The 71,800-nt window shown below is 45.0% G+C and overlaps 3 protein-coding genes across 7 annotated transcripts; 2 read left to right on the forward strand and 1 right to left on the reverse strand.

Moving 5' to 3' along the window:
* The first annotated feature begins 4,640 nt into the window (after nt 1-4,640).
* On the forward strand, nt 4,641-6,233 carry LOC123041407 (uncharacterized). Of its 2 annotated transcripts, none has more exons than XM_044464025.1 (2): nt 4,641-5,019; nt 5,918-6,233. In XM_044464025.1, the coding sequence occupies exons 1-2, from the start codon at nt 4,818-4,820 to the stop codon at nt 5,980-5,982; spliced, it is 267 nt and encodes an 88-aa protein (XP_044319960.1). In that variant the 5' UTR covers nt 4,641-4,817; the 3' UTR covers nt 5,983-6,233. The 2 variants fall into 2 exon arrangements, with proteins under 2 accessions (XP_044319960.1, XP_044319959.1); XM_044464024.1 differs by having other exon boundaries at nt 4,675-5,019; nt 5,909-6,233.
* Nucleotides 6,234-37,413: 31,180 nt separating this feature from the next.
* On the forward strand, nt 37,414-40,746 carry LOC123045483 (uncharacterized). 2 transcript variants are annotated; one of them, XM_044468549.1, is made up of 8 exons: nt 37,414-37,671; nt 37,779-37,868; nt 38,652-38,711; nt 38,844-38,883; nt 38,970-39,066; nt 39,777-39,836; nt 39,907-39,995; nt 40,140-40,746. In XM_044468549.1, exons 1-8 carry the CDS (start codon nt 37,517-37,519, stop codon nt 40,227-40,229), a joined length of 681 nt encoding a protein of 226 aa, XP_044324484.1. In that variant the 5' UTR covers nt 37,414-37,516; the 3' UTR covers nt 40,230-40,746. The 2 variants fall into 2 exon arrangements, with proteins under 2 accessions (XP_044324484.1, XP_044324485.1); XM_044468550.1 differs by having other exon boundaries at nt 38,973-39,066.
* Nucleotides 40,747-41,600: 854 nt separating this feature from the next.
* On the reverse strand, nt 41,601-46,449 carry LOC123045484 (uncharacterized). Of its 3 annotated transcripts, XM_044468553.1 has the most exons (4): nt 46,101-46,449; nt 45,976-46,030; nt 42,065-45,220; nt 41,601-41,910 (listed from the first exon to the last, which is right to left on the reverse strand). In XM_044468553.1, exons 2-4 carry the CDS (start codon nt 46,024-46,026, stop codon nt 41,755-41,757), a joined length of 3,363 nt encoding a protein of 1,120 aa, XP_044324488.1. In that variant the 5' UTR covers nt 46,027-46,030; nt 46,101-46,449; the 3' UTR covers nt 41,601-41,754. The 3 variants fall into 3 exon arrangements, with proteins under 3 accessions (XP_044324488.1, XP_044324489.1, XP_044324487.1); XM_044468554.1 differs by lacking the exon at nt 45,976-46,030 and having other exon boundaries at nt 46,101-46,448; XM_044468552.1 differs by lacking the exons at nt 45,976-46,030; nt 46,101-46,449 and having other exon boundaries at nt 42,065-45,954.
* Between the last annotated feature and the right edge of the window lie 25,351 nt (nt 46,450-71,800).

The following is a 71,800-nucleotide window of genomic DNA, read 5'->3' on the forward strand; positions in this document are numbered from 1 at the left end:
GCAAACAAAAAGGCAAGTGAAAGAGAGAGGAGATTGGGAAAGAGAGGGCGAATAAAACGGCAAGGGTGAAGTGGGGAGAGGAAAACGACAGGCAAATGGCAAATGATGTAATGCGAGGGAGATGAGTTTGTGATGGGTACTTGGTATGTCTTGACTTGAGCGAAGACCTCCCGGCAACGGTGCCAGAAATCCTTCTTGCTACGTCTTGAGCTTGCGTTGGTTTTACTTGAAGAGGAAAGGGTGATGCAACAAAGTAGCGTAAGTATTTCCCTTAGTTTTTGAGAACCAAGGTATCAATCCAGTAGGAGGCTCCTCAAAAGTCCCACGCACCTACACAAACAAACAAGAACCTCGCAACCAACGCAATAAAGGGGTTATCAATCCCTTCACGACCACTTGCGAAAGTGAGATCTGATAGAGATAATAAGATAAGATAAATATTTTTGGTATTTTTATGATATAGATTGGAAAAGTAAAGATGCAAATAAAAGTAGATGGAAAACTTATATGATAAAAGAGAGATCTTCGACTTAGCTCCCACAGGTCATCCACCCGGGGCGGAAGATAACGAAAGGGAGACGACCCGAGGGCCATAGGTTTCACTAGTGGCTTCTCTCAAGATAGCATAAGTATTACGGTGGGTGAACAAATTACTGTCGAGCAATTGATAGAAAAGCACATAATTATGAGATTATCTAGGCATGATCACGTATATAGGCATAACGTCCGTGATAAGTAGACCGAAACGATTATGCATCTACTACTATTACTCCACACATCGACCGACTCCTGCCTGCATCTAGAGTATTAAGTTCATGAAGAACAGAGTAATGCATTAAGAAAGAAGACATGATGTAGAGGGATAAACTCATGCAATATGATATAAACCCATCTTTTTATCCTTGATGGCAACAATACAATACGTGCCTTGCTGCCCCTGCTTTCACTGGGAAAGGACACCGCAAGATGAACCCAAAGCTAAGCACTTCTCCCATTGCAAGAAAGATCAATCTAGTAGGCCAAACCAAACTGATAATTCGAAGAGACTTGCAAAGATAACTTAATCACACATAAAAGAATTCAGAGGAGATTCAAATACTTCTCATAGATAAACTTGATCATAAACCCACAATTCCTCGGATCTCGACAAACACACCGCAAAAAGAGTTACATCGAATAGATCTCCAAGAAGATCGAGGAGAACTTTGTATTGAGAATCAAAGAGAGAGAAGAAGCCATCTAGATAATAACTATGGACCGGAAGGTCTGTGGTAAACTACTCACAACTCATCGGAGAGGCCTTGGAGATGATGTAGAGGCCCTCGGTGGTCGATTCCACCTCCGGTGGAGCGCCGATGAAGGCTCCAAGATGGGATCTCGCAGATATAGAAGGTTGCGGCGGTGGAATTAGGTTTTCGTGGTGCTCCTGGATGTTTTCGGGGTACGTGGGTATATATAGGAGGAAGAAGTAGGTCGGTGGACGCTCAAGGGGCCCATGAGGGTGGGGGCGCGCCCACCCCTAGGGGGCACGCCGGGCACCCTCGTGGCCGCCTCATCTGTTGCTTGACTTCCACTCCAAGTCCCCTGGATTGCGTTTGTTCCAAAAAGATCGCCCCGAAGGTTTCATTCCGTTTGGACTCCATTTGAGATTCCTTTTCTTCGAAACACTGAAATAGGCAAAAAAAAAATAGCAATTCAGGTTGGGCCTCCGGTTAGTAGGTTAGTCCCAAAAATGATATAAAAGTGTAAAGAAAGCCCATAAACATCCAAAACGGGTAATATAATAGCATGGAACAATCAAAAATTATAGATACGTTGGAGACGTATCAGTGACCACCTCCACGCCCACGTAGTTGACGATGATCACCTTCATGGTGTCGCAGGTCAACAACTTGAACGTCAACATGTACCCGATCATGATTTGGTGAACAGCGGTGAAGGTGGCCCAACCCTAATCAAGGGTAACCCTGCTGTTTATCACCATCACCGTCACTCTCCATGCGCAGCCGGTGTTCGTCTTGAGCTTGAACTCTATAGGGATGGCGGGGAAGTACTTCGTGAAATCTAGAGGCAATGACAGACTCTCTACCTTTGGAGCAAGGACAACCTTGCAGAAGTGGTTTGGTCATGACTCCTGATGGTAGTGGTCATAGTTCCCCCGCTTGGGGCTTGGGTGATCCTGCACCGGCACTTCGACCAATGGAGGCACAACCTCCTTGCCCTTCTCCAATGGTGGCACGACATCCTTGCCCTTGTCCATCTGCATTATGAACAACACACAGTTCAATGGTCAGCATTCATTCATATCGGCCTAACGCTTCTATATTAACCCACCCTACTAACCCATCACCGCACTCAAACCCCCTCTATTTCACCACTTCTCCTCTTCCACCTCTCTGTTTCACCACCTCTCCTCTTCGACCTCTCTGTTTCACCACCTCTCCCTCGCCATGAAATCCAACCCCAACCCTTTCCCCTGGGGCATTGGATGGAGGCCCTTCTTCCTTGGGTGCTCGCTCGGTGACTGCACGGAGTTCGAGCACACCATGGAAGTGTGCTAGAACTTCAGGAACATCGATGACATGCACAAGGAGGCGGATGCTGTGATGAAGAAGGCTACGCCGGATGAGATGAAGACACTGATTTTGGACCTAGCCAGGGGCGCGATGTCAGGGGACATCCTACGCTGGGCCATGAATCAGGCCGACTCCAGCAATGTTAGACATCGGGTAAGATGGGCCAAGTACAATCAGTACAAGGCGCCTCAAGACCAGTGTGCCGCAACATACTGGAGTAGCATGTTCGGGTTGTCGGAGGGGGGCGCCGGCGGTAGGCGACCGTGCAAGACCCATCGTTCTTGACGAAGACGATGAGGAAGAAAAGAATATGGCTACCCCTTGCTGCTCGACGCGACTCCAGGGTCGCTTGCAACTAGACAAGAAAGTTTGTACCCCAATCCCCACCCCCGATGTAATAAAAAAGTAACATATGAACCCTAGTAGTCGTCGATGCAGTTCCTCCACCCCCGATGTAATCAAAAAATAACCTATGAACCCTAGTAGTCGTCGATGCAGTTCCTCCACCCCCGATGTGTTCAATCCCCTCCCTAACTCTTCAATCACGTGCTCTAATCTAATCTACCCCGAGTCGAAAGCAGTGAATCTACAGACAGGACGAGGTCTTACCGCCATGGCGATGAGCTCTGGTGGAGGTCTGCAGTCGCTCCGGTTGTTGCCGTCGTCTTGGATCGATTCACACTAGAGCTCCGGTGGTTGCTGTCGTCGCCACCGCCGGTTTGAGTGGGGAAGAGGGGAGAGAGCGGCGAGGAAGGGAGGTGAGGGTAATTTATGACGATGCGTTTGGAAACAACGCAACTTCTCTGGACCATACCCACGCATGCAACTGCCCACGCCCACATTCCTAGGTTGCATCGATTTGAGCGTTCCTCTGGATGCAGGCCCAGAGGTGCTTTAATGTTCATGCTATGCAGCCTACCAAATACATCCTATGTTCGTGAGATCTTACACAAACATCCGTGCAAAAATTTCCTGTAATTTTCTTCTACTTTTCAATATATTGTCACTTATGATTGTACCACCGGCCTGACCCAAGCAACATCAATCCAAACACCCCGCAAAAAAACAAGGACGTCGATAACGCCCACACGTGTGGACGTTAAAGGGTCTGGCCACACACCATGTGTGGTGTGAGCAGGAGGCAGCCCACACGGGTTGTGTGTGTGCAAACATTAGAATTGCTCACACGTGTGGGCGTGGCTACTTCGTGCCACACGTCCAATAAGTACTATTCGTCTCCATCCCGCGCGTGTGGCACGAAGCAAAAATGTCCACACGTCCTAGGCAGCTACATTAGGTACTCGCGGGATGACGATTTAGTTGCCATCCTAGTTGGCAGATGTAGTTATCCGGGATAGCAAGTGTAGTTGTAAAAGCATGACAACTCTATCTGTTTTGATTAACTATAGTTGCCATGTCTAATTTATGGTAGTTGCCGCGTGTAATCAAACCGTAGTTGCCGTGTGTGATTAACTACTTGCCACACATGGTTAAACAATAGTTGTCATGTGTATTTACCTAGTTGCCACATGTGGTCCAACCATAGTTGCCATGTACAGTTAATCGCAGTTGCCATGTGTGTTTATCTGGTTGCCACATACACGCAACTGCAGTTGCCGTCTAGCAAAAGAATCACAGTTGTCATGTTTATTTACCTAGTTGCCACGTTCGCGTAACTGCAGTTGCCATGCACAATGTTGTCGTGTGAGCGAAAATCAGTTCACCCACACGCTCATGGACTAGGTGATGGCTGTGTGGGCAGAAACTAGTTTTCTCACACATTGAAGCTGGCAACAGCATGATACGGGACGTGTGGGCAAACTCTCCAACGTCAACACATCAGCCCCGTCCTACATGGCATACAAAATCCACATTTTTGTGTCAAAATTCATGCAAAAGACAATCAACGACCATCCAGATGGGCAAGTTGGAGAATGCCCACACCTATGGACGTTAGTGTTTCCGAAAAACAAACATCAATCCAAACAGCGCGGGCGTGTCCAGAAGTCCTACACGACCGTTTGGCTCCAGTCCATGTCCACCACGCTCGACCAAAGGGCACCGCCCCATCCCCACGCGTCGCCCTGGAGGCTCGCGGAAGCCTCCAGAGCCGCCACGTTGAAACCCCTTGCTCGACCTACTCTACTCTCCCACCGCTTCGCTCCACCGATCCAAACCCACTTCGCAAAACCTGTGCACGAAGGAGCCCCCAAACCCAACCAACTAGAACGAGTGATATCCATGGAGAAGAAGGATCTGCTCGGCGTCCGGACGAAGCCGGCGGCAGGGAAGCGGCGGCGCAAGGTGGCAGCTGGCCCGGGACTCGCCAAGGCGATCGCGGAGTACCTCGCGTCCGACTCCTATATGTACGCGCCGCTGGTCTCAGAACCACAGGAGCAGGCGCCGCCGCAGCCCGCGGCAGCGCCTGCGACAAGTACACCTGGTTAGTCACCGATTCCTCATTCCTAATCCTTCTTGCGAGCGACGTATAATCATGTGTGGTAGTTTAGGACCCTTTTCTGAAAAGGGTACAGCGCATAATTCCAGTGCTGACCTGGTGAAATTTCAGTGTGTTGCATACCTGCATCCCACAGCGAACTGCTCGAGCAACTGAGCACTAGGTAGTGGCGTAGTGTTGTATCTATACAGTACATGTTGGTGCCTAGTACATGTAATCCGCGGGGAGGACGAACCTTTTGATGTGAGTAATACTAATTTTACAGTTCAGTTCTACTCTACTACTTGACCAAACCAGCAGACGGTAGAGATAAAAACTGAGAGCTGGAATTTACTAATAAACTGAGTAATACTAATAAACTGAGAGCTGGAGTAGAAGAGAAGATGTCAGAATTATTTACGTAGATAGCTAACAGTATAGCCCACGGGAAGATATCAGAGTTCTTTCTAAAAAAACAAGATATCAGAATTATGTTAATCGTGCTGCTGGAATTCAATCTTCTGGTAATCGATATAGTAGAAGGATGGGGTTGCATTCAGCTGTTTATTATACAGAGATGGTTGAAGGAACATATAGTCTTACAAAGCAAATTAATCAAGTTAAGAGTTATTACTAATCTTCCAGATTTCCTTCTTCCCATTTAGTTACCGTCTTAAGAAAAATAAAATATTGTTGTGTATCACGATTCTGTGGAATCTCGAAGTCTCGAGTTTAGCAAGTCTTAAGGCATTTTCCATTGAGTCTGAACATGTAGCTTGCTTTTCGATTCTCTGCTTATTAATTTATTTGGACCAAACTACTTATTGGTTGGCTGCTTCATTTCAATCCAGTTTAGTCAAGTAAGATGTCCACCTCATGATATATTGTCGTGCAGCTTCTGCAGAGAAAGGAGTAGCTCTGGTGCAAAAATACAGAGGCTCTTGGCGTGGTACATTTGCTGCCTGCTAGAAGCATTTGTGGCGATGTAGCTGTGTAGCCTTTTAGCATAAGCTTAAAGCTTTCCCGATGTTGTTTTATTCTCCTTTGACTATGCACATATGCTTTCTCTAACAATTTACCTTTGTTCTGGAGCCATGTCTCCGAGAAAGGCTAACAGTTAGTTAATCCAGGGGCATATGTAACTATCTGTACCTTATCTTGTGTCTTCACTGATGCAACCGGACTCCCGGTGTATCTCGTATGATGTTCTCGTTTTGCTACTTTGCTGCCTTTTCTTTGGATGTAGCTTACTATTGTTTTGTTTGTCTATCTCACCTGAAAAGTGAATAATCCTACTGCATTCTCGACCGTAGTATATATCCGTCTAACTCTAAGTTGGTGCCAGTCAGAATGCGCAAAGCACTGATCCGTGGGTAGGGTTTACTGGGTTGTTTGGTTTGTCATATGAGCATCTATAACCGTGTTTGGTTTGTCATATGAGTATCTACAACCGGACCCACCACTTCCCTTCGGGGAATCGGAAATACTCACCCAATGGGACCCACCAAACCCATCCCAAATGTTTGGGCTGTCCGACTCACTTCATATGCAACTCCACCAAACCCATCCAAATGTTTGGGCAGGCACCCTTCATATGCAACTCATATGTGGGACGGATATGAAGCAGGTTTTTTTTGAACGGGGGCGCAAAATGCAAGCCCATAGTTTGGAACGATACAAAAAACCAAACACAAACGATCCAAGTTAGGAACGATACAGAAAATCAAACACAAAAGGCCGAAGCCAAAAATCTTAAAACATGCAACTGGCCAAAAGGCCGAAGCCAAAAATCTTAAAACATGCAACTGGCCGTAGCCTGATAAGAACCTAGCAGTAGCCTAAACCTACTGCCTAAACCGCGGGACGGAAGGAGTCCAAAACCAGCAAAACACCATGGGGATCAATAACGAGCAGCGATTTGAATAGCGCAGATCCTCTCCATGGCCTCCTCCATCCGCTCAGTGTTCCGTCGTTTTCCCAACAGCATCCAAGTCTGAAGAAACAAATGGCATTTGAAAATGATGTCAGCAAGATGCGAAGGAACCTTATGCTCGATAGTAATTTTGTTACAGGTGGCCCAAAAGAGACCACAACAACACCCCTATGCAACGCTAAAGAATCCTAGCGAATCCACCCCTATGAACGCTGAGAATGGCGCACAACTCCCCAGTGGAGTGAGGGTTCCAGTTTTGCCCAAAGGCTTTCCGGACCGCACTCCAAGCAAAACGGGCGAGGTAGCAATTGAAGAAGATGTTAGCATCCTCATGAGCCCCCCAGACTGTACAGTTACCGTCCGAAGGTCCGTTTCTCTTGGCAACGTTATTGGACGACGGAAGGCGGTCACGGAACATTTGCCAAGGAAACACCTTGATTTTGAGGGGGATAGCCACTTTCCACAGTCCCCTAGCTATGTCAAGTGTAGGGATCTCCAATAATTTGGCGTAAAGCGATTTAACCGAGAACTTCCTGGAATTTGTGAGAGACCGGGACACTACGTCTTGCTCGGTGCTCAGCATAGTACCGGACAACATGGTGCATAGCCCCTCCCAGCACGCCCGTTCTGGGTCAGTGAGGGGCCGCATGAAAGAGATTGCTGGAGGGGTTGCTCTAAGCGCGTCTGCCACTAAAATTTCTGTGTTCGTAGCTAAGCGGTAAAGAGATTGGTGGCTTTGCCAAAGTGGCTCAGCACCACACCAAGAGTCAAGCCAGAAGCGTGTCGATCTACCGTTGTTAACTCGAAACTGGGCTCCTAGCGCCAAAGCCGATTTGACAGCCTGAATCCTATTCCAGAAGGTCGAACCTTTGGCCTTGGAAGTAAGGAAGTTACCGTTAGGGAAATATTTCGCCCTAAGGATCTCCGCCCAGAGCCCCTGCTCATTCTGCGAGAGCTTCCACAACCATTTAGAAAGGAGGGCCACATTCATGAGTTTGGAGTTTAGAATCCCCAACCCTCCAAACTTCTTGGGCCGGCAAACCGCAGCCCACTTGACTAAGTGGTATTTCCTTTTGGTCCCTGTTCCTTCGTAAAAGAACTTGGACCTGGTGTGTCAAGCTTGGCGTGAACACCGTCAGCAAGAATAAACATACCCATAGTAAACATGGGTAGAGAGGAAAGACTAGCGTTAGTCAGGATAAGCCTAGTGGCTTAGGACATGAACCTACCACGCCAAGGGCTGACCTTGTTCGCCACCTTGCCATAAAGGGGCTCCCAATCGTGAATGGAGATATGTTTGTTAGTGATCGGGAGGCCTAGGTACTTAATCAGGAAGCTCCCTAACTTACAATTAAGCATATTGGCAACATAGATCGCCTCAGGTTCTACCATCCCAATGGCAATCACCTTGCTCTTAAGGAACTTGATCTTCAGGCCCGAGATCACCTCGAAAGCTAAAAGGATGAGCTTGATATAAGCGATACTATGGTTTTCGGGCTCAAAGAGCAGCATCGTGTCGTCCGCGTATTGGAGATGCGTGACTCCCCCTGGAATGAGGTGAGTGACCATGTCCCGGATGTGCCCGGCATCCTTCGCCTTGTTGATCATGGCCGAGAGGGCGTCCGCAACTAGGTTAAAGATCAAGGGGAAGCTTGGGTCTCCTTGTCTTAGGCCACGCTTGTTGCAGAAGAAGTTCCCAACTTCTCCGTTAATTGACACTACAGTCTGCCCCCCCCCCCCCCGAGACCAGATGAATGATGCGGTGAACTAAACCTAACTCGAAGCCCTTCCGAATCAGAACCTCAAGAATGAAATCCCAGTTCACTAGATTGTAGGCTTTCTCGAAGTCCAGCTTGAGGAGCACAACCTGCTGCTTGGTTCATTTAAGCTCATGGATAGTTTCCTGAAGCACAACCGGGCCCTCAAGAATGTTGCGACCTTTGAGAAAGGTCGACTGGCTCCTATTGATCACCCGCTGCGCGATAGGGGCCAGTCTCATCGTGTAAGCCTTAGCGCAAATTTTGAAAGGAATATTGATGAGGGTTATCGGTCGGTACTGCTTAATCGAGTCGCACCCCATAACCTTTGGGATCAAGCTGATGACCCCAAAGTTGAGGCGTGAGATGTCTACCATACCTAACACAAACCCGTTGATAATATCATAAAACCACCCTTTCAGTGCTGGCCAAAAGTGTCTAAATAAGGCCACCGGCCAGCCATCGGGGCCTGGGGCAGTGTCAACCTTCATTGAACCCACAGCCGAGTCAATTTCCTCCGTGGAAAAGGACAGGGCCAGGAGATCGTTTTCTTCCTGTGAAACACGAGTGTCATGTCCCCACATGTCAGGTCATAGTCGCAGTGGTTTCTGTCGTGGTTCTAAGCCTGACAGTAGAATGAGGGGGTAGGTATGGAGAGGCAAGATCCTAGCTATGGAGCAGTTGTGCACACAAGTGTTTTACGAGTTCAGGCCCTTCTCGGAGGAAGTAACAGCCCTACGTCTCGGAGCCCGGAGGCGGTCGACTGAATTATGTGTGTGAGAGTTACAGGGGTGCGAACCCTTCTACCAGTGGAGGGGGTGGCTTATATAGAGGATGCCAAGACCCTAGCCATCCCACGTAGCAGAGGGTTAAAGTACATTAAGGTCTGGCGTTACTGGTAACGCCCTACATAAAGTGCCATCATGACCATTAAGACTACTTAATTACAGACCGTTTGGATACAGAGCAGATCTTGAACTCCTGGTGGTCGAGTGAGTCTTCATGGTCGAGTGTCTTCAGGTTCGTCGAGTGTCTTCTAGTCCGTAGAGTGGAGTCCCTCTTGGTCGACTGGAAGACGGCTTCTTCTAAGAGATGTCCTTGGGGAGGGTACCTTGGTCAGGTTCATGACCCTACCCTAGGTACATGACTTCATCAGTAGCCCCCGAATGGATCGAGGTTTGAGTGAGGAAGGAGTTGGCAATCTTTCCGACCTGCTATTTGGTGCTGTAAAGGTGTTTTGCTCTGGATCAATGACTTTCAAGTGAGGGTGTCAACTTTCGTTCAGTCACCTTGATCCATTCTTTATATCTGTCGAGTGAACTTTATGAACTTGGGAATTTCCGAGCGACGGATTGTAGGAGATCTTCCGTCTGACAAGTTGCCCTGTGGCTAGCGGATTTAGTGGGATCCGAATTTTGGGAAGCGCGCGAAGCGGAGCAGACCAAGGTACTCGGATGGGATAAGGCAGGGACGCCTCGATTCTCGCGCCGCCTTTTTCGCCACGTATCGCTTGCGCGACTGTTTCGGGATTTGACAGGATCGCCTGGGCCTACCTGTCGGCCACTCGGAAGTGACCCCATATAAGGAAACCGGCGGAGGTTTTTTGAACAGTGCCTCCTCATTTTCTCCTCCCTCGCCTCCAGATTCATCCGCTGTGCCCACCAACTGCCCGACGCCGCTGCTCCGTTCCGGCCTCGTCAGCGACAATGGTGAAAGAGAAGACGGCAGCTTTGGAGCGGGCGAAGAAGGCGACGGCGGCGGCGAAAGTGGAGGGAAGAGCGACCAGTCGAGGGGGATCCTCATCACGGTCCCGTTTGCCGCAAGGTTGGATCCAGGGTGATTGGATCCGCTCGACCATCACGCAAAAGGATCTCGACGACCTGGCCGACGAAGGCCTGATTGCGCACGGGGCGGCGAGGCTTCCGGGGATGGAGTGGCAGCCACAGCCTCGGGAGGGTGAGTATGTCCTCTTGGCGACTCATGTAGATCGAGGGTTCTCTCTGCCACCGCATCTTTTCTTTCGAGGGTTTCTGAATTTCTTTGGAGCTCAGCTTCACCACTTTACCCCTAATTCCATTGCCTATCTCTCCGCCTTTGTATCTTTGTGTGAGAACTTCTTGGGTTGTCGGCCGCACTGGGGCCTCTTCAAACACATATTCACTTGTTGTTCTCAGAAGGTGAAAAAGGCCAGCCCCAATGACGGGAGAACTCAGGTAATCCAGATGTGTGGGGGTCTCGGGGTCCAGATGAGGAGTAAGAGCGCTTTCCCAGCTATGACCCTTCCCGAGTCAGTTAGAGGGTGGCAGTCGACCTGGTTCTACTACCAAGACCAGTCGACGCCAGGACAGTCGACTGGGCTCCCTCCCTTCTCTATGAGTCGAGTGAACAAGCCATCCTTTATGGAAGTAGTTCCGGAGGAGAAGGCTCAGGTAAAAATGTTGATGGAGCGAGTAGTTCAGTTGATCTGTGACAGTGTGACTGGCATGGACCTTCTGGAGGTTTTCCTTCGGCGGCGCATCCAACCACTCCAGTACCGGGGCCACCCGATTTGGTTGTATTCTGGTACTGAAGACACTAGTCGGGTCCACCCAGAGGAGGTCGATGATGCCACACTGGAGAGGTGGATGACTGCCATCACGGGGAACAAGGACAACCCTCGTGGAGCCAGGAGGATCCCGCCACTCGACCAATCTTATGAGGCGGACAAGGTATGACCACTTTCCTCCGATTGCTCCATCCGTTCTGTTCCGTCGTAGATCAGTCGATTGACTTTTGTCTTGCTTGCTGTCTTTCAGGAAACCACCGAGTTGTACTCGATGCCAAATGGGGCACAGGCGCAGGCCGAAGAGGAGGAGGGAAGCGGAGGCGAAAGCCAAGAGGAGTGGGAGTCGGATACCGATGAGGGTGACGAAGATGCAGGCTCTGATGAGGAGGAAGAGGAGGAGGAAGTTGCGCCTCCTCGTTCCGAAAGGAGGTCCAAGCTCGCCCACGACCCTGCGGCTGATCGTGGCAAGGGAGTCGTACCTGCTGGGCAGTCGACGAAACGCCCTCAGGCAACTTCACCGGCGCCGACTGAAAAGGCATCGAAGCAACCCCGAGCGACCCCGACAACACCGGCGAAGGCCCTACCGAAGATGAGGATGGAAATCCCGACTGTTTTTGGGTAACGGCATAACTCATGTTTTTCATTCTTGGTCGACTCAATCGCTGACCGACTGATATTTGAAATCGTAGTGCTGCTACTTCTGAGACTTCAACCAGGCACGAGGATCAAGAAATGGAAGATGCTGCTACTTCTCATCCAGGTATGATCTGCGCGGTTTTGCTTTTGGTTGATTGAATCTTTATTTTTTGACATTGAACTTCTTCTGCAGCTCCACCTAGCGTTGTCATCAATCTCCCTGACGATGACGATGAAGCGCCACTGAGGCAGAGGAGGAGCAGGAAGGCGACTGTTGGCAAGGCTGTTCCGGTTGTGTCAGCACCTGGACCACAGATTCCGGAAGGGAGCAACGTTGCTCGGGCTATCGTGTCCTTTGCGGAGCCGTTGACGGTTTCCCGCCCTTTGTCGTCGAGTGTTGACCCGCCTTCTCTCTTCTCCACCTACCACGTCCCGGAGGACCAAGCAAGCGCTGCCAAGGAAGCCATACGCCAGGACGGGATTATGATGGAGCAGGTGAAGGTGATCCGAACCGCCAGCCAAGCAGCTTATGGCGCGAGCTCAGCTCTCCGGAGCAATGTCCAGGTTTGTTAAACATCGACTGGAAATCTTGATATTTGTCATGCACCCACTGGGTGTGTCAATTCTATGGTGGACTGCTGGCAGCCGACTGTAGTCTTTGTGTCTTGAGATTTCTCACTTTACTTGTTTCACTCGAGCGTAGTCGAGTGGAACAATAAAACTGCTTCCGGTCGACTGATCGACTCTGAGTCTAGTTGATAGAACTAGTGGGGGCACGCTGAGTGCACCCACTGGGTGTAGTCCCCGAGACCGTGGTCGATTGCTGGCAATCGGCTATGGTCTGATTGATTTTTTTTACTGCTGACAGTTAACTGCTTCCGGTCGACTGATCGACTCTGAGTCTAGCTGATAGAACTAGTGGGGGCATGCTGAGTGCACCCACTGGGTGTAGTCCCCGAGACTACAGTTGAATGTTTAGATTCAGCTGTAGTCTTAGAAATATTATGATTTTTCTTTTAGTCATTCGGAAGTGATTTGTCGTTGATGTCTGTCGACTGAACTTTCGCAGAAATCTTGTGACCTTGTTTCTCGTTATACCGAATTGGAGAACAAGCATATCCATCTTGAACTTGACCAGAAGCTTGTCCAAGAGAACTTTACGAAGTCGAAGGAGGAGGCAAAAGGTATGTTTGGTGAGAATCTTGACGACTGTCCTTGCTTCTTGCCTGTCTCCGAGTCTGATCTTATTGTGGTTTTGCAGAAAAACTGAGGGATGCCCTGAAGAAGAAGGACCTTGACCTCGCCGAGGCGCAGAAAGCGGCTTCGGACAAGATAAAACTTGCAGAAGAAAAGTTGGCTTCTGTCAACAAACTTGAAGAGGAAAACACTAATCTGAAAGCTGCTCTCGACGTGGCCAACCAAGAGGTCACTCGACTGAAGAATGCCAATATGGTCCTGAGTGACAAAGCTGGCGAACTGGCAGGAAAGAAGAATGACTTGGAGGTTTATCTGGGAGGACTCGCCAAGAAGCTATTCCTTATGCTCGAAGGTAACTCCTTATCTCCGATTGGTAATTACTGACTTGCTGTAAGGGCATTAGCTTATCCTTGAATCGTGTCCACAGAATTCTGCCAAAACTTTGAAGAGGAGACTAGTCGAGTGGAGACTGGCTTAGATCCTATCAATTCTCCGGTGAAGGATGAAACCGCTATGAACGTGCTCCGCCTCGAGTCTCGCGTTGCTGCAGTGGTCGATTACCTTGCAAGACTGAAGGCCACAACGTCGCGCATCGACACATCGCTCTGGCCAGAAGAAACGCTTCAGAACGACCTTGAGTCGCTGATGACTCGACTGAACGAAGTTCCGAGTCGAGTGCAAGAATGGAAGAAGTCTTCTGCCAGGTGCGGTGCTGACGTCGCTCTGTCCTTGGTCCGCGTCCACTGCAAGGAAGCGAGAGAAGACAAGCTGGTGTCTCTCAAGGTGGCCAACACTAGGAAGCATGACTTCCGTTCTTTCATGGAGACCTTCATCGCGGCTGCCACTCGGATCGCAGATGGGATCGACCTGGACGAGTTCGTTGCGCCTTCCAGCCCTCCGCAGGAGGGGTAAAAAACTTCTATGCTCGATGATTTGAATTTGCCTCAGAATGCCGAGTGATTTTTGTAACCGCCAAACTTTAACAGGCTTGATGCCTGAGCACTTCTGGGTCCGTAGGACGTTATCCGAACTTGATTTGCCGTTGAAATACGTTTGCTTCTTTCGGACAATCATCTTCTTTGGGTTGGAGTATATACTAGCATCTGTGATGCTCTTTTGCAGGTAGGAGTGAAGCACAAATTGCCGTCGGCCTGTGCTCGTCATGTCTGGGCGAGTGCTTGGTTGCGACCAGGCCTCCGAGTGAGAAACTTGTTCTTAGGCGAGCACTGGGCTGCAACTAAGCCCCTGAATGGGAGGTTTGCTCTCCACTCGGTAGGATTTTAGAAACTTAGGCGAGCACTGGGCTGCAGCTAAGCCCCTGAGTGGGAGGTTTGCTCTCCACTCGGTAGGATTTTCAAAATCTTAGGCGGGCACTGGGCTGCAGCTAAGCCCCCGAGTGGGAGGTTTGCTCTCCACTCGGTAGGATTTTAGAAATTTAGGCGAGCACTGGGCTGCAGCTAAGCCTCCGAGTGGGAGGTTTGCTCTCCACTCGGTAGGATTTTCAAAATCTTAGGCGAGCACTGGGCTGCAGCTAAGCCCCCGAGTGGGAGGTTTGCTCTCCACTCGGTAAGATTTTAGGAACTTAGGCGAGCACTGGGATGCAGCTAAGCCCCCGAGTGGGAGGTTTGTTCTCCACTCGGTAGGATTTTCAAAATCTTAGGCGAGCACTGGGCTGCAGCTAAGCCTCCGAGTGGAAGGCTGGCTTACCACTTGGTAGGATTTTCAAAATCTTAGGCGAGCACTGGGCTGCAGCTAAGCCCCCGAGTGGGAGGTTTTCTCTCCACTCGGTAGGATTTTAGAAACTTAGGCGAGCACTGGGTTGCAGCTAAGCCTCCGAGTGGAAGGCTGGCTTACCACTCGGTAGGATTTTAGAAACTTAGGTGAGCAGTGGGCTCCAGCTAAGCCCCCGAGTGGGAGGTTTGCTCTCCACTCGGTAGGATTTTCAAAATCTTAGGCGAGCACTGGGCTGCAGCTAAGCCTCCGAGTGGAAGGCTGGCTTACCACTTGGTAGGATTTTAGAAACTTAGGCGAGCACTGGGCTGCAGCTAAGCCTCCGAGTGGAAGGCTGGCTTACCACTCAGTAGGATTTTCAAAATCTTAGGCGAGCACTGAGCTGCAGCTAAGCCCCCGAGTGGAAGGCTGGCTTACCACTCGGTAGGATTTTGTTTACTTAGGCGAAACGGATTCGCAGCTAAGCCTCCGAGTGGAAGGCTGGCTTACCACTCGGTAGGATTTTTTACAAGCTTAGGCGAACCAGGTTCGCAGCTAAGCCACCCACTGGGGGACAGATTTATGAGAGTAAAAGCAATAACAATTACTAAGAAAATTATGAAACTCTTGTCTTTGATGAATACACTACAGGAGTACTTTTATTACAACTCATCCGAGTGAAAAACTTAAGTATAAAAAGGGCGAAGTAAGTCCGCGTTCCATGCTCTGGGCTCATCAATCTGGTGCTCGACATTGTAAAGGCGGTATGCCCCGTTATGGAGAACCTTGGTAACGATGAAGGGACCTTCCCAAGTAGGAGCAAGCTTGTGTGATTTCTGCTGATTCACTCGGAGAACTAAATCTCCCTCCTGGAAAGCTCGACTCTTCACATTTCTGGCATGGAAGCGACGCAAGTCCTGCTGATAAATGGTCGATCGGATCAAGGCCATCTCCCTTTCTTCTTCTAGAAGGTCGACCGCGTCCTGTCGGGCTTGCTCTGCTTCAGCTTTGGTGTAGAGTTCGACTCAAGGTGCGTTGTGAAGCAGGTCACTCGGCAAGACTGCTTCAGCTTCGTAGACCAAGAAGAACGGAGTCCTCCCAGTCGACCGGTTTGGCGTGGTCCTTAATCCCGAAAGCTCCGACGGAAGTTCGTCGACCCATGCGCCAGCTGCGTGCTTGAGGTCGTCCATCAGTCGGGGTTTCAACCCTTTGAGAATTAAGCCGTTTGCTCGTTCTGCTTGCCCATTCGACTGAGGGTGGGCAACGGAAGCATAATCGACTCGTGTACCCTGAGATGCGCAGAAGGCTCTGAATTCTTCAGAGTCGAAGTTTGACCCATTGTCTGTGATGATACTGTGGGGAACTCCATATCTGAATATCAACTCCCTGATGAAGCTGACGGCGGTGCCGGCATCCAGATTCTTGATGGGTTTAGCCTCAATCCACTTAGTGAACTTGTCGACTGCTACCAATACATGGGTGTAGCCGTTTCTGCCTGTTCTCAGTGGTCCAACCATATCCAACCCCCATACAGCAAAAGGCCAGACGAGAGGAATGGTCTTCAAGGCTGAGGCGGGTTTGTGTGACATATTGGAGTAGAATTGACATCCTTCACACTTGTCGACTATCTCTTTCGCCATCTCATTTGCTCTGGGCCAGTAAAAACCCGCTCGGTATGCTTTAGCCACGATGGTCCGAGAGGACGCATGATGGCCACAGGTCCCCGAGTGGATGTCATTGAGAATCATTCGACCTTCTTCCGGTGTTATGCACTTCTGGCTGACTCTAGTCGCACTTTCTCTGTACAACTGACCCCTCATGACGGTGAAGGCTTTAGATCGGCGGACGATCTCTCGAGCCTCTTCTTCATTCTCGGGGAGCTCTTTCCTCAGAATATAGGCGATATAGGGCACTGTCCAGTCGGGAGTGATGACCAGAACTTCCATGATTAAGTCGACCACAGCTGGGACCTCGACTTCAGTCGGATCTGTGGCGCTTTTCGGCTGCGTGGCTTCCTCAGTGAAAGGATCTTCTTGAACCGATGGCGTGTGAACATGCTCCAAAAACACGCCACTCGGAATGGCTTCCCTCTTGGAACCTATCTTGGCCAAGTCATCGGCTGCTTGATTTTTCAGTCGGGGAACGTGATGGAGCTCTAATCCCTCAAATTTCTTCTCCAGCTTTCTGACTGCATTGCAGTATCCAGTCATGGCTGGGCTTCTGACGTCCCACTCCTTCATCACTTGGTTGACCACTAAGTCCGAGTCGCCGTAGACCATGAGGCGACGGACGCCGAGTGAAATGGCCATACGCAACCCGTACAAGAGTGCTTCGTATTCTGCTTCATTGTTGGAGGAATCAAAGTGAATCTGGAGTACATATCTGAGCTTATCTCCTCGGGGGGAAACCAAGACCACTCCGGCACCGGAACCATTCAGCATTTTGGAGCCATCGAAGAACATAGTCCAGTGCTCCGAGTGAACTTGGGTCGGTAACTGCTGTTCAGTCCACTCGGCGAGGAAATCTGCTATTGCTTGGGACTTGATAGCTTTCTTTGCCTCAAATCTGATATCTAGGGGAAGAAGTTCAATCGCCCATTTTGCCACTCGACCGGTTGCGTCTCTGTTGTGCAGAATCTCTGATAAGGGGGCGTCGGTGACGACTGTGATAATATGGTCAGAGAAGTAATGAGAAACTTTCTTCGTGGTCATATAAATCCCATATACAAGCTTCTGATAATGAGGGTATCGTTGCTTGGATGGGGTCAGGACTTCGGAAATGTAATATACTGGGCGCTGAACTTTGAAGGCTTTCCCTTCTTCTTCCCGCTCGACCGTAAGTACAGTACTGACGACTTGTCCTGTGGCTGCAATGTAAAGCAGCAAAGGCTCTTTGTTGATTGGGGCAGCAAGCACCGGCTGGGTGGAAAGCAGAGTTTTTAACTCTGCAAACGCTGCATCAGCTTCTGGAGTCCACTCGAACTTGTCTGACTTCTTCATCAGTCGGTAAAGAGGCAATGCCTTTTCACCGAGGCAAGACATGAATCGACTTAACGCGGCCAAGCATCCAGTAAGTTTCTGGACATCATGCACACGCACGGGGCGTTTCATTCGGAGTATATTGCCAACTTTTTCTGGGTTGGCGTCGATTCCTCGTTCGGAAACGAGAAAACCGAGTAACTTTCCAGGAACTCCGAATGTGCACTTTGATGGATTAAGCTTGATATCATACCTCCTGGGGTTGGTAAATGTTTCAGCAAGGTCAGTCAGTAGGTCGGAACCTTTCCGTGACTTGACCACAATGTCATCCATGTACGCTTCCACATTCCGACTGATTTGAGTGAGCAAACACTTCTGAATCATCCTCATGAATGTGGCTCCGGCATTCTTGAGGCTGAATGGCATGGTGACATAACAGAAGCACCCGAATGGGATGATGAAAGCCGTTTTGATCTCATCGGGTCCAAACAGACGGATCTGATGGCACCCGGAATAAGCATCCAAGAAAGAAAGTCGCTCACATCCCGCAGTCGAGTCGACTATTTGGTCGATGCGGGGAAGAGGAAAATGATCTTTCGGGCAGGCCCGATTGATATGCTTGAAATCGATGCACATGCGAAGCGAATTGTCCTTTTTGGGGACCATAACGACATTGGCAAGCCACTCGGAGTGGTAAATCTCTCGGATAAACTCTGCTGCTAGGAGCCGAGCCACTTCTTCGCCAATGGCCTTCCTTTTCTGGACGGTGGACCATCGCAGATGTTCCTCCACAGGTTTTGCCTTTGAATCGACTCGTAGGTGATGCTCAGCTAGTCCCCTGGGTACACCCGGCATGTCAGAAGGTTTCCATGCAAAAATGTCCCAGTTCTCACGGAGGAACTGGATGAGCGCTTCTTCCTATTTGGGGTTGAGTGTTGTGGAGATATGAGTCGGAGCAGCGTTAGGGTCGGTCGGGTGGATGTGAACGGGTTTTGTCTCACCAGACGACTGGAACGCTGATTCCGTAGCAGGCTTCTTGGCTCGCAACAAATCACTCGGGTCTGCATTCCTTTGGTGTTCCTGCCACTCTTCTGCCACCATCTGAGCATCGGCGATCTTTGAGCCTTTTTGGAAGCACTCTTCTGCCTTCCTGCGGTTACCAGTGACAGTGATCACGCCTTTAGGGCCAGGCATCTTTAGTTTGAGGTACACGTAACATGGTCGAGCCATAAAACGTGCATAAGCTGGCCTGCCCAAAATTGCATGATAGGCACTCTGGAAATCCACGACCTCAAATGTCAGCTTCTCTTTGCGGAAATTCTTTGAATCACCAAAAACTACGTCAAGAGCAATCTGGCCGAGTGATGCGGCCTTCTTGCCAGGGATGACTCCATAAAAACTCATGTTGCTTGTGCTCAGCCTGGACATCGGAATGCCCATCCCTTTCAGCGTCTCAGCATACAGTATATTCAAACTGCTGCCGCCGTCCATCAACACTTTGGTCAGTCGAGTGCCTTCAACGACGGGGTCGACCACCAGCGCTTGCCTCCCAGGGGTGGCTATGTGCGTGGGGTGGTCAGATTGGTCGAATGTAATGGCAGTCTGAGACCACTTCAGGTAATTGGGTGTTGACGGAGCAGCCATATTTACCTCTCGGTTTATAACTTTCAGTCGGTTTTTGCTCTCAACATCGGCAAAAATCATCAAGGTGGAATTGACCTGCGGATATTCCCCGTCACTATCCTCCTTGTCCTCAACCTTGTCCGACTCTTTTTCTTTGTCCTTGGACTGCTTCCCTTGGAACTGCTGTATCAGGAGTCGACACTGTCGAGTGGTATGCTTCGGGTAGATGAAATTACCCTCTTCGTCTTTCTTGGTGTGGATGTGACATGGTAAATCCAACACGTAATTTCCTTCTTTATCTTTTACTTTCTTGGGGTTCCAAGGCCCCTTGGGTTTCCCTTTGAACTTTCCTTGGTTCAGGGCCAAGGCTTCTCCAGGAGCGGCTGGCTCGGCTTTACGCTTTTGCTTCCGACTGGAATTTCCGCCTCCGGTGTCCTGGGCGACTGACTTGTGCTTGCCGCTCCGGAGCCGATCCTCTTCCTCACCATTAGCATATTTGGTGGCAATTTCCATCATTCGGCTCAGATACATGTCTCCGGTTCGACCGAATTTCAGACTTAGCTCTCTGTACTTTACGCCCTCCTTGAAGGCGCAAACTGCCTGGTGATCAGATACATTTTCTACTGTGTGATGCAGCGTGATCCATCTCTGGATGTAATCCCTCAGAGTCTCATTCGACTTCTGTACACAAGATTGCAGCTCTGTCAGTCCCGCCGGCCGCTTGCACGTTCCTTCGAACGTCCTGACAAACACTCGGGAGAGGTCCTCCCACGTGTAGATGCTGCTGGGTGTCAACTGATTCAGCCATGCCCTGGCTGACCCTTCCAACATGAGAGGCAGATGTTTCATGGCCACCTCGTCATTTCCACCGCCGATCTGAACAGCCACTCGGTAGTCCTCAAGCCAAGTATCGGGCTTGGACTCACCGTTGAACTTGCTGACTCCAGTCGCCAACCTGAAGTTGGGAGGAATCACCGCGGCTCTGATGGCTCTGCTGAAACACTCTGGTCCGGAGACGTGCACTCGGCTGCTGGTGGGTACATCTCTGTCATTACCCTCTCTGTGGGCTCTGTTCCGGTCGACCAAACCTTGAACGATGATGGATCTCGCATCAAAGCCTAGTTCCCTGGGATCGACTGGAATTCTTCGTCCGCCACTGTACTGGCGTTTGTCATCCTGCTGTCGAGGCATATATGATCCACCCCTCCCGGGGGGAGTGGGCACTCGACGTCGATCGTTGCGATCGACTCGGTGATCATCCTGCTCATAGTTCCTGTACTGATCGTGTCGGTCACCATGCCCTTCACGCCTCGGGGGCGATCTGGGGCTATGAGCTGACTGGACAGTATTCGCCGCCACGGACCTGCTATGAATCCTGTTCCGTGACTACGACACAGCCGAATTCTGATCTCCAGCTGCCCGGAGAAAATCCCTGATCTGCATCAAGCCTCTGCCAGCCTCTGACTGGGAAGGCTGAATCGACTCTGCTATATGTGTTGCAGCTGCCAAATTCTGGATTGGAGTGCGGTATACCTGAGTCGGAGGTTTAAAGAGTTGGCGTCGACTGGAGTCTGGAATCCGTTGCCGCGCGCGCTCGTCGAGTGCCCGCTGAAGGTTCTCTAGTCGAGCGCGCTCAGCCAGGTTGGCCAAGCGCGCGTCCTCTAAGGCGCGAGCCTCAGGGGTTTCTCCAATGATCGGAGTATGAAGCGCATCCATGTTCCGGCGGCGAAGCTCTTCCCTCTACTGCGAGTCGAGGGGCTCGGGGCGATACTCCTCATGGTCGTGCGACGGGTGGCCTCCGCCGTTGCCTCCCTCGGTGCTAGGAAAGCCGGGGGGAACATGCGGTTCATTGACCATCAGGACCTCCGCCACTGGATCACTGCTGTTGCATTCGAATGCAGTCTCTACGGAGCCAGTCGACAGGTCGAACATGCCGTAGAGAGATTCGTCGGGCTCGATTGCCGCAACTTGGGCAGTGGTCGACTGGCGAGCCACTGCGTGCCTCACCCACCGCTGAAGCCTCGACCGACCGGAGCGCTTACGCTGGCGGGAAGCTGGGAGGAAGGATGACATGAAAACTGGCCGATACCGAGTCGACGGCTGCCGCAGAAGGACGTCGCGGACGCATGCTCGAAAGTGCGTAGCTCCGCGGACCAGGAGCGCATCCACGTCAAGCGGAGCCTCCTGCAGCCAGGCAGAGTCGTCGGCGACGAATGTGAGCGCGCCGAGACGGATCTCGCGGCCCTCAACCAAAACTCCACCTGAAACCATGATGATGGGAATGGAAAAGATTGCAACTTCTCCAACAAGTCGCTAAGACACCTGCCCCACGGTGGGCGCCAACTGTCGTGGTTCTAAGCCTGACAGTAGAATGGGGGGTAGGTATGGAGAGGCAAGATCCTAGCTATGGAGCAGTTGTGCACACAAGTGTTTTACGAGTTCAGGCCCTTCTCGGAGGAAGTAACAGCCCTATGTCTCGGAGCCCGGAGGCGGTCGACTAATTATGTGTGTGAGAGTTACAGGGGTGCGAACCCTTCTACCAGTGGAGGGGGGTGGCTTATATAGAGGATGTCAAGACCCCAGCCATCCCACGTAGCAGAGGGTTAAAGTACATTAAGGTCTGGCGTTACTGGTAACGCCCTACATAAAGTGCCATCATGACCATTAAGACTACTTAATTACAGACCGTTTGGATACAGAGCAGATCTTGAATTCCTGGTGGTCGAGTGAGTCTTCATGGTCGAGTATCTTCAGGTTCGTCGAGTGTCTTCTAGTCCGTCGAGTGGAGTCCCTCTTGGTCGACTGGAAGACGGCTTCTTCTAAGAGATGTCCTTGGGGAGGGTACCTTGGTCAGGTTCATGACCCTACCCTAGGTACATGACTTCATCAGTTTCTCCTCAGCCGTTCCCAAAAGGCCAAGGAAGAAATCGTAGATGTGGGCGAAAATCTCATCTTGGTGTACTAACACCCCGTGGTTAGCTTGAAGCCTAAGAATCGAGCATTTGTGCTTGCGACCATTGGCATACGCGTGGAAATAGCCAGTGTTAGTGTCGCCCTTGGTAACCATATGAGGCAGTCAAAACCTCGGCTCTTCCGGCCGCACCACCCCCAGGGGCTTTGCCCAATAAATAGCAGCAGCAACCCAGGAGGAAAAGGGCATGTTTTCGAGGGGCGGCCAGGGAGGAGCAGGTTGAGGCCATGCCACCATGTCGGGCCGGTCGGAGGACACAACAGTTGGAGGAAGACCCGAACTTCGCTAGATCGGATCTGGCGTGGAGCAGGAGGGGGTGTCACGCTGCGCCAGGGCGGCTCGGGTCCGAGCCGCCCGCTGTCACCATCCCGGGGCGCCGTGCGGCTTCATTGGCAGGCCCTCCGTTGACGCCGATGCGGAGGGAGATAGCGGCGGTGGCTAGGGTTCCCTCGTGTCACCAGACGGGGATGAGTTTCACCAAATGAGACACACACAAGAATGAAAAATTCACGGGAAAATAACTATTATACATAAAAAACAAGGATATAGAGAGATTGTAGAAAGGGATCGGATAGTTATTTTTGTATGTGACTTGTTGTAAATTACTTAACTTAAGAAAGAAAAAAACATAACATAAAAAAATAGTAAGTAAGATGAGATTCAACATCCTCTACATATTTAATCTCTTCCCCTATACAAAAACTAGCAAGACCCACTCGCTTGGTATACCAACCAATAACACCATGATGATCAAAAACCTCTATTAGTTTGGTTAATCCTCTTATACTGAGGATAAAAACCCTATTATACAAAATATCTATATAACCATGTTTATATGACCAATTGTATTATTTTTTACGTTCCTTTCTGTTCATATGGTTTGTAATGAAGTAAATGGCGGGTGTTTTTCTCATTAGATTTGTAGGTTGACCAGATTAAGCACGGTGACTTAAGAAATTGTTTGCTATTTACTTCTATGGCAGTTTCCTACCCTTGCAATTTGGCCATGTGAATTAATATGTTGTATGGTGGTGGCATGACAATATTTTGGGAATAAAAATTCTTATAACATGGCAAATTTATGTTTTTTTAGTTCATTCACACGGCAATTTTTTTGAAAATTTTCTGTCCTAAATCATGGAAAATTTAGGTAATTGTTTGTAATGGTCACACGTGAAATGTAGGGTTTTGCTGTTCTATACAACAATCCATGTTTTTGAAAATGTTTTAGTAGTCGCCAAACGATAAATTCCCAATACTTCTGTACATTTGCATGGTAAAAAAATTAGGACAATTTTTCTGTCCCAAATGACGGAAATTTCAATTTATTTGTTGTCATTTTCACATGGCAAATGTAGGTATTCTGTTTCTGAGTTGGACCATGGAAAAAGAATTGTATTTACCATGACATCTTTATTGTAATTTTCCATTTTACTATGTATTCGTAGATACTATGGCATATTATTTTCTTGAACATAGTTTTTTTTTGCCATGACCCTTTTCAGAAAAATAAATCCACTCATCTATGATTTCCCTACCTTTTGCCATTATATAGACTTGAAAAAATGTACACATATGACAAATTTGATTTGTCCGAGTTTGAACAAGCCAATTTGAACTGCGATGACACATGGAATTTTTTGTTTCCTTTGCCATGTCCATGTCCAAAAGTAGGAAAACGAGATTTTGCCAGATCTCATCTACATTTTTGACAATCCATGGTGACATGATTTCATGACGCATGGCAATTTGGTTTGATGACATATGGTAATTTTGGGCATGTCCATGTCCAAAATGAAACTGATTTTGCCATGTCTCATCTACATTTTATCCTACATTTGCCATGGCAAGCAAGATCCTTTGTAATACCTTTTGATAATTTAATTACATGTTTGGCCATGCCAACTAAATATACCTCAATTGTTCCTTCTCTTTTTAGATGATGACATAATAACATGTGTTCCCATGGAAAATTTGAAATATTTTTTAGGATCTATTTTGGTAATTTTACCATGTTTTATTTACATTTCTTCCAATATTTTCCATGGCTATCAACATTCTTTTTGTTGTCTTTAGCAATTAAGCTCTCAATTTTGTCATGGAAACTAAATATCCTTAACTTTTGTGTTCCCATGGCAATTTTTGGAAAACAAATTGCTATTTCTCCATGCCTCATGTAAGACTTTTTTACTACATTTTCCATGGCAAAAGAAGATCTTCTTATTGCCTTGGCAATAAAATTTATTTTTTCCCATGCCAACTAAATATACTTCAATTGGAGTTTTTGTAGCATGGCAGATTTTGGTTCGCAAATTTAGATGCACAATATTTTTTAATAATAAATATAACTTGACATACCATGGTCAATTCTTTTGGTACATTTATTTTTGGACATGGCAAATTAGAAATTTTGATAAATTATTTTGTTTATGCCACAGCAAATTTGTTTTTACATGACTATTTCAAAAAAAATGTTTTACCATCTTCTCTTATGAAACAATTTCTTTGGTAAATCTGCTATGTGATGGCTACAAATAATTTTGGAATTTTGCATGCTCTATACAAACAATTTTCCCTTAATTGATATGTGACATTTTACACTTTTCTTCCAAATCTTGCCATGACTAACTTTTTATTTCACAATGGCAAGATTTGCATTCATTAGTAAAATTCAAACTTTCCACGGCCATCGAATTGCACTGCTAGACCATGGCTGGTTTTGCATTCATGGCGAAGAAAAATAAAATCAAAATATTAAACAAAATTGCGTTGCTAGGCCATCGCAATTTGTGTCTTGGCAAATTTATTTTAATGGACATGGAAAATTTATTTTCAAAGCCATGTCAATTTAGTTTTCCCTATACCATGACAAAATTGTCTTTGACATCCATGGCAAATTTAGTTTTTCGACAGTTTTTAAAATCCCGCACCTTAAGTTCATTACAATCAGAGTCTAAAAACTACAATCAGTACAACTTTTTAAGTGTTATTTTACGATGAGAAAAATGTTCACACGTCAACTTTTTGTCTTTTTTTCATCATACACATGGCAAATTTGTATACAAAATGTATTCATTAAATCCTGCCAAGTCTAGATGTCTTCCAATACTTGTTTGAAGTGGGGGTTGGGGGTTAGGAACCGAAGGGAGGGGGTATTTTCAATTTTACTCTTCATCCGAGCTCATTTGAGCTCGAGCTCAGATTCTTCGCATCCGTAAATACCTTGCTTTTTTTAGACAATAATGCATACCTTGCTCGCAGTGAAATTCCGCGGACTGGGAAATCAGAAAATAGCAGAAAAATACGAGTACTACGGTTAGGGTTTCAAAAAACTACCTATTTTTTCAAATACCTACCAACTATCTGGCTTTTCGTTTTGGAAAACTAAGAGTAACCAACAATTTTGTTAACGGACTTAGCTTTTCCTCCCATATCCTTGACGGTTAGGTCAAACTCTCCCCTCCAAGCTTCAATGGCAAGACCATGAATTCTCCTCCGCTATGTTTGCTGCTCTGGTGGCCGGTGGCAGGGAGGCGAACTACGGTGCCTCTGCTCGTGTAAGTAGTTTAGGTTAAGTTATTTTAGTACTTGCAGGTGCATCCCTCGGGCGGATGGCGACGCTTCTTCTTTGAGTTTGTCTCCTAGGCTCCAATCATCCTCGAGTTCATCCATCTAGACGTAGTCGACGGAGCTACAGCGTAGATTTTTTATGTCTCCTTGGATGGTGAGTTTAGGGTGTCTCGCCGCGTGGCAAGATTTTCATTTCAGATGCTTCAGATATATTCAAGGCTTCAACGGCGATGACCACAGATCTAGGGCATTGATCCTTAGGGACACATGCATGAAGACTTCTGGGTTTTCATCGATAAGATTAAGCCAGCTTCGTTGGAGGAGCAACAACAACGACACGACAGTGGCTTGTTCTAGCAATGGCAGTGGTCATTTGATGGTCTTGGAATCTCGATGTAATTTTATTATGTTTGAGGTGCTTTGTTCTTCTATGAACTTTGATGGATCATTTTCATAATAAAAAGTGGAAGGTATTTGCGAAAAAAATAAAATTAGGTAGTTTTTTAGAACCTTAACGATTCCGATAGTTTTATGCTATTTACTCGAGAAATCAAGGCACGCCCAGTCAAAACTCACACCGACCAAGTTTTTTTCGGAAAGGACCACCAGCTAACCAGTGGATTCGCCTCCCCTCTGCCTGCCGCTCCAGTGACCGGTGGCGCAGAGGGAAATCCTGGTGCCTTGACTCTGGCTAGTAGTTTATGTTAGGGTTCGTTAGTCCTCGCATGGGTGATGCTCGGGCAGATGGCGGTGCATCATCTTTGAGTTGGTCTTCTGGGCTCTGATCCTTCTTGAATTCTTCTGTTAGGATGGAGTCAACAAAGCTCCAACGTACATTCCTGGCATCTCCTTGGGGGCGTTGAGGTTAAGATTTATCCCCGTATGTGCGCGACGGAAAGATTTAGTGTTAGACACTTTAGATTAATTCAAGGATTAAAGGGTTTAACGATGACGAGCGCGACTCCAAGGAGCTAGTCCTTAGAGGCACGTGCACGAAGACTTCTCGGTTGTCATCGACAAAGTCAGGTCGGCTCCGATATTGGAGCAATGACAACTGCGCATCAGCCACTCGTTCTGGCAACGGTAGTAGTCGTTTGGTGGTACAGGAATCTCGATATAATTTTCATTATGTTTGGGATACTTTGTACTTCAAGTGAACTCTCTTAATAGATCAATTCCTTTTCGCAAAAAAAAGAAACAAGAGTTTTTTCTTTTTACATGAGGAGGAACTAGACTTGCTCGTAGCCATCCACCCACAAACACTTAAATTACCGAGGCATCTTCGACACCGACCGTTAAGCTGTCTACAACCGTCTGGACTGTTTAGACGTGTTTTGCCATCCAAAGCGGATCTGTATCAGTCCGCCGACCTATCTGGATGTGCTCTTTCCCGCAAATTGGAAACAAACTTGAAAGGGTGGGACTTTGTGGGCGTCCGAACTGCTGCCACGCCCGCTTCTAACTACCTTGGCCCAACCAAAAAACCCTTCATCGTCAGCGCCCGAAGGCAGCTGCCCACATTAATGTAGCTCTAGAGCAGCCGCCCCGCATTGACACCAGCCTAGAGCGGACGTGACCTCTTGTTGGCGCTGGCATTGAAGTGGCTCGCTGGCCGAGGATGCCGCCTGCTGCATGTCCGATGTCCGTGCTTGTTCAATGCAGGAAAGTTGTTGATGTCTACTACACAACCTTCTTCTTGTAGACGTTGTTGGACCTGCAAGTGCACAGGTTTGTAGGACAGTAGCAAATTTCGCTCAAGTGGATGACCTAAGGTTTATCAATCCGTGGGAGGCGTAGGATGAAGATGGTCTCTCTCAAACAACCCTGCAACCAAATAACAAAGAGTCTCTTGTGTCCCCAACACACCCAATACAATGGTAAATTGTATAGGTGCACTAGCTCGGCGAAGAGATGGTGATACAAGTGCAATATGGATGGTAGATATAGGTTTTTGTAATCTGAAATAATAAAAACAGCAAGGTAACTAATGGTAAAAGTGAGCGTAAACGGTATTGCAATTATAGGAAACAAGGCCTAGGGTTCATACTTTCACTAGTGCAAGTTCTCTCAACAATAATAACATAGATAGATCATATAACAAGCCATCAACATGCAACAAAGAGTCACTCCAAAGCCACTAATAGCGGAGAACAAACGAAGAGATTATGGTAGGGTACGAAACCACCTCAAAGTTATTCTCTCGGATCAATCTATTTAAGAGTTCGTACTAGAATAACACCTTAAGACACAAATCAACCAAAACCCTAATGTCACCTAGATACTCCATTGTCACCTCAAGTATCGGTGGGCATGATTATACGATATGCATCACACAATCTCAGATTCATCTATTCAAACAACACAAAGTATTTCAAAGAGTGCCCCAAAGTTTCTACCGGAGAGTCAAGAACGTGTGCCAACCCCTATGCATAGGTTCATGGGCGGAACCCGCAAGTTGGTCACCAAAACATACATCAAGTGGCACATGATACCCCATTGTCACCACAGATAAGCACGGCAAGACATACATCAAGTGTTCTCATAAAAGACTCAATCCGATAAGATAACTTCAAAGGGGAAACTCAATTCATCACAAGAGAGTAGAGGGGGAGAAACATCATAAGATCCAACTACAATAGCAAAGCTCGGGATACATCAAGATCGTGCCATAGAGGGAACACGAGAGAGAACACGAGAGAGAGAGATCAAACACATAGCTACTGGTACATACCCTCAGCCCCGAGGGTGAACTACTCCCTCCTCGTCATGGAGATCGCCGGGATGATGAAGATGGCCACCGGTGATGGATTCCCCCTCCGGCAGGGTGCCGGAACGGGCTCCCGAGAGGTTTTTGGTGGCTACAGAGGCTTGCGGCAGCGGAACTCCTGATCTATCTTGATTTCTAATGGTTTTAGGGTACGTAGGTATATATAGGCGAAAGAAGTCGGTCGGGGGGTGCTCGAGGGGTCCACGAGACAGGGGGCCGCTCCCTGTAGGGGGGAGCCCCCTATCTCCTGGGCTCCTCGAGTATCTTTTGACTTGATCTCCAAGCCTCCAGGATGATATTCTTCCAAAAAATCACGATGCCGAAGGTTTCATTCCGTTTGGACTCCGTTTGATATTCCTTTTCTTCGAAATACTGAAACAGGCAATAAAACAGCAATATGGGCTGGGCCTCCGGTTAATAGGTTAGTCCCAAAAATGATATAAATGTGTAAAATAAAGCCCATAAACATCCAAAAGGGGTAATATAATAGCATGGAACAATCAAAAATTATAGATACATTGGTGACGTATCAAGCATCCCCAAGCTTAATTCCTGCTCATCCTCGAGTAGGTAAATGATAAAAACAGAATTTTTGATGTGGAATGCTACCTAGCATAATTCTCAATGTAATTTTCTTTATTGTGGCATGAATGTTCAGATCCAAATGATTCAAAATAAAAGCTTATAAAACATAAAAAGAATAATGCTTCAAAGCATACTAACAAATAATCATGTCCTATCAAAATAGCATAGCCAAAGAAAGCTTATCCCTACAAAATCATATAGTTAGGCCATGCTTCATTTTTATTACACAAAATACTCCCATCATGCACAACCCCGATGACGAGCCGAGCAATTGGTTCATACTTTTTAACGCGCTTCAGCTTTTTCAACTCTTACACAATACATGAGCGCAAGCCATGGACATAGCACTATGGTGGTATATGGTGGTGGTTGTGAGGACAAAAAGGGAGAAGATAGTCTCACATCAACTAGGCGTATTAATGGCCTATGGAGATGCCCATCAATAGATATCAATGTGAGTGAGTAGGGATTGCCATGCAACGAATGCACTAGAGCTATAAATATATGAAAGCTCAACAAAAGAAGTGGGTGTGCATCCAACTCGCTTGCTCACGAAGACCTAGGGCATTTTGAGGAAGCCCATCATTGGAATATACAAGCCAAGTTCTATAATGAAAAATTCCCACTAGTATATGAAAGTGACAACATAGGAGACTCTCTATCATGAAGATCATGGTGCTACTTTGAAGCACAAGTGTGGAAAAAGAGATAGTACATCGTCCCTTCTCTCTTTTTCTCTCATTTTCTTTTTTTTTCTTTTTTTCTCCTTCCCTTTTTTTCTTTGGCCTTTCTTTTTTTTCTTTTTGGCCTTTCTCCTTTTTTCCTCTTTTTTTTTCTTTTTTGTAAAGTCCGAAGTCTCATCCCGACTTGTGGGGAAATCATAGTCTTTATCATCCTTTCCTCACTGAGACAATGCTCTAATAATGAAGATCATCACACTTTTATGGATTTACAACTCAAAGCTAGAACAAGATATGACTCTATACGAATGCCTCCGGCGGTGTACCGGGATATGCAATGAATCAAGAGCGACATGTATGAAAATTATGAAGGTGGCCTTGCCACAAATACGATGTCAACTACATGATCATGCAAAGAGCAATATGACAATGATGGAACGTGTCATAATAAACGGAACGGTGGAAAGTTGCATGGCAATATATCTCGGAATGGCTATGGAAATGCCATAATAGGTAGGTATGGTGGCTGTTTTGAGGAAGGTAAATAATGGGTGCAATACCGGCGAAAGTTGCACGGTATAATAGAGGCTAGCAAAGTGGAAGGATGAGTGTGCGTATATCCATAGACTCACATTAGTCATAAAAAACTCATATACTTATTGCAAAAATCTATTTAGCCCTCGAAGCAAAGTACTACTACGCATGCCCCAAGAGGGATAGATTGGTAGGAAAAGACCATCGCTCGTCCCCGACTGCCACTCATAAGGAAGACAATCAAAAGAGCACCTCATGCAACAAATTTGTCACACAACTTTTACCATACGTGCATGCTACGGGACTTGCCAACTTCAACAAAAGTATTCTCAATTTCATAATTACCCACTAGCATGACCCTAACATTACTACCTTTATATCTCAAACAATAATCAAGCATCAAATTAATCATAGCATCCAATTCACTTCCTATGATAGTTTTTATTATACCCAACTTGGATGCTCATCATTCTAGGACCAAATTTGTAACCATAGCAAATACCATGTTGTTCTAAAAGACTTTAAAAAAGATATAAGTGAAGCATGAGAGACTAGCAATTTCTTCAAAATTAATCCACCGCCGTGCTTTAAAAGATATAAATAAAGCACTAGAGCAAATGACAAACTACTCCGAAAGATATAAGTGAAGATCAATGAGTAGCTAAATAATGTAACTATATGAAGACTCTCTCTCATTAAAGAATTTCAGATCTTGGTATCTTATTCAAACAGCAAGCAAAAAAAATAAAATGACAATGCAAGGATAGCACAACTCATGTGAAGAAGCAAAAACTTAGGCTCAACCAACATTAACCGATAGTTGTTGAAGAAGAAAGGTGGGATGCCTACCGGGCATCCCCAAGCTTAGATGCTTGAGACTTCTTAGAATATTATCTTGGGGTGCCTTGGGCATCCCCAAGCTTGAAATTTTGTGTCTACTTAATTCCTCTCATATCATGGTTTCTCTTTTTATCAAAAGCTTCATCCACACCAAACTCAACAAGAACTCGTGAGATAGGTTAGTATAAGCCAATGCAAAACCTTATCATTTTCTACTGTAACAAATCACTAAAATTATTATTCAACATTGCATACTAAATGTCTCTGCATATTTAATACTCCTATCCTCAAATAGAATCGTTAAACAAGCAAATATATGCAAACAATGCAAACATAACAGCAAACTACCAAAACAGTACAGTCTGTAAAGAATGCAAGAGTATCAATACTTCCCTAACTCCAAAAATTATGAAATAAAATTCCCACTGTAGTAAATTTATCAGAGCTCATTATGCAAAAAAATTCAACATTATATCATTCTCTGACTTTTCTAGGGAAGTTTTGCAACAGCGGTAAACTTTCTGTTTTCAAATAGCAACATGTATACTAGCAAAATAAGCATGGCAAAGGCTATCCTTGACTTCTTTATTGAAACTAAAGATGCAAAATATTATTCTAACTAATAGCAAGCAAATACTAACAAAAGAAAATGACGCTCCAAGCAAAACACATATCATGTGGTGAATAAAAATATAGCTCCAAGTAAAGTTACCGATAGACGAAGACGAAAGAGGGGATGCCATCCGGGGCATCCCCAAGCTTAGACTCTTGGTTGTCCTTGGATATTACCTTGGGGTGCCTTTGGCATCCCCAAGCTTAGGCTCTTACCATCCTTATTCCATAGTCCATCGAATCTTTACCCAAAACTTGAAAACTCCACAACACAAAACTCAACAGAAAACTCGTAAGCTCCGTTAGTATAAGAAAATAAAACCACCACTTAGGTACTGTAATGAACTCATTCTAAATTCATATTGGTGTAATATCTACTGTAATCCAACTTATCTATGGTTCATACCCTCCGATACTACTCATAGATTCATCAAAATAAGCAAACAACACATAGAAAATAGAATATGTCAAAAACAGAACAGTCTGTAGTAATCTGTATCAAACGTATACCTCTCAAACTCCAAAAATCCTACAAAATTAGGAAGTCCTAAGCAATTCGTGTACCAATCTAGAGTAAAAAGGATCAGATCAAGAGCACGTTCCTCTCAATGAAAAAAACTAATTTACTGCGTGCAAATGTTTCTGATTCTCAGCAGGATCAACACAACTATCACCATAAGCTATCCTAAAGGTCTTACTTGGCACTTTATTGAAACAAAAGCTATAAAACATGATTACTACAGTAGAATAATCATGTGGACACACAAAAACAGTAAGGGTAAATATTGGGTTATCTCCCAACAAGCGCTTTTCTTTAATGCCTTTCTAGCTAGGCATGATGATGACAATGATGCTCACATAAAAGATAAGAATTGAAACATAATGGGAGCATCATGAAGCATATGACTAGCACATTTAAGCCTAACCCACTTCCTATGCATAGGGATTTTGTGAGCAAACAACTTATGGGAACAATAATCAACTAGCATAGGAAGGTAAAACAAGCATAGCTTCAAGATTTTCAACACATAGAGAGGAAACTTGACATTATTGCAATTCCTACAAGCATATATTCCTCCCTCATAATAATTTTCAGTAGCATCATGAATGAATTCAACAATATAACCAGCACCTAAAGCATTCTTTTCATGATCTACAAGCATAGAAAATTTACTACTCTCCACATAAGTAAAATTCTTCTCATGAATAGTAGTGGGAGCAAACTCAGCAAAATAATTATCATGTGAGGCATAATCCAATTGAAAACTAAAATCATGATGACAAGTCTCATGGTTATCATTATTCTTAATAGCATACAAGTCATCACAATAATAATCATAGATAGCAACTTTGTTCTCACCATAATCGATTGAAACCTCTCCCAAGATAGTGGAATCACTAAATAAAGTTGACACTCTTCCAAATCCACTTTCATGTTCATCATAATAAGATTCAATATCCTCCAAAATAGTGGGATCACTACTTCCTAAAGTTGACACTCTTCCACACCCACTTTCATCAATATAATCATCATAAATAGGAGGCATGCTATCATCAAAATAAATTTGCTCATCAAAACTTGGGGGACTAAAAATATCATCTTCATGAAACATAGCTTCCCCAAGCTTGTGGCTTTGCATATCATTAGCATCATGGATATTCAAGGAATTCATACTAACAACATTGCAATCATGCTCATCATTCACATATTTAGTATCAAACATACTATAGATTTCTTCTTCTAGCACTTGAGCACAATTTTCCTTTCCATCATACTCACGAAAGATATTAAAAAGACGAAGCGTATGAGACAAACTTAACTCCATTTTTTTGTAATTTTCTTTTATAAACTAAACTAGTGATAAAACAAGAAACAAAAAGATTCGATTGCAAGATCTAAAGATATACCTTCAAGCACTCACCTCCCCGGCAACGGCGCCAGAAAAGAGCTTAGTTGACGGGGTGTGAGTGAGTGCCCTTTACCTAGCCTCCCCGGCAACGGCGCCAGAAAAGAGCTTGATGTCTACTACACAATCTTCTTCTTGTAGACGTTGTTGGGCCTGCAAGTGCACAGGTTTGTAGGACAGTAGCAAATTTCCCTCAAGTGGATGACCTAAGGTTTATCAATCCATGGGAGGCGTAGGATGAAGATGGTCTCTCTCAAACAACCCTGCAACCAAATAACAAAGAGTCTCTGGTGTCCCCAACACACCCAACACAATGGTAAATTGTATAGGTGCACTAATTCGACGAAGAGATGGTGATACAAGTGCAATATGGATGGTAGATATAGGTTTTTGTAATCTGAAATAATAAAAACAGCAAGGTAACTAATGATAAAAGTGAGCGTAAACGGTATTACAATGATAGGAAATAAGGCCTAGGGTTCATACTTTCACTAGTGCAAGTTCTCTCAACAATAATAACATAGATAGATCATACAACAAGCCCTTAACATGCAACAAAGAGTCACTCCAAAGCCACTAATAGCGGAGAACAAACGAAGAGATTATGGTAGGGTACGAAACCACCTCAAAGTTATTCTCTCGGATCAATCTATTTAAGAGTTCGTACTAGAATAACACCTTAAGACACAAATCAACCAAAACCCTAATGTCACCTAGATACTCCATTGTCACCTCAAGTATCGGTGGGCATGACTATACGATATGCATCACACAATCTCAGATTCATCTATTCAAATAACACAAAGTACTTCAAAGAGTGCCCCAAAGTTTCTACCGGAGAGTCAAGAACGTGTGCCAGCCCCTATGCATAGGTTCATAGGCGGAACCCGCAAGTTGGTCACCAAAACATACATCAAGTGGCACATGATATCCCATTGTCATCACAGATAAGCACGGCAAGACATACATCAAGTGTTCTCATAAAAGACTCAATGCGATAAGATAACTTCAAAGGGGAAACTCAATTCATTACAAGAGAGTAGAGGGGGAGAAACATCATAAGATCCAACTACAATAGCAAAGCTCGGGATACATCAAGATCGTGCCATAGAGGGAACACGAGAGAGAGAGATCAAACACATAGCTACTGGTACATACCCTCAGCCCCGAGGGTGAACTACTCCCTCCTCGTCATGGAGAGCGCCGGGATGATGAAGATGGCCACCGGTGATGGATTCCCCCTCCGGCAGGGTGCCGGAACGGGCTCCCGAGAGGTTTTTGGTGGCTATAGAGGCTTGCGGCAGTGGAACTCCCGATCTATCTTGATTTCTGATGGTTTTAGGATACGTAGGTATATATAGGCGAAAGAAGTCGGTCGGGGGGTGCTCGAGGGGTCCACGAGACAGGGGGCCGCTCCCTGTAGGGGGGGCGCCCCCTATCTCCTGGGCTCCTCGAGTATTTTGTGACTTGATCTCCAAGCCTCCAGGATGATATTCTTCCAAAAAATCACGATGCCGAAGGTTTCATTCCGTTTGGACTCCGTTTGATATTCCTTTTCTTCGAAATACTGAAACAGGCAATAAAACATCAATATGGGCTGGGCCTCCGGTTAATAGGTTAGTCCCAAAAATGATATAAATGTGTAAAATAAAGATCATAAACATCCAAAAGGGGTAATATAATAGCATGGAACAATCAAAAATTATAGATACGTTGGAGACGTATCAGATGTTTACTGGACGGGATGGGAAGGATATTTACCACACCCATTCAATGCCCGTTCCTCCGTCTGCCCCATTAAACAGGCTCGCTGGCCTAGAAACCAACTCTCGCGCTTGCGCACTGATGCACCCAGACGCTTGGCCTCACCTGCATCCACTATTTTAGGGCGGCCAGAGTCAGGTCACATCACACCACAACCCATCTGCTGCATATCTTCCTCCCATGCACCACATCTGCCATGCCCGCGAGCGAGAACGCTCTGTGAGAGTGATTGCCCACGGAGAAAAAGCATGAGGTGACGGCCCTTTGCGGCCACCATGCCGGGCGGACAGAGGCCGACATGTCGGCCAGCTCTTCGAAGGTCTTCGACGACGACCCCACGATGAAGACTAGCTTTGACGACGACTCCATGCCGGAGCCCACGCAGGTGCATGCCACCTTGGCGATGGAGCTGGCACAAGCGCACTTCAACGCCGCCATGGCGGAGGAGTAGTCGGCGCCCGCACCTATGTCGGCATTTCGGCAGGTGCAAGAGGAACAATGCTACAATTTGTTCCTCCTCGAGCAGTAGCAGCTGGCGGAGGGCCATATCAACGGCGAGTGTGCGAGCGAGGAGGCCATGGTGGCCATGTTCGCGGTGAATCTTAACTTCGTCGCCGAGCAGCACACGCTCTATGAGGCCGCCCGTGCTCAAGGCTCGTAACGTACAGGCGGCGCAGTCGGATGCGGAGGCGGTGCTGGCTGCGCAGGCTATCGCGGACGAGAACCCCGTCAGCTGCGCGTCTTACGTGCCCCCAAATGTTGTTTGGCCGCGATGGTGGGGCAACGAGCGTGTCGGCTCCTCCATTTCCATCTTGGACCTCACATCCGTCGGCGACAGACAGGCAGTGGATTTCGACGAGGATGCGTAAGGCATGTGAGGCGGCAGGGCTCGAGCCCCAAACGGGCGAGTCCATCTCCCATGTCGCTCATTCACTTCCTCGCCAGCGACCGCACATTGACTTTACGAGTCTTATCCCTGTCGCTCATGGAGACAATATATGGAGGAAGCAGTCATGGAAGGGAACAACAAAGACTTGGACGACGGGCGTTGCCGTAGGCTAGGTTTATGTCAGGTCTTTTTTTTAATGAAAACCGGTCAAAATGTAATTAATGTGCTTCGATTTATATGAAAATCATCCAGTTTGCATGTAATCCTTCTGGTTTGTTTAAACCCGCCTTAAAATATCTGGAGATAGCTTTAGATGCTTAATCCCGTTCACATCCCGAGCCAATAATAGAGCGAATAATTAAAAGAGTACTCCACCACGAGCAGCTCAGCCAATTCTCACAAGCTTAGGAAAAAGAAAAGCAGAACCACTCGCAGATGGATTTTTTCTATCTTTACAGCTCACTCTATCAGTCTACTAATACCACACATATTCTCATCATGCAAGAATAGATTTCAGATATACTCCCTCCGTTCCGAATTACTTGTCTTGGATTTGTCTGGATACAGATGTATCTAGACTCATTTTAGTGCTAGATACTTCTGTATCTAGACAAATCCAAGACAAGTAATTTAGAACGAAGGGAGTAAAATATAGGATCTGTCTAGGACACATCTAAATGTAACGTAGTTATGTCACATCGAAGCTGATTTTCACTCTGTTTGTGGTCTATTTTTTTCTAGTTTTTTTCTTTTCTTGTTGCTGCATTATATATTTGTTGGAGTTTAGATGTGACATTCTTAAAAAGCATCTAGATGTGAATTAGACAAACTGAAAAATATAATAGTACTAGCATATATTCTAGCCGGTTTGCGGGTCGGAGATATATACCCTTACAAAAGCCAATAGTGGTAGTGGAGCACCTAAATTTCTCCAGCAGTACATCACTACCCTCTCGCTCCCCAGCAAAATTTCGAACTGCGTTGCGCTACGCTTGTCGACCAGCGATGCGGCCTGCGGTGAGTCCCGGCGGCGGAAGGAGGATGTCCCCGGGCGAAGAGGCTCTGCGGTCGTTGAAGAGGCCGCGCCACCCCGTGGATCCCGGCTCCGGCTCCGACCCCGGCTCCAGCTCCGGCTCGGAATCCGACGGCGATTTCGTCAGGTGCCGCGCATCTGATTTCGAGCTTTTCCTCTTCGATTCGGCGGCTCGCATTTCTAATTCCTTGTCGTTTAACTTTGTGACGATGGGTACATTTGTGGCGGGAGCAGCGACTTGAGGCAGATCGCGTGCCTGCTGCGGTTGATCAAGGGCGGGCCCAACAAGGATCGCCAGAAGATGTGCGAGCAGATCATCGCCAGGTGCGCAGAACAATGTTCTTTCGGTTGCACCTCCGAGTTTTCTCTTATCGCGGTATGTGCTAGCGTGCAAAAAAATTGGGATATGCGTATATGCTACCCTAGCGGCTTCTTCTGATGCATTTCGTGCTCGCCGATTTGTTCGGAGAGACTTCCAGTTCATGGTCACCGGGAGGGATGTGCAACAAATAAACGTTGCACGTTTGCAATCCTGCAATGTGTTCAGTCGGCTGATTATATGTGATTAATGCAGGAACTAGGTTCGTTTGATGGTACCTGTCAGTTTTTGCATATTATGCGGAGCGATATGCACTGTGAGTGATGTGAGGAAAATGGGCATATTAATTTGATGGGTTCCTCGATTCATGTTTTTTATGTAATGGTGTGGCTTTGTTCGGGTGAGTTGATTTTCAGAACCACGGCTGGCCTGAACATTTCTATAAACTTTTCAGAACTATTACAAAGACCCTAGTTATTGCACATCTAAGTGACTTAATCAAGCATAAAAAGAAAAAAAATACCCACACGAATCTCCGCGTAAAATTAATGACATAGGACTTAGATGTGCAACAATACTTATGGCACATCTAGATATGCTTTAGGAAAATTGTACAAAGAATTATTTACACAGGCATCGGGGAGAAAAAGCAGAAAAAAATTATAACATGTGGTCTAAAGGGACTGCATTGACTGTACTGTGAAGTTTGAAGCGCATAATGTTGCTGATCATTATTCTTTTACCTTTTCCTTACACCGTTTATTCCTTTACTTTTCTCAACCTGACAGTGTTGCAGCCAATATTCAGACTATGCTTGAAGATACCAAGTCCAAGTTTGAGAAGGAAAGGTAACTCACTTGCTTGTGAACTGTGAAACAATACCTGCATGTACAATTACGCCTGAAACTATTTCTGTCCGAAAAGAAAACTTGTTCGTTTTTATTTAGAACGCAGTGTAACTGTTATATTTGCATGCGCAGGCAGAACTTGCTGAAAGTATTGTCAGGCACTTCGAAAGAGGTATCCAGTTTAGAATTCTTTCGGATTGTCGACTAACTTACTGATTTGCCTAAGATTGAAATATGGCATGTGATTTGCACTATTAGCAGTGTGAAAGTTCATTGAACGAAGAGTACACCAAGCTTCAGGAAACATATGAAATGTTCTGTGAAGAAAATGATGCACACTTACAAACCTTCAAAGGTATGGCAAATAAGAGCTGGTTGTCATTTTCACAAGTATATCATGTGCTTCTATCCAGATTTATCTAGGATTTTAGGGCGTTGTGCCATGTGATGTCATTTGGTCTAATCAGCCAGTACGTATGAACTGTGATTCTTACTACTTACTAGTACTTACAAGCCTTTTGTCCCAAACAAGCTGGGATAGGCTAGATATGAAACCCTTTCACGAGGACTTCCCAGGAGGTCACCCATCCTAGTACTACTCTCGCCCATTACGTTGCTCGCCAAGCCTATCACAACCCTTAGATATGAAACCCTTTCACGAGGACTTCCTAGGAGGTCACCCATCCTAGTACTACTCTCGCTCAAATGGGTTTCATACCTATGGGACTGGCTAGTTTTTATGTTGGCTTGCCAAGCCTATTACAACCCTCCTCCTTTACCCGGCTTGGGACCGGCTATGCCTAGAAGACATAGGCGGAGTTATGAGCTGTGATTCTTATCTTTGGAAAAATATATTGAGGAATGAATTATACCTGGTTTTGATGCAAACAGAATCTACGTGACACTTGTATTCATGTGTTGTTTTTAAATACGCATTGCTTGGCTGCTGCTTGTCAGCGACTCAGGCATTATTTGGATGATGTTCCCATAGAAGACGTTCAGATCTTACTGATTCTGCAAAAATATTTGGCTCTTATTTGACTTGTTAAATGTCCTGTTACGCAGACCTATTCTCACAAGTTGAAGTTGAGAAAAAGAAACTGCTTGAGCAGTATCAATATCAGAGTAAGTGACTAGAGGATTCATTTCCCTCGGACGGAAATATGCTGTTCTTACACTCAAATCCTTGAAACAGGGAAGGAGACGGCTACATTGTCTGAACTTGGTGAAACCTTCTCAGAGAAGATAACAAATGCCAAACCATCACCGAAAAGGATGAAGCAGGTGTGGCAAAATTCACAACTGCTTGCATTTCTTAGACTCCATTTTTAGCTACCCCGTCAGGCCTAAAGCTGAATGACCAGCCAATTTTTTTGTTCCATGGTTTGAAACACCTCTTCCTGCAAAATACTGCATTCTTTTTCGCAGGATGACAAGTCTTTTATCATCTTCCGCAAGTCGATTGGTTCATATCTCGAGTGCGCATCGGACGACGATTTTGACCTTGATGATGAATGACGCTGCTTCTCTTGTCCAACATACTGATCCTTTGAAGCGACACATACAAAACGATCTTGCTATTTTTCTTTTTTTTTTTCACGTTTCCTCCTTTAACCGACATCTTATAGAACATCTTAAGGCCATGTTCGCTTAATCCCCTTGCCACAGGGATTGAAGGGGATTGGGGAGGTTTGAGAAGGATTTTGACTTGCAAGGGATTTAATCCCCTCCAATCCCTTTCAAACCTCTTCAAACCCTTCCAAACCGAACAAGGCCTAAGGGTATATATATACTCCCTCTGTTCACTTTTATAAGGCTTTGTAGACGTTTCAGACAGTGTGCAAAACAGCACAATTTCACTTGTCTGAAACGACTTATAAAAGTGAACGGAGGGAGTAGGTCATAGGAGAGAAGGCTTCACAGTTTGTATTAGGTACATTGCCTCGGACCCTTTTTTCTGACATAGGTACATTTCCTCAGACTCTTGAAAAGGAAGTGTTATCATAAATCTGTCTGCAATGTTGGATTGGCTTGAGAGGTTGGTGTAAGGCCCCAGATTTAAAACTAGCTTCGACCCAACCTTGTGTTGGATCGGCCATTTACATGTAGCAATTCTTATGTTTTCGTCCTCGCTTCTCGCAAAACGCTAACCACAGTTTTCAATGGAACACTTGGGTTTATATGGTTGTATGCAATCGCTTGAATGCTAACGAGAGTTTTCAACGGAACACTTGGGGTTATATGGTTGTATGCAATCACTTGAACTAGCAAGTTGGGACTGTCCCTGCTATGCTGAAACACCCACGAGAAAGACGAGAATTTTCCAAGATATTTGAGTTAGTGAAAATTTTCTATGAAATGTAGCACAAAGAAATACTTCTGAAAAAAGGACTCGTGGCATTAAATCCTACAAATTCAAGCATGCCATCCATAGGATTGAGCAAACCATGGTCCTATAATATCAAAAAATTTGTAAGGATCAAACTAGTCTAAAATTAGTGATAAAAGTTGGGTTCCCGCCAGGCCTGCAAACCGTGGTGAGCTAATACAAAATGAACTTTTTTCTTTTGTGGGAATGAACTTGAACCACTAAACTCCTCAGATGTCCTGGACATCGACACTCAAAAACTGGAAGTGGGCCGCTTGCACCCCTATCTAAAATACCTTTGAAAAATCTCTTAAGAAGCCCTTAAAATGGACCTTTGTCGCTGTAACACGATCGAAAGAACCAAAAGGAGCATAAGGATTATAATACTCCAATGACGTTGAGCTTGAACATGAACGTAAAACTTTACGATGCCGGTAAATTGACTACTTCCTGGGGTCAAGTTCCCAAGAAACAATACAAGCTAGAAGCCTTGCCCCCACCCACACAGACACGTTCAAGTATGCGATATCAACGCCATCCTTTTCGCAAAATAAAACGGTCACAGTTCAACCATCCAACTCTCAGATTCTGAGGTTAAATCACACTTCAACCAGATGGTGCACGAGATTAGTACCAACGCTGTGCACACAGAGTACCGTTAATATTCAGCTATTTTCAGAACACATCGTTCCAATTGACGCTATAAATTTTAGAAATGTAGTTTGTCATGCCAGACAGAATGACGCTGTCCATGGTCTCCAACATCTTGCGATTGCAGTTCAGATTCTCCTGCTGCTGCGCTGCTAGCGATTTCTCCTCGTCTAGTTCATGCTACAAGGTCCAAAAAACAACAAGCGTCAGAGAATGCTTGCATAACTCCACTAATTACCAAGTAATCTGTGGATAAAGCACAGAACAGGACCACGCATGTGAAAGATGATTGCCATTGAATTTCAGAACTGAGGGTCTAAAACATGGATTTTACCTCAATTAGTGCAAAGTTCTCCACCTCATGTCTCCTGGAGAGTATCTTCGATTTTTTTAGAATCTCATAATCAGGATCTCTGTGGCCCACCCAGCGAAATTTTAATTTACTCCCAGGTCTCCGGGGGCGATCATTGAACATCTCAGGCGTAGCATGCTTCGCCCTAACAGGCCTTGGAATTCCAGAGATCATAAAAGGGAAGTCTTGCAGCATACTGACCACAACTTCAGCATCCTTCTCAGTTTCCATCTGTACTAATGCAGATTGAGGAATATTGTAGGGAATGGTGTAGTTCACAACAAAACTGACCTTTCTGATACTACAAAATTGACCCAAAGCTGTTTTTATGACTGCCTCTGTAGCCTGGTGAGATAGATTGTCAAGGTAAACAGTTCGTTTGACCTTCTCCTCGAACTCCTGATACTGTTTTATGGTTTCCAACTCTTCAGCACTCTTACTTTGATTAGCAGCCTGGCCATCAGAAGTGGAAAGCTTCATTCCAGATGTATTCTGGCTGGTGCCGGTAGCCTGCACTGCAGAGGTGCGCGGCTTCTTGCGTGGGGTGATTTTCTTAGCTGGATCGGTTGGTCTTTTGCTTGGGGCCTTGTTTCTAACCACATCAGACAGCTTCTTGGTGGGAATGGTGTGGTTAGCATGTTCAAACACATCACACTTTATAGCAGTGGTTGACAGGGTCCTGCTTGGGTTGCTCTTAGCCTCTGTAGCCTTGTGAGAGGGGTTGTCAAGATATACAATTTCCTTGATCTTCTCCTCCAACTCTTGATGCTCCTCTATGACCTCCATGTTTGCAGCACTGGTACTTTGCTCCACAGCCTGGTCAACAGAAGCAGAAAGCTTCATTCCAGGGGTCTTCCCGCTGGTACCAGTAGCTCTAGCTTGTACTGAAGCGGTACACAAACTCTTGTGTGGGGCATTTTTGTTAGCTCGATAAGTTGGTCTATTGCTTGGGCCATTGTTTTTAGCCTCACCAGACAGCATCTTGCTCGGAATGGGATGATTATCTTCTTCAAACACCTCCTGAGACTTCACAGCGGTGATTGTTTGATTCCATCTTGGGTTGTTACCCTCTTCATCTGCTACTTTACTGTCAGTATTGTAGAGCAGTTTCTTTCGTGGGGAGTTGCTATGTTCCTCCTCACCCTGCTTTCTAGTCGTTGTAAGGCTCTTGCTTGGGCTGTTGTTGATATGATCTCTAGGCAATTCCTGAAGTTGAAGACGAAGCATCATGCTCGAGATGTTGTTCACCTCTTCACACAATCCATGTTTAGCAGCGTAACTGCTTGGATCACTTCCTTGCTCTTCAGCAGCGACTCTCAGGTTCATGCTCAGGGTGTTATCATTTGCCTCATCCAGTAGTTTGTTGCCTGAGGTATCGCTCTCAGACTCAGCGGACCATGTCTTGCTAAGGGTGTTGCTATTGGCCCCATTACAGTGTCCCACTCTTGGGGAGTGGCTGCTTGCCTCACCATGTGCTGGAGTGGTTATCAAATTCTTGCCTGGCTTGTCAGTAATCAGTTTGTTGTCCTCAGGATACTGTTTGACGGAATCCAAATCTGCAGCACTCTTACTTTGATTAACAGCCTGGCCATCAGAAATGGGAAGCTTCATTCCAAATGTATTCTGGCTGGTATCAGTAGCATGTAATGCAGAGGTGTGTGGCTTCTTGCGTGGGGTTCTTTTCTTAGCTGGGTCAGTTGATCTATCGATCAGGGCCTGGTTTCTAGCCACATCAGAAAGCTTCTTGCTAGGAATGGTGTGGTTAGCATTTTCAAACATCTCCCGCTCTATAGCAGTGGTTGACAGGGTCCTGCTTGGGTTGCTCTTAACCTCTGTAGCTTGGTGAGACAGGTTGTCAAGATTGACAAGAAATACAGTTCGCTTGATCTTCTCCTCAAACTCTTGATACTCCGTTGTGACCTCTGTGTTTGCAGCATTGGTACTTTGCTCCACAGCCTGGCAAACAGAAGCAGAAAGCTTCATTTCAGGGGTGTTCCGGCTGCGGCTAGTACCAGTAGCCTGTACTGAAGAGGTAGGCAGCCTCTTGACTGGGGAAATTTGTTTGGCTGGATCAGTTGGTGGATTGCTTGGGGCATTGTTTTCTTTGGTGGGAATGGGGTGGTGAGCTTCTTCAACCACATCCTCATACTTCGCAGCGGTGGTTGTCAGGTTCCAGCTTCCGTTGTTACCCTCTTCATCTTCTTCTTTGTTGTTAGTATCATAGCACAGTTTCCTTCTTGGGGAGTTGTTATGTTCCTCATCACCCTGCATTCCAGGGGCTATATCATTCTTGCTTGGGCTGTTGTCTATATGACCTTCAGGTACTTCCTGAACTGGTAGAGGAAGTATCATGCTCAAGATATTGTTGTTGGCCTCTTCACACGGTCCCTGTTTAGCAGCATAACAGTTTGCATCGCTTGCTTGCTCTTCATCATCGACTCTTAGGTTCTTGCTCAGGGCGCTGTAAGTTGCCTCATCCAGGTGTTTGTGGCCTGAGGTATCGCTCTCAGATTCAGCAAACAGTGTCTTGCTCAGGGTGTTGCTACTGCCCTCATTACACAGTCCCATTCTTGGGGAGTGGCTGCTTGCCTCACCCTGTACTGGAGCAGTAATCAGATTCTTGCCTGGTAGAGGAAGTATCATGCTCAAGATATTGTTGTTGGCCTCTTCATACGGTCCCTGTTTAGCCGCATAACAGTTTGCATCACTTCCTTGCTCTTCATCATCGACTCTTAGGTTCTTGCTCAGGGCGCTGTAAGTTGCCTCATCTGGTTGTTTGTGGCCTGAGGTATCACTCTCAGGTTTAGCAGACATTGTCTTGCTCAGGGTGTTGCTACTGCCCTCATTACACAGTCCCATTCTTGGGGAATGGCTGCTTGCCTCACCCAGTACTGGAGCAGTTGTCAGATTCTTGCCTGGGCTGTCGATACTCATTTCAGGTACTTCCTTACTTCCGGTTTTGTTAATCCGAGGTACTTTCTTGCTCAGGGTGAGGGAGGCGTCAGGCAACTTCTTCCTCGGTGGTAAACGTATACGTATGATGTTCCATGGACGGTCTCCCTTCCTGTCATCAGTTTCGTTGCTGATTTCAGCAGCCTGGTTTTCTGAGGCAGACATTCCTTGACACACAAAAAACTCCTGCAGATTGTGAATCAAATGGCGTGATGAGAATGAACAAGAAAAGTGCTCAAACATTATATGCTGACCATTCGAAATAGAAATCCATTCGAGAGAAAAAAAACATCACATGCTGAATTAATAAGGTCCCAGTTGGTTCATCAATTTTAGCACAATGTCAGACTTAATTTCACGCTACAATGTAACTTGCCTAACATAGTACTAACATAGATGTAGCCCTGGCTTGCTTCCAACAGTGTCCCTAAAGCAATTTGGTGACCTGACACATGTTACGCAGACACAGAAATGCGGATTCACCATTTCACATAAAACGGTGACGCAAGCTGCGGCTATATATATACACAATAAATACAAAATAATGCATATAAAATAATATATTTTCAAGTATATGTTTATGCTAAACGAAGATACTATAAGCCAGAAACATAGAAATTGATCCTCAAACAATCTAGAAGGAGGAGAGGAGAAGGAACTGAACAGGGTATGGTGGGCAAACCCCGGGCCAGAAACTAAGTGCTTATAACTTGTAAATAAATATCCAAAAAATATCTCTTGTGAAAGCATAGAAACATATGGCCCGGCTGCACAATAAATATAGAAGTTAAACTTAATGTTTAACGATCCAATAAGTTAGATAAAAGATGAGGAAAACTACAAAAGCTAATACAGGGGTATAAAAGAGTACAAAATCGATGGTTCGGTTCATCTGCTCGTCCCACAACATCAAGTGAGATAGTTAATCACTGAAACAACACCTTCAAGACATCAAAACATGGGAAAATTTCTTCATCTTCTGTTCTAAACATGAAACTGGTGATAAAATGCGTCAGTTTGAGGATTCAATTCAGCGCATATACAAAAAAAAAATTAGAAATTATACCTAATACAGCACACGTACAGACAGCCGCCCGCCTGCGCTTGCAAGGGGGCGAGCAGCGAGCTCGACGGTGCACCACCGGAGGGGGGAAGAGGAGCCGGAGGTCCGGCGCGGAGAGGGAGGAGGGGAAGGACGCGTAACAGCCGGTAGCGCGAAGGGGGAAGCCGAGGAGGAGCCCGACAGTGATCGTCTGAATCAGCGCCGGAAGCCGAGCAGTCAATAGCCGAGGGCGGGAGGGGTGGGGGCGCGCGCAGCACGACGAGGCAGCGCAGGCGGCGGCCGGCCTGAGCGCAGACGCGGCAGCGCGGCGGCACGGTAGCGAGTAGTTTGCTTCGCAACAAAGCGAAGAGGAATGCAGAACAAGGAGAGGAGAGGCGACGCGTGCGTGCGTGCGCCCGGGCCGTGCTGTCTACCTTCGCAGTGGGCCTTAGTATTCGGCTGGATCCCGGGCTGATTCTAAAGCCCGTAAACATAGGGTCCAGAAAATATATCGAGGCCCCATCACCAGGTTGTCACGAGAGCAACTTCAAGGAGGAGCAACTAGTACCCCTAAAAAAAAAGAGGAGCAACTAGTTGACGAGCGCTCCTTCGGGAGCCTCGCACTTGGGGGTGGGCTACGAGCACTTCACTTAGCGCGCTTTCAGTCACATCACGTGTCACGCTTTGGACGCTCCCTCCGAATTTTGTTTTATTTATTTATTTTTCACATGAGTTTTCAACTTTTCAACCGTTTTTTTCTCCGGTTCTTTTCGACCTTTTGGTTTTCTACAGGTCTTTCTTAACTTTTGAAAAAAAATCTCGCGAGAAAAATGCTTTTTTACGTATTTTCTGTTTTTTTCTTTTTGCGAGAGGCACGGTTGTGCTTTTATAAGAGGCACGGCCGTGCTTCTCGGAAACGAAAAAAACGCGTTTCTGTTTTTTTTTCTTCCGTGCGAGGCACGGTTTTGCTTCTGCGAAAGGCACGGTTGTGCTTTCGTGAGAGGCACGACCGTGCCTCTCGGAAACGGAAAAACCATTTTTTTTGTTTTTTTTCTTCCCCGAGAAGCACGGTTTTGCTTGCGTGGGAGGCAAGGTTGTGCTTTCGCGGGCCATGCCTCTCGGAAACGGAAAAAACGTGCTTTCTGTTTTTTTCCTTCTGCAAGAGGCACAGTTTTGCTCGCGCGAGAGGCACGGTTGTGCTTTCGCGAGAGGCACACCCGTGTCTCTTTCGAAAAGGAAAAAAATACGCGCTTTCTGTTTTTTTTCTTTCACGAGAGGCACGGTTTTGCTTGTTGGGGAAGTAGCATGCAATTTCAAAAAAAATCTACGATCATGCAAGATCTATCTAGGAGATGCATAGCAACGAGAGGGGGGGGGAGTGTGTCCACGTATCCTTGTAGATCGAAAGCGGAAGCGTTAGGCTAACGCGGTTGATGTAGTCGAACGCCTTCAGGATCGAACCGATCTAGTACCGAACGTATGGCACCTCCGAGTTCAACACACGTTCAGCTCGATGACGTCCCTCGAACTCTTGATCTAGCAGAGGGTCGAGGGAGAGTTTCGTCAGCACGATGGCTTGATGACGGTGATGGTGATGTGATCGCGCAGAGCTTCGCCTAAGCATTACGAGGCGTAAACCGTGGAGGGGGGCACCGCAGACGGCTAAGAGAACAATTGATGTGCCCCCCGCCCCCGTATATAAAGGAGGGGAGGAGGAGGCCGACGGCCAGGAGGGGCGCGCCATGGGGGGAGTCCTACTAGGACTCCACTCCTAGTAGGACTCGCCCCCCCCCCCCGCCTTTCCTTTCTTCCACCGAAGGGAAAAGGAAGGAGAGGGAGAGGGAGAGGGAAAGGGGGGTGCCGCCCCCTCCCCTAGTCCAGTTCGGACTGCTATGGGGGGGGGGGACGGCCACCCCTTGCCCCGGGGGGTTCCAGTAACCCCTCGGTACTCCGGTAAAATACCCGAACCACTCGAAACCATTCCAATGTCCAAATACTACCTTCCAATATATGAATTTTTACCTCTCGACCATTTCGAGACTCCTCATCACGTCCGTGATCTCATCCGGGACTCCAAAGAAAACTTCGGTCACCAAAACACATAACTCATAATACAAATCATCATTGAACGTTAATGTAGACATGATTTGAGAACTATGTAGACATGATTAAGACACATCTCCGATCAATAACCAATAGCGGAACCTGGATGCTCATATTGGTTCCTACATATTCTACGAAGATCTTTATCGGCCAAACCGCATAACAACATACGTTGTTCCCTTTGTCATCGGTATGTTACTTGCCCGAGATTCGATCGTCGGTATCTTCATACCTAGTTCAATCTCGTTATCGGCAAGTCTCTTTACTTGTTCCGTAATGCATCATCCCGTAACTAACTCATTAGTCACATTGTTTGCAAGGCTTATAGTGATGAGCATTACCGAGAGGCCCAGAGATACCTCTCCAATACACGGAGTGACAAATCCTAATCTCGATCTATGCCAACCCAACAAACACCTTCGGAGACACCTATAGAGCTTCTTTATAATCATCCAGTTATGTTGTGACGTTTGATAGCACACAAGGTGTTCCTCTGGTATTCGGGAGTTACATAATGTCATAGTTAGAGGAACATGTATAAGTCATGAAGAAAGCAATAGCAATAAAACTTAACGATCATTATGCTAAGCTAACGGATGGCTCTTGTCCATCACATCATTCTCTAATGATGTGATCTCGTTCATCAAATGACAACACATGTCTATGGTCAGGAAACATAACCATCTTTGATTAACAAGCTAGTCAAGTAGAGGCATACTAGGGATACTCTGTTTTTGTCTATGTATTCACACATGTACTAAGTTCCCAGTTAATACAATTCTAGCATGAATAATAAACATTTATCATGACATAAGGAAATATAAATAACAACTTTATTATTGCCTCTAGGGCATATTTCCTTCAGTCTCCCACTTGCACTAGAGTCAATAATCTTGATTACATAGTAATGATTCTAACACCCATGGAGTCTTGGTGCTGATCATGTTTTGCTCGTGGAAGAGTCTTAGTCAACAGGTCTGCAACATTCAGAGTTGTATGTATCTTGCAAATCTCTATGTCTCCCTCCTTAACTTGATCGCGGATGGAGTTGAAGCTTCTCTTGATGTGTTTGCTTCTCTTGTGAAATCTGGATTCCTTCACCAAGGCAATTGCTCCAGTGTTGTCACAAAAGATTTTCATTGGACCCGATGCACTAGGTATTACACCTAGATCGAATATGAACTCCTTCATCCAGACTCCTTCATTTGCCGCTTTCGAAGCAGCTATGTACTCCGCTTCACACGTAGATCCCGCCACGACGCTCTGGTTGGAACTACACCAACTAGCAGCTCTACCATTCAATATAAATACATATCCAGTTTGCGACTTAGAGTCATCCGGATCAGTGTAAAAACTTGCATCGACGTAACCATTTACGACAAGCTTTTTGTCACCTCCATAAACAAGAAACATATCCTTAGTCCTTGTCAAGTATTTCAGGATGTTCTTGACCGCTGTCCAGTGATCCACTCTTGGATTACTTTGTGCCTCCCTGCTAAACTTATAGCAAGGCACACATCAGGTCTGGTACACAGCATTGCATACATGATAGAACCTATGGTTGAGGCATAGGGAATGACTTTCATTTTCTCTCTATCTTCTGCAATGGTTGGGCATTGAGTCTAACTCAACTTCACACCTTGTAACACAGCCAAGAACCATTTCTTTGACTGATCCATTTTGAACTTCTTCAAAACTTTATCAAGGTATGTGCTTTGTGAAAGTCCAATTAAGCATCTTGATCTATCTCTGTAGATCTTGATGCCCAATATATAAGCAACTTCACCGACGTCTTTCATTGGAAAATTCTTATTCAAGTATCCTTTTATACTATCCAGAAATTCTGTCTTATTTCCAATCAACAATATATCATCCACATATAATATTAGAAATGCTACAGAGCTCCCACTCACTTCCTTGTAAATACATGGTTCTCCAAAAGTTTGTATAAAACCATATGCTTTGATCACATTATAAAAACATATATTCCAACTCCGAGAGGCTTGCACCAGTCCATAAATGGATCGCTGGAGCTTGCACACTTTGTTAGCACCTTTTGGATCGACAAAACCTTCTGGTTGCATCATATACAACTCTTCTTTAAGAAATCCATTAAGCAATGCAGTTTTGACATCCATTTGCCAAATTTCATAATCATGAACCGCAACAATTGCTAACATGATTCAGACAGACTTAAGCATCGCTACGGGTGAGAAGGTATCATTGTAGTCAACTCCTTGAACTTGTTGAAAACCTTTCGCAACAAGTCGAGCTTTGTGACAGTAACATTACCGTCAGCGCTAGTCTTCTTCTTAAAGATCCATTTATTTTATATGGCTTGCTGATCATTGGGAAAGTCCACCAAAGTCCACACTCTGTTCTCATACAAGGATCCCATCTCAGATTTCATGGCTTCAAGCCATTTCGCAGAATCTGGGCTCATCATCGCTTCCTCATAGTTCATAGGTTCATCATGGTCTAGTAACATGACTTCTAGAATAGGATTACCGTACCACTCTGGTGCGGACCATACTCTGGTTGACCTACGAGGTTCGGTAGTAACTTGATCTAAAGTTTCATGATCATCATCATTAGCTTCTTCACTAATTGGTGTAGGAATCATTGGAACTGATTTATGTAATGAACTACTTTCCAATTCGGGACAAGGTACAATTACCTCATCAAGTTCTACTTTCCTCCCACTCACTTCTTTCGAGAGAAACTCTGAAAGGATCGATATAGTTGACTAGAGGGGGGGGGGTGTGAATAGGCAACTAACAATTTTTAGCCTTTCTTTACCAAATTAAACTTTGCATCAAAGTAGGTTGTCTAGATATGCAACTAGGTGAGCAACCTATATGATGCAACAACAACAAGCACACAAGCAAGCAAGGGATATAACACAATATAGATTGCACAAGGAAAGGTAAGAGATAACCAAGAGTGGAACCGATGGAGACGAGGATGTGTTACCGAAGTTCGTTCCCTTTGAGGGGAAGTACGTCTCCGTTGGAGCGGTGTGGAGGCACAATGCTCCCCAAGAAGCCACTAGGGCCACCGTATTCTCCTCACGCCCTCACACAATGCGAAATGCCATGATTCCACTATTGGTGCCCTTGAAGGCGGCAATCGGACCTTTACAAACAAGGTTGGGGCTCTCCCACAACTTAATTGGAGGCGCCCAACGAAACCCCAGAGCTTCACCATAATGGGATGTGGCTCCGAAGTGACCTCTTCTGACTAGGGTGCCCAAGCACCTAAGAGTAACAAAATCCACACAAGAAAGTATGGGGGAATCAAGTTTCCTTTAGTGAGAGTGTATATCTAGGTCTCCTCCTTCAATCCCTAGCAAATCAACAAGTTTTAGTGGCTAGAGAGAGAGAGAGAGAGAGAGAGAGAGAGAGAGAGAGAGAGAGAGAGAGAGAGAGAGAGAGAGAGATCGGGCAAGAAAGCTTCGAGGGCATTAATGGAGGATAGAGAGGCAAGAGGTAGGTGTGAGGTGGGAGAAGCACCTCCTTAAATAGGGTCCCCTCAGATCCAACTGTTATGCGCAGAAACACATAGGAGCGGTACTTCCGCAAGGGTCACCGATACAACCGGTGAATGCGGGAAACCCCTGCTAGGGCACCAGGGCGGTACTTCCGGTGAGGCAACCAGTAGTACCGGTATATCGGAACATACTGGAACTACCGTCCCACCACCGCCCGACTACCGCCTCACCAACAGAAGGAAATCACCCCAGGCCGGTAGTTAGAGCGGTGGTTGGGCCGGAGCTACCGCTGGGCCAGCAGTCCTTGAGTAGTAGAGTTCGATGCGGTACTACCGCCTTGAACACCGGTAGTACCGGTTTGTCAAGAACAACCGGAACTTCCATTCCACTACCGGTCTACCACCGTACCCGGTACAGAAGGGAGTCACCCATGAATGGTACTTAGAGCGGTGGTAAGATCGGAACTACCGGCCAGTGGTACAACCACTCAATGGAGCGGTACTACCGCCATGGGCAGAACTGCACAGGACAGAGGACTTTGGGGAACCCCTCTCTCCTCGAACGGAGGGTATATGGTGGGTGCAGAGAACGTGTACGTGAAATGATGCACCCAATACCTTCTGATGTGGATTCCCTCTTAAAGATACGGATATCCTATGACCAAAGAAATAAAAACGTGGGAAACTGCGTCTTCGATCTTTTCCGCATAGAGGGAAGGCCTAACCGTCTTGCCCCGCACAATGTGTACCTGAGAAAACTAGGACGCACGATTAGTCCACATGAGTGTTGTCATCATCACCAAAACCTTAAGGCAGAAGATGCCCTTACAATCTCCCCTTTTGGTGGATGATGACAACCACTCGAAAGGCACAGGGGGTATAGAAAATATAGACGGGGCTCCCCTGAGTGTGAGCACTATTTAGGGTTTGCTTTGAGATTGCAAATGCTCACACTAGGATGAATGCTCCCCCTAGATTTTATAGACCAACCAGTGACAGCGAAACACAATACCAATCATAAAACACAAAATAGTAGAACATTAGCATGCAAGCTTTACTGACAGACGAGTGCATAGATAAATAGATAAGAGACGCATGTCTTACACCATGCACAAAGTCACAACATAGGACAAGTTCACAAGACACTAGAAAGAGCAACTGCAAATGAACGCACAAGAACAACTGCAAAAGAACCCCCCATGCAACTCCCGTGACCTAATGCAGCTCTCTCCCCCTTTGGCATCAAGACACCAAAAAGGAAAAGAGCGAAGCTAGCGCCCCGGGGCTCAGTAGACCTCCTCGCCAGATGCCACAGAGCTGTCATAAGCATCATCATCATCAACAGCATCGTCAGGCTCCTCAGCCTCCTCAGACCCCACTATAGTCGCCTCAGGACCACGAATAGAAGAGGTAGCAGGCGCTTCATCAGGTCACTGACAATTCTCCAAGCACCACGTATCCTCAGGAATGATGGTCTTCTCGGAGCCACTCTTCACATCTGGCACATTGAGGTGCCTCATCAACTGAATCTGCCTGCGATGCGCCATCTTCTCACCAACATGGGCCTTGTAGAGCTTCTTATGAATATGAGTGTGCAAGCAAAAGGTCTTCTTGATCTTGGAAGTTAGCTTCTCAACCCAAGTGGGCTGGGCCCCAACCTCCAACTCAAAGTCATCATCGTCCGAGGTAGCATACACATCCTCCTGATTGCCCGTAGAAAAGCGAGGAGTCTTATGCTTCTTCTTCCTCAACACCTTAACCTCATGCTCCGTGAGATTAGCTGGAGTGGTGAGAGGTTCTCCTGGCCTACAGACTGCCCAAACGGAGTTCAGAAACTGCATCACAAAAGGAGCATAGATTGGTACCTTGCAGTACCACACCATATTGTACATCTCCTCCCACATCCACTTAGAGACATCAAACGTGGCACCGGAACCCCTTTTGGTCTTCATGGCCACAAGAAAATCCACAAGATAACCATAAATATCGTCTTGATTCCCAACCTTGGGTAGTAGCACATGGCAGAACACACGATGCAGAATATCATAGACTGGTAGAAGGTCATTGGATTTGCCCACGGTACCATGACCCGGGATGTACATAGGAGCAAGCTTCACCTTGTCCATGGGGTGGGCTCGGTCGTGAGGATGGAGACCACATTAGCCCTTCAACCTGGTATCCTCATAGCTAAGAGCATTGCAGAAGGCTCTCCAAGGGACATGAAAGAACTCATCACGACACATAAAGGATAGGTGATGCTCATCATCGGTGCCGAAGTGGACTGTAGCATAGAACTGATGAATGAGCTCCACATCAAAGTCACAATTCACAGTCATGAGCTTGATCAAATCAAACTCCTCATAGATCTCCAGAGCCTCTCCAAAGTAACCAAGGTTGTTCCTCGAGTGATCGATGTCAATGGACCACATCCGGGTGAACTTGTTCTTGTGGTGCTCGAAAATTTCTGACACAACCCTTAACTACAACTCATTCCGGAACTGAGGGTTGTTCCACAGAGGATGTGGCGGCACAGTGTAGGGATCCAAGAAACAAAACTTTTTCCAGTCCGAGAGCTTCCATTTGTGCATAGGTAACACAACATGTTGCTTGGCAGCAGCAGATGCTACCTCTTGAGCACTGCGTTGGTTTTCCCTTGAAGAGGAAAGGGTGATGCAGCAAAGTAGTGTAAATATTTCCCTCAGTTTCGAGAACCAATGTATCAATCTAGTAGGAGGCTCCACGCAAGTCCCTCGTACCTACACAAACAAACAAGAACCTCGCAACCAACGCGATAAAGGGGTTGTCAATCCCTTCACAGCCACTTGCGAAAGTGAGATCTGATAGAGATAATAAGATAAGATAAATATTTTTGGTATTTTTATGATATAGATTGGAAAGTAAAGATTGCAAAATAAAGTAGATTGGAAACTTATATGATGGAAGATAGACCCGGGGGCCATAGGTTTGACTAGTGGCTTCTCTCAAGATAGCATAAGTATTACGATGGGTGAACAAATTACTGTCGAGCAATTGATAGAAAAGTGCATAGTTATGAGAATATCTAGGCATGATCATGTATATAGGCATCACGTCCGCAACAAGTAGACCGACTCATGCCTGCATCTACTACTATTACTCCACACACCGACCGCTATCCAGCATGCATCTAGAGTGTTAAGTTCATAAGAATAGAGTAACGCATTAGGCAAGATGACATGATGTAGAGGGATAAAATCAAGCAATATGATATAAACCCCATCTTTTTATCCTCGATCGCAACAATACAATATGGGCCTTGCTGCCCCTGCTGTCACTGGGAAAGGACACCGCAAGATTGAACCCAAAGCTAAGCACTTCTCCCATTGCAAGAAAGATAAATCTAGTAGGACAAACCAAACTGATAATTCGAAGAGACTTGCAAAGATAACCAATCATACATAAAAGAATTCAGAGGAGATTCAAATATTTCTCATAGATAAACTTGATCATAAACCCACAATTCATCGGATCTCGACAAACACACCGCAAAAAGAGTTACATCGAATAGATCTCCAAGAAGATCGAGGAGAACTTTGTATTGAGATTCAAAGAGAGAGAACAAGCCATCTAGCTAATAACTATGGACCCGAAGGTCTGTGGTAAACTACTCACAACTCATTGGAGAGGCTATGGTGTTGATGTAGAAGCCCTCCATGATCGATTCCCCCTCCGGCGGAGCGCCGAAAAAGGCTCCAAGATGGGATATCCCAGGTACAGAAGGTTGCGGCAGTGGAAATAGGGTTTCATGGTGCTCCTCGGTGTTTTCAGGGTATGCAAGTATATATAGGTGAAGGAAGTCGGCCAGAGGAGCCACTAGGGGCCCACGAGGGTGGGGGGGGGGGCGCCCACCCCCCTAGGGCGCGCCCTCCTGCCTCGTGGCGGCCTCGGCTGCTTCTTGACGTCCACTCCAAGTCTCATGGATTGTGTTTGTTCCAAAAAGATCTCTCCTGAAGGTTTCATTCCGTTTGGACTCCGTTTGATATTCCTTTTCTGCGAAACACTGAAATAGGCAAAAAAACAACAATTTGGGCTGGGCCTCCGGTTAATAGGTTAGTCCCAAAAATGATATAAAAGTGTATAGTAAGGCCCATAAACATCCAAAACGGGTAATATAATAGCATGGAACAATAAAAAATTATAGATACGTTGGAGACGTATCGAGCATCCCCAAGCTTAATTCCTGCTCGTCCTCGAGTAGGTAAATGATAAAAACAGAATTTTTGATGTGGAATGCTACCTAGCATATTTCTCAATGTAATTTTCTTTATTGTGGCATGAAAGTTCAGATCCAAATGATTCAAGATAAAAGTTCATATTGACATAAAAATAATAATACTTCAAGCATACTAACAAAGTAATCATGTCTTCTCAAAATAACATGGCCAAAGAAAGTTATCCCTAAAGAATCATATAGTCTGGCTATGCTCTATCTTCATCACACAAAATATTTAAATCATGCACAACTCCGGTTTTAGCCAAGAAATTGTTTCATACTTTAGTATTTTCAAACTTTTTCAATCTTCACGCAATACATGAGCGTGAGCCATGGACATAGCACTATATGTGGAATAGGATGGTGGTTGTGGAGAAGACAAAAAAAGGAGAAGATAGTCTCACATCAACTAGGCGTATCAACAGGCTATGGAGATGCCCATAGATATCAATGTGAGTGAGTAGGGATTGCCATGCAACGGATGCACTAGAGCTATAAGTGTATGAAAGCTCAACAAAAGAAACTAAGTGGGTGTGCATCCAACTTGCTCACTCATGAAGACCTAGGGCATTTTGAGGAAGCCCATCATTGGAATATACAAGCCAAGTTCTATAATGAAAAATTCCCACTAGTATATGAAAGTGACATCATAGGAGACTCTCTATCATGAAGATCATGGTGCTACTTTGAAGCACAAGTGTGGAAAAAGGATAGTAACATTGTCCCTTCTCTCATTTTTTTGGTGGGCTTCTTTGGGCTCTTTTTTTTATTTGAGCTTCTTTGGCCTCTTTTAGTTTTCATAAAGTCCGGAGTCTCAGCCCGACTTGTGGGGGAATCATAGTCTCGATCATCCTTTCCTCACTTGGGACAATGCTCTAATAATGAAGATCATCACACTTTTATTTACTTACAACTCAAGAATTACAACTCAATACTTAGAACAAAATATGACTCTATGTGAATGCCTCCGACGGTGTACCGGGATATGCAATGAATGAAGAGTGACATGTATGAAAGAATTATGAAAGTGGCTTTGTCACAAATACGATGTCAACTACATGATCATGCAAAATCAATATGAAAATGATGGAGCGTGTCATAATAAAGGGAACAGTGGAAAGTTGCATGGCAATATATCTCGGAATGGCTATGGAAATGCCATAATAGGTAGGTATGGTGGGTGTATGGTACCGGTGAAAGTTGCGCATCACAAGAGAGGCTAGCAATGGTGGAAGGGTGAGAGTGCGTATAATCCATGGACTCAACATTAGTCATGAAGAACTCATATACTTATTGCAAAAATCTACAAGTAATCAAAACAAAGTACTACACGCATGCTCCTAGGGGAAGGGTTGGTAGGAGTTAACCATCGCGCGATCCCGACCTCCACACATAAGGAAGACAATCAATAAATAAATCATGCTCCACCTTCATCACATAACGGTTCACCATACACGCATGCTACGGGAATCACAAACTTTAACACAAGTATTCCTCAAATTCACAACTACCCAACTAGCATGACTCTAATATTACCATCCTCATATCTCAAAACAATCATCAAGCATCAAATTGATCATAGCGTTCAATGCACTCTCTATGATAGTTTTTATTATACCCAACTTGGATGCCCATCATATTAGGATTAATTTTATAACCAAAGAAAATACCATGCTGTTCTAAAAGACTCTCAAAATAATATAAGTGAAGCATGAGAGATCAATAATTTCTACAAAATAAAACCACCGCCGTGCTCTAAAAAGATATAAGTGACGCACTAGAGCAAAATTGTCTAGCTCAAAAGATATAAGTGAAGCACATAGAGTATTCTAATAAATTCCGAATCATGTGTGTCTATCCCAAAAGGTGTGTACAGCAAGGATGATTGTGGTAAACTAAAAAGCAAAGACTCATATGATACAAGACGCTCCAAGCAAAACACATATCATGTGGTGAATAAAAATATAGCTCCAAGTAAAGTTACCGATAGATGAAGACGACAGAGGGGATGCCTTCCGGGGCATCCCCAAGCTTAGGCTTTTGGTTGTCCTTGAATTATCTTGGGGTGCCATGGTCATACCCAAGCTTAGGCTCTTGCCACTCCTTATTCCATAGTCCATCAAATCTTTACCCAAAACTTAAAAACTTCACAACACAAAACTTAACAGAAAATCTCATGAGCTCCGTTAGTGCAAGGAAGAAAAACCACCACTTAAGGTATTGTACTGAACTCATTCTTTATTTATATTGGTGTTAAACCTACTGTATTACAACTTCTCTATGGTTCATACCCCCCGATACTAGCCATACATTCATCAAAATAAGCAAACAACACACGAAAAACAGAATCTGTTAAAAACAGAATAGTCTGTAGAAATCTATAACTTTCGAGTACGTCTGGAACTCTAAAAATCCTACCAAAATAGGAAGTCCTAGGAAATTTGTATATTAATCTTCTGACAAAAGAATCAACTAAAAATCACATTTCTGTGATTTATTAAAATTATTCTTGTGCGTGCAAAAGTTTCTATTTTTCAGCAAGATCAAATTAACTATCACCCAAGATGATCCTATAGGTTCTACTTGGCACAAACACTAATTAAAACATAAAACTGAAGGAAATATGCCCTAGAGGCAATAATAAAGTTATTATTTATTTCCTTATTTCATGATAAATGTTTATTATTCATGCTAGAATTGTATTAACTGGAAACTTGATACATGTGTGAATACATAGACAAACAGAGTGTCAGTATATGCCTCTACTTGACTAGCTCGTTGAATCAAAGATGGTTAAGTTTCCTAGCCAAAGACATGAGTTGTCATTTGATTAACGGGATCACATCATTAGAGAATGATGTGATTGACTTGACCCATTCCGTTAGCTTAGCACTTGATCGTTTAGTATGTTGCTATTGCTTTCTTCATAACTTATACATGTTCCTATGACTATGAGATTATGTAACTCCTGCTTATTGGAGGAACACTTTGTGTGCTACCAAACATCACAACGTAACTGAGTGATTATAAAGGTGCTCTACAGGTGTCTCTGAAGGTACTTGTTGAGTTGACGTATTTCGAGATTAGGATTTGTCACTCCGATTGTCGGAGAGGTATCTCTGGGCCCTCTCGGTAATACACATCACTATAAGCCTTGCAAGCAATGTAGCTAATGAGTTAGTTATGGGATGATGCATTATGTAACGAGTAAAGAGACTTGCGGTAACGAGATTGAACTAGGTATTGAGATACCGACGATCGAATCTCGGGCAAGTAACATACCGATGACAAAGGGAACAACGTATGTTGTTATGCGGTTTGACCGATAAAGATCTTCGTAGAATATGTGAGAGCCAATATGAGCATCCAGGTTCCGCTATTGGTTATTGACCGGAGACGTGTCTCGGTCATGTCTACATAGTTCTCGAACCCGTAGGGTCCGCATGCTTAAAGTTCGATGACGCTTATATTATGAGTTTATGTGTTTTGATGTACCTAAGGTAGTTCGGAGTCCCGGATGAGATCGGGGACATGACTAGGAGTCTCAAAATGGTCGAGACATAAAGATCGATATATTGGACGACTATATTCGGACTTCGGAAAGGTTCCGAGTGATTCGGGTATTTTTCGGAGTACCGGAGAGTTACAGGAATTTGCCGGGAGTATATGGGCCTTATTGGACCATACAGGAATAGAGGAGAGAGGCAAAAAGGAAGGTGGCCTGCCCCCCCTTGATCCGAATTGGACAAGGGGTGCAGCCCCCTTTTCCTTCTCCCTCTCCTCCTCTTTCCTTCTCTCCTACTCCAACAAGGAAAGGAGGAGTCCTACTCTCGATGGGAGTAGGACTCCCCCCTTGGCGCGCCCTCCTCCTTGGCCAGCCGCCTCCCCCCTTGCTCCTTTATATACGGGGGCAGGGGGACACCTCTAGACACAAAAATTGATCCTTGAGATCTCTTAGCCGTGTGCGGTGCCCCCCTCCACCATATTCCACCTCGAGAATATCGTAGCGGTGCTTAGGCGAAGCCCTGCATCGGTAGAACATCATCATCGTCACCACGCCGTCGTGCGGACGGAACTCTCCCTCAAAGCTCGGCTGGATCAGAGTTCGAGGGATGTCATCAAGCTGAACGTGTGCTGAACCCAGAGGTGCTGTACGACTGGTACTTGGATCAGTCGGATCGTGAATACGCACGACTACATCTACCTGTTGTGCTAACGCTTCCGCTTTCGGTCTATGAGGGTACGTGGACTTACTCTCCCCTCTCGTTGCTATGCATCACCATGATCTTGCGTGTGCGTAGGAATTTTTTTGAAATTACTACGATCGCCAACAGTGGCATCCGAGCCTGGTTTTATGCGTAGATGTTATATGCACGAGTAGAACACAAGTGAGTTGTGGGCGATATAAGTCATACTGCTTACCAGCATGTCATACTTTGGTTCAGCGGTATTGTTGGATGAAGCGGCTTGGACCGACATTACACGTACGCTTACGCGAGACTGGTTCTACCGACATGCTTTGCACACAGGTGGCTGGCGGGTGTCAGTTTCTCCAACTTTAGTTGAACCGAGTGTGGCTACGCCCGGTCCTTGAGAAGGTTAAAACAACACTAACTTGACGAACCATCGTTGTGGTTTTGATACGTAGGTAAGAACGGTTCTTGCTCAGCCCGTAGCAGCCACGTAAAACTTGCAACAACAAAGTAGAGGACGTCTAACTTGTTTTTGCAGGGCATGTTATGATGTGATATGGTCAAGACGTGATGAGATATAAGTTGTTGTATGAGATGATCATGTTTTGTTGAAGTTATCGGCAACTGGTAGAAGCCTTATGGTTGTCTCTTTATTGCATAAGATGCAAGCGCCAAATAATTGCTTTACTTTATCGCTATGCGATAGCAATAGTTGCAAGAGCAATAATTGGCGAGATGACCATGTGACGACACATTGATATAGATCAAGATGATGGAGATCATGGTGTCATGCCGGTGACGATAGAGATCATGACAGTACTTTGGAGATGGAGATCAAAGGCGCAAGATGATCATGGCCATATCATGTCACATATTTTGATTGCATATGATGTTTATCTTTTATACATCTTATTTTGCTTAGTTTGAAGGTAGCTTTATAAGATGATCTCTCACTAAATTTCAAGGTATAAGTGTTCTCCCTGAGTATGCACCATTGCGAAAGTTCTTCGTGCTGAGACACCACGTGATGATCGGGTGTGATAGGCTCTATGTTCAAATACAACGGGTGCAAAACAGTTGCACACGTGGAATACTCAGGTTAAACTTGATGAGCCTAGCATATACAGATATGGCCTCGGAACACTGGAGACCGAAAGGCCGAGCATGAATCATATAGTAGATATGATCAACGTAGTGATGTTCACCATTGAAAACTACTCCATCTCACATGATGATCGGACATGGTTTAGTTGATTTGGATCACGTGATCACTTAGATCATTAGAGGGATGTCTATCTAAGTGGGAGTTCTTAAGTAATATGATTAAATTGAACTTTAATGTATCATGAACTTAGTCCTGATAGTATTTTGCAAATAATGTTGTAGATCAAAAGCTCGCATCGTTGCTTCCATATGTTTTATATGTGTTCCTAGAGAAAACTAAGTTGAAAATGAGAGTAGCAATGATGCAGACTGGGTCCGTGATCTGAGGTTTATCCTCATTGCTGCACAGAAGAATTATGTCCTTGATGCACCGCTAGGTGACAGACCTATTGCAGGAGTAGATGCAGACGTTATGAACATTTGGCTAGCTCAATATGATGACTACTTGATAGTTTAGTGCACCATGCTTAACGGCTTAGAATTGGGACTTCAAAAATGTTTTGAACGTCATGGACCATATGAGATGTTCCAGTAGTTGAAGTTAATATTTCAAGAAAATACCCAAGTTGAGAGATATGAAGTCTCCAACAAGTTCTATAGCTAAAAGATGGAGGAGAATCGCTCAACTAGTGAGCATGTGCTTAGATTGTCTGGGTACTGCAATCACTTGAATCAAGTGGGAGTTAATCTTCCAGATAAGATAGTGATTGACAGAGTTCTCTAGTCTCCATCACCAAGTTACCAGAACTTCGTGATGAACTATAGTATGCAAGGGATGACGAAAACGGTTCCCGAGCTCTTCGTGATGTTGAAATCAACAAAGGTAGAAATCAAGAAAGAGCATCAAGTGTTGATGGTTGACAAGATCACTAGTTTCAAGAAAAGGGCAAAGGAAAGAAGGGGAACTTCAAGAAGAATAGCAAGCAAGTTGCCGCTCCAATGAAGAAGCCCAAAGCTAGACCCAAGTCTGGAACTAAGTGCTTCTACTACAAAGGGAATGGTCACTGGAAGCGGAAATACCCCAAACATTCGGCGGGTAAGAAGGATGGCAAAGTAAACAAAGGTATATTTGATATACAGATTATTGATGTGTATTTTACTAGTGTTCATAGTAACCCCTCGGTATTTGATACTAGTTCAGTTGCTAAGAGTAGTAACTCGAAACGGGAGTTGCAGAATGAACATAGGCTAGTTAAGGGTGAAGTGACGATGTGTGTTGGAAGTGGTTCCAAGATTGATATGATCATCATCGCACACTCCCTATACTTTCGGGATTAGTGTTGAACCTAAATAAGTGTTATTTGGTGTTTGCGTTGAGCATGAATATGATTTGATCATGTTTATTGCAATACGATTATTTATTTAAGTTAGAGAATAATTGTTGTTCTGTTTACATGAATAATACCTTCTATGGTCATACACCCAATGAAAATGGTTTGTTGGATCTCGATCGTAGTGATACACATATTCATAATATTGAAGCCAAAAAGATGCAAAGTTAATAATGATAGTGCAACTTATTTATGGCACTGCCGTTTAGGTCATATTGGTGTAAAGTGCATGAAGAAACTCCATGCTGATGGGATTTTGGAACCACTTGATTATGAATGACTTGATGCTTGCGAACCATGCCTTATGGGCAAGATGACTAAGACTCCGTTCTCCGGAACAATGGAGCGAGGAACTGACTTATTGGAAATAATACATACCGATGTATGCGATCTGATGAGTGTTAAGGCTCACAGAGAGTATTGTTATTTTCTGACCTTCACAGATGATTTTAGCAGATATGGGTATATCTACTTGATGAAACATAAGTATGAAACATTTGAAAAGTTCAAAGAATTTCAGAGTGAAGTGGAAAATCATCAGAACAAGAAAAATAAAGTTTCTATGATCTGATCGTGGAGACGAATATTTGAGTTACGAGTTTGGTCTTCATTTGAAACAATGTGAAATAGTTTCGCAACTCACGCCACCTGGAACACCACAATGTAATGGTGTGTCCGAACATCGTAATCACACTTTACTAGATATGGTGCGATCTATGATGTCTCTTACCGATTTACCACTATCGTTTTGGGGTTATGCATTAGAGATAGCTGCATTCACTTTAAATAGGGCACCATCAAAATCCGTTGAGACAACGCCTTATGAATGGTGGTTTGGCAAGAAACCAAAGTTGTCGTTTATTAAAGTTTGGAGTTGCGATGCTTATGTGAAAAAGTTTCAACGTAATAAGGTCAAACCCAAATCAGAGAAATGTGTCTTCATAAAATACCCAAAGGAAACTGTTGGGTACACCTTCTATCACAGATCCGAAGGCAAGATATTCATTGTTAGAATGGATCCTTTCTAGAGAAGGAGTTTCTCTCGAAGGAAGTGAGTGGGAGAAAAGTAGAGCTTGATAAGGTAATTGTACCTTCTCCCGAATTGGAAAGTAGTTAATCACAGAAATTAGTTCCGGTGATTCCTACACCAGTTAGTGAGGAAGCTAATGATGATGATCATGAAACTTCAGATCAAGTCACTACAGAACCTCGTAGGTCTTCCAGAGTACGGTCCGCACCAGAGTGGTACGGTAATCCTGTTTTGAAAGTCATGTTACTAGACCATGATGAACCTACGAACTATGAGGAAGCAATGATGAGACCAGATTCCGCGAAATGGCTTGAAGCCATGAAATCTGAGATGGGGTCCATGCATGAGAACAAAGTGTGGACTTTGGTGGACTTGCCCGATGATCAACAAGCCATAGAAAATAAATGGATGTTCAAGAGGAAGACAGACGCTGATAGTAGTGTTACTATCTACAAAGCTCGACTTGTTGCAAAAAGTTTTTTGACAAGTTCAAGGTGTTGAATACAATGAGATTTTCTCACTCGTATCGATGCTTAAGTCTGTCCGAATCATGTTAGCAATTGCCACATTTTATGAAATCTAGCAAATGGATGTCAAAACTGCATTCCTTAATGGATTTATTAAAGAAGAGTTGTATATGATGCAAACAGAAGTTTTTGTCAATCCTAAAGGTGCTAACAAATTGTGCAAGCTCCAGCGATCCATCTATGGACTGGTGCAAGCATCTCGGAGTTGGAATATACGCTTTGATGAGTTGATCAGAGCATATGGTTTTATACAGACTTTTGGAGAAGCCTGTATTTACAAGAAAGTGAGTGGGAGCTCCGTAACATTTCTAAAACTATATGTAGATAACATATTGTTAATTGGAAATGATATAGAAATTTTGGATAGAATAAAAGGATACTTGAATAAGAGTTTTTCAAAGAAAGACCTCGGTGAAGCTTCTTACACATTGAGCATCAAGATCTATAGAGATAGATCAAGACGCTTGATAAGGTTTTTTCAATGAGTACATACCTCGATAAGATTTCGAAGTAGTTCAAAATGGAACAGTCAAAGAAGGAGTTCTTGCCTGTGTTGCAAGGTATGAAGTTGAGTAAGACTCAAAACCCGACCATGGCAGAAAATAGAAAGAGAATGAAAAATCATTCCCTATGCCTCAGCCATAGGTTCTATAAAGTATGCCATGCTGTGTACCAGACCTATTGTATACCTTGCTCTGAGTTTGGCAAGGGAGTACAATTTTTATCTAAGAGTAGATCACTGGACAACAGTCAAGAATATCCTTAGTGAGGACTAAGGAAATATTTCTTGATTATGGAGGTGATAAAAGAGCCCGTCGTAAAGATTTACATCGGTGCAAGCTTTTACACCGATCCAGATGACCGTAAATCTCAATCTGGATACATATTGAAAGTGGGAGCAATTAGCTAGAGTAGCTTAGTGCAGAGCATTGTAGACATAGAATATTTGCAAAATACATACGGCTCTGAATATGACAGACCCGTGGACTAAACTTCTTTCACGAGCAAAACATGATCATACCTTAGTACTCTTTGGGTGTTAATCACATAGCGATGTGAACTAGATTATTGACTCTAGTAAACCTTTTGGGTGTTGATCACATGACGATGTGAACTATGGGTATTAATCATATACAGATATGAATATTGGTGTTAAATCACATGATGATGTGAACTAGATTATTGACTCTAGTGCAAGTGGGAGACTGAAGGAAATATGCCCTAGAGGCAATAATAAAGTTATTATTTATTTCCTTATTTCATGATAAATGTTTATTATTCATGCTAGAATTGTATTAACCAGAAACTTGATACATGTGTGAATACATAGACAAACAGAGTGTCACTAGTATGCCTCTACTTGACTAGCTCGTTGAATCAAAGATGGTTAAGTTTCCTAGCCATAGACATGAGTTGTCATTTGATTAACGGGATCACATCATTAGAGAATGATGTGATTGACTTGACCCATTCTGTTAGCTTAGCACTTGATCATTTAATATGTTGCTATTGCTTTCTTCATAACTTATACATGTTCCTATGACTATGAGATTATGTAACTCCCGCTTATCGGAGGAACACTTTGTGTGCTACCAAACGTCACAACGTAACTGAGTGATTATAAAGGTGCTCTACAGGTGTCTCCGAAGGTACTTGTTGAGTTGACGTATTTTGAGATTAGGATTTGTCACTCCGATTGTCAGAGAGGTATCTCTGGGCCCTCTCGGTAATGCACATCACTATAAGCCTTGCAAGCAATGTAGCTAATGAGTTAGTTACAAGACGGTGCATTACGTAACGAGTAAAGAGACTTGCCGATAACGAGATTGAACTAGGTATTGAGATACTGACGATCGAATCTCGGGCAAGTAACATACCGATGACAAAGGGAACAACGTATGTTGTTATGCGGTTTGACCGATAAAGATCTTCGTAGAATATGTGGGAGCCAATATGAGCATCGAGGTTCCGCTATTGGTTATTGACGGTAGACGTGTCTCGGTCATGTCTACATAGTTCTCGAACCCGTAGGGTCCGCATGCTTAAAGTTCGATGACGGTTATATTATGAGTTTATGTGTTTTGATGTACCTAAGGTAGTTCGGAGTCCCGGATGAGATCCGGGACATGACGAGGAGTCTCGAAATGGTCGAGACGTAAAGATCGATATATTGGACGACTATATTCGGACTTCGAAAAGGTTCTGAGTGATTCGGGTATTTTCGGAGTACTGGAGAGTTACGAGAATTCACCGGGGAGTATATGGGCCTTATTGGGCCATACGGGAATAGAGGAGAGAGGCAAAAAGGAAGGAGGTCTGCGCCCCCCCTTTGATCCGAATTGGACTACGGGTGTAGCCCCCTTTTCCTTCTTCCTCTCCTCCTCTTTCCTTCTCTCCTACTCCAACAAGGAAAGGAGGAGTCCTACTCTGGGAGTAGGACTCCCCGCTTGGCGCGCCCTCCTCCTTGGCCAGCCGCCTCCCCCCTTGCTCCTTTATATACGGGGGCAGGGGGACACCTCTAGACACAACAATTGATCCTTGAGATCTCTTAGCCGTGTGCGGTGCCGCCCTCCACCATATTCCACCTCGAGAATATCGTAGCGGTGCTTAGGCGAAGCCGTGCGTCGGTTGAACATCATCATCGTCACCATGCCATCATGCTGACGGAACTCTCCCTCAAAGCTCGACTGGATCGGAGTTCGAGGGACGTCATCAAGCTGAACGTGTGCTGAACTCGGAGGTGTCGTATGTTTGGTACTTGGATCGGTCGGATCATGAATACGTATGACTACATCAACCGCGTTGTGCTAACGCTTCCGCTTTCGGTCTACGAGGGTACGTGGACTTACTCTCCCCTCTCATTGCTATGCATCACCATGATCTTGCGTGTGTGTAGGAATTTTTTTGAAATTACTACGTTCCCCAACAGTGGCATCCGAGCCTGGTTTTATGCGTAGATGTTATATGCACGAGTAGAACACAAGTGAGTTGTGGGCGATATAAGTCATACTGCTTACCAGCATGTCATACTTTGGTTCGGCAGTATTGTTGGATGAAGCGGCTTGGACCGACATTACACGTCCGCTTACGCGAGACTGGTTCTACCGACGTGCTTTGCACACAGGTGGCTGGCGGGTGTCAGTTTCTCCAACTTTAGTTGAACCGAGTGTGGCTACGCCTGGTCCTTGAGAAGGTTAAAACAACACTAACTTGACGAACCATCATTGTGGTTTTGATGCATAGGTAAGAACGCTTCTTGCTCAGCCCGTAGCAGCCACGTAAAACTTGCAACAACAAAGTAGAGGACGTCTAACTTGTTTTTGCAGGGCATGTTATGATGTGATATGGTCAAGATGTGATGAGATATAAGTTGTTGTATGAGATGATCATGTTTTGTTGAAGTTATCGGCAACTGGCAGAAGCCTTATGATTGTCTCTTTATTGCATAAGATGCAAGCGCCAAATAATTGCTTTACTTTATCGCTATGCGATAGCAATAGTTGCAAGAGCAATACTTGGCGAGACGACCATGTGACGACACATTGATATAGATCAAGATGATGGAGATCATGGTGTCGTGCCGGTGATGATAGAGATCATGACAGTACTTTGGAGATGGAGATCAAAGGCGCAAGATGATCATGGCCATATCATGTCACATATTTTGATTACATATGATGTTTATCTTTTATACATCTTATTTTGCTTAGTTCGACGGTAGCTTTATAAGATGATCTCTCACTAAATTTTAAGGTATAAGTGTTCTCCCTGAGTATGCACCATTGCTAAAGTTCTTCGTGCTGAGACACCACGTGATGATCGGGTGTGATAGGCTCTACGTTCAAATACAACGGGTGCAAAACAGTTGCACACGCGGAATACTCAGGTTAAACTTGATGAGCCTAGCATATACATATATGGCCTCGGAACACTGGAGACCGAAAGGCCGAGCGTGAATCATATAGTAGATATGATCAACATAGTAATGTTCACCATTGAAAACTACTCCATCTCACGTGATGATCGGACATGGTTTAGTTGATTTGGATCACGTGATCACTTAGATGATTAGAGGGATGTCTATCTAAGTGGGAGTTCTTAAGTAATATGATTAAATTGAACTTTAATTTATCATGAACTTAGTCCTGATAGTATTTTGCAAATAATGTTGTAGATCAATAGCTCGCATCGTTGCTTCCATATGTTTTATATGTGTTCCTAGAGAAAACTAAGTTGAAAATGATAGTAGCAATGATGCGGACTGGGTCCGTGATCTGAGGTTTATCCTCATAGCTGCACAGAAGAATTATGTCCTTGATGCACCGCTAGGTGTCACATATTGCAGGAGCAGATGCAAACGTTATGAACGTTTGGCTAGCTCAATATGATGACTACTTGATAGTTTAGTGCACCATGCTTTACGGCTTAGAATCAGGACTTCAAAGATGTTTTGAACGTCATGGACCATATGAGATGTTCCAGGAGTTGAAGTTAATATTTCAAGCAAATACCCGAGTTGAGAGATATGAAGTCTCCAACAAGTTCTATAGCTAAAAGATGGAGGAGAATCTCTCAACTAGTGAGCATGTGCTCAGATTGTCTGGGTACTACAATCGCTTGAATCAAGTGGGAGTTAATCTTCCAGATAAGATAGTGATTGACAGAGTTCTCTAGTCACCATCACCAAGTTACTAGAACTTCATGATGAACTATAGTATGCAAGGGATGATGAAAACGATTCCCGAGCTCTTCGTGATGTTGAAATCAACCAAGGTAGAAATCAAGAAAGAGCATCAAGTGTTGATGGTTGACAAATCACTAGTTTCAAGAAAAGGGCAAAGAGAAGAAGGGGAACTTCAAGAAGAATAGCAAGCAAGTTGCTGCTCCAATGAAGAAGCCCAAAGCTAGACCCAAGTCTGGAACTGAGTGCTTCTACTGCAAAGGGAATGGTCACTGGAAGCGGAAATACCCCAAACATTTGGCGGGTAAGAAGGATGGCAAAGTAAACAAAGGTATATTTGATATACAGATTATTGATGTGTATTTTACTAGTGTTCATAGTAACCCCCCGGTATTTGATACTAGTTCAGTTGCTAAGAGTAGTAACTCGAAAAGGGAGTTGCAGAATGAACATAGACTAGTTAAGGGTGAAGTGATGATGTGTGTTGGAAGTGGTTCCAAGATTGATATGATCATCATCGCACACTCCCTATACTTTCGGGATTAGTGTTGAACCTAAATAAGTGTTATTTGGTGTTTGCGTTGAGCATGAATATGATTTGATCATGTTTATTGCAATACGATTATTTATTTAAGTTAGAGAATAATTGTTGTTCTGTTTACATGAATAATACCTTCTATGGTCATACACCCAATGAAAATGGTTTATTGGATCTCGATCGTAGTGATACACATATTCATAATATTGAAGCCAAAAAGATGCAAAGTTAATAATGATAGTGCAACTTATTTATGGCACTGCCGTTTAGGTCATATTGGTGTAAAGCGCATGAAGAAACTCCATGCTGATGGGATTTTGGAATCACTTGATTATGAATCACTTGATGCTTGCGAACCATGCCTTATGGGCAAGATGACTAAGACTCCGTTCTCCGGAAAAATGGAGCGAGGAACTGACTTATTGGAAATAATACATACCGATGTATGCGATCTGATGAGTGTTAAGGCTCGCGGCGGGTATCGTTATTTTCTGACCTTCACAGATGATTTGAGCAGATATGGGTATATCTACTTGATGAAACATAAGTCTGAAACATTAAAAGTTCAAAGAATTTCAGAGTGAAGTGGAAAATCATCATAACAAGAAAAATAAAGTTTCTACGATCTGATCGTGGAGACGAATATTTGTGTTACGAGTTTGGTCTTCATTTGAAACAATGTGAAATAGTTTCGCAACTCACGCCACCTGGAATACCACAATGTAATATTTGAGTTACGAGTTTGGTCTTCATTCGATGACAATTATATTATGAGTTTATGTGTTTTGATGTACCGAAGGTAGTTCGGTGTCCCGGATGAGATCGGGGACATGACGAGGAGTCTCAAAATGGTCGAGACGTAAAGATCGATATATTGGACGACTATATTCGGACTTCGGAAAGGTTCCGAGTGATTCGGGTATTTTTCGGAGTACCGGAGAGTTACGGGAATTCGCCGGGGAGTATATGGGCCTTATTGGGTCATACGGGAATAGAGGAGAGAGGCAAAAAGGAAGGAGGCCTGCGCCCCCCCTTTGATCCGAATTGGACAAGGGGTGCAACCCCATTTTCCTTCTCCCTCTCCTCCTCTTTCCTTCTCTCCTACTCCAACAAGGAAAGGAGGAGTCCTACTCCCAGTGGGAGTCGGACTCCCCCCTTGGCGCGCCCTTCTCCTTGGCCGGCCGCCTCCTCCCTTGCTCCTTTATATACGGGGGCAGGGGGGCACCTCTAGACACAACAATTGATCCTTGAGATCTCATAGCCGTGTGCGGTGTCCCCCTCCACCATATTCCACCTCGATAATATTGTAGCGGTGCTTAGGCGAAGCCCTGCGTCAGTAGAACATCATCATTGTCACCACACCGTCGTGCTGACGGAACTCTCCCTCAAACCTCGGCTGGATCGGAGTTCGAGGGACATCATCGAGCTGAACGTGTGCTGAACTCGGAGGTGCCGTACGTTCGGTACGTGGATCGGTCGGATCGTGAAGACGTACAACTACATCAACCATGTTGTGCTAATGCTTCCGCTTTCGGTCTACGAGGGTACGTGGACTTACTCTTCCCTCTCGTTGCTATGCATCACCATGATCTTGCGTGTGCGTAGATTTTTTTTTGAAATTACTACGTTCCCCAACAAAAACCACATCTAAACAGAATCTAGATGAATTATTTATTACTAAACAGGAACAAAAAGCAAGGAACAAAAATAAAATTGGTAGCCTCCCAACAAGCGCTATCATTTAACGCCCCTAGCTAGGCATAAAAGCGAGAATAGATCTAGGTATTGCCATCTTTGGTATTCAATTCTTCAATAGAAAACTTATAACCCTTAGGAGTTTCTTTCTTTTTAGTGATGATTAAACTCCTAGGCAAGAAATCAAGAGATTTATTTGTAGCAAAAGGTTCCTTAATGAAAGCGAAAAAGTTGGGATGAACACTCATTGATTTGAGATCCGCATTTTCCTTACTAGAAGATTCACCCTTATTTTTAGGAACATACATTAATTTGGCAATTTTGGTAGGAGGAGTTGGAGTATTTTTCACGGAAGAGAAGGCATACCCTAAGTTGGTAATAATATCCTCAAGTTTACCGATTCTTGTAGAATCTTGATCTATTCTTTCGTTAACTATATGTTCCTTCTCTTTAAAAAAATTCAGAGTAACTCCAACCTTAGATCCATATTGGTAAATTTGGTTGTGGATCTTTTTATCCAAACTTTCAATTAACTCAACAGTGGCAACTTTATTTTCAATAATTTCAAGCCTTTGCATCACATGTTCTAAAGTTAAAACAGTTACATTAACCAAAAGAGGTGGTGGACCAAACAAATCTAACATAGCACTATAAGCATCAAAAGTATGGCTACCCAAAAAATTCCCTCCGGTAATGGTATTAAGAATGCATCTATTCCAAG

Source organism: Triticum aestivum, chromosome 2B, assembly GCF_018294505.1.
Source record: "Triticum aestivum cultivar Chinese Spring chromosome 2B, IWGSC CS RefSeq v2.1, whole genome shotgun sequence".
Classification (NCBI taxonomy): Eukaryota; Viridiplantae; Streptophyta; class Magnoliopsida; order Poales; family Poaceae; genus Triticum; species Triticum aestivum.

Coding starts and splice junctions, on each gene's coding strand:
- LOC123045483 (XM_044468549.1), top strand. CDS start 37,517: ATGCGGCCTGCGGTGAGTCCCGGCGGCGGAAGGAGGATGTCCCCGGGC. Junction 38,712..38,843: donor TCCAAGTTTGAGAAGGAAAG/GTAACTCACTTG, acceptor TTGCATGCGCAG/GCAGAACTTGCTGAAAGTAT. Junction 39,067..39,776: donor ACACTTACAAACCTTCAAAG/GTATGGCAAATA, acceptor CCTGTTACGCAG/ACCTATTCTCACAAGTTGAA.
- LOC123041407 (XM_044464024.1), top strand. CDS start 4,818: ATGGAGAAGAAGGATCTGCTCGGCGTCCGGACGAAGCCGGCGGCAGGG. Junction 5,020..5,908: donor GCCTGCGACAAGTACACCTG/GTTAGTCACCGA, acceptor ATTGTCGTGCAG/CTTCTGCAGAGAAAGGAGTA.
- LOC123045484 (XM_044468552.1), bottom strand. CDS start 45,277: ATGTTTGAGCACTTTTCTTGTTCATTCTCATCACGCCATTTGATTCAC. Junction 41,911..42,064: donor AGAACTTTGCACTAATTGAG/GTAAAATCCATG, acceptor TGGACCTTGTAG/CATGAACTAGACGAGGAGAA.